At 34.9% G+C, this 72,089-nt stretch overlaps 2 protein-coding genes across 2 annotated transcripts; both read right to left on the minus strand.

The window, feature by feature from the left end:
- Positions 1–12,085: 12,085 nt before the first annotated feature.
- LOC125828336 (polyol transporter 5-like) lies at positions 12,086–13,913 on the minus strand. The gene is made up of 4 exons (XM_049507650.1): positions 13,874–13,913; positions 13,367–13,729; positions 12,784–13,239; positions 12,086–12,690 (listed from the first exon to the last, which is right to left on the minus strand). The coding sequence occupies exons 1-4, from the start codon at positions 13,896–13,898 to the stop codon at positions 12,086–12,088; spliced, it is 1,449 nt and encodes a 482-aa protein (XP_049363607.1). The 5' UTR covers positions 13,899–13,913.
- Positions 13,914–24,618: 10,705 nt separating this feature from the next.
- On the minus strand, positions 24,619–54,428 carry LOC125828337 (uncharacterized). The gene is made up of 24 exons (XM_049507651.1): positions 54,257–54,428; positions 54,078–54,178; positions 52,740–52,950; positions 47,511–47,592; positions 46,248–46,545; positions 45,301–45,403; positions 45,071–45,207; positions 43,025–43,198; positions 42,251–42,453; positions 42,019–42,162; positions 38,050–38,138; positions 37,615–37,762; positions 37,459–37,508; positions 36,444–36,499; positions 35,793–35,956; positions 31,462–31,628; positions 31,225–31,282; positions 31,065–31,137; positions 26,697–26,798; positions 26,458–26,554; positions 26,251–26,379; positions 25,949–26,172; positions 25,671–25,811; positions 24,619–24,854 (listed from the first exon to the last, which is right to left on the minus strand). The coding sequence occupies exons 1-24, from the start codon at positions 54,414–54,416 to the stop codon at positions 24,672–24,674; spliced, it is 3,294 nt and encodes a 1,097-aa protein (XP_049363608.1). The 5' UTR covers positions 54,417–54,428; the 3' UTR covers positions 24,619–24,671.
- Between the last annotated feature and the right edge of the window lie 17,661 nt (positions 54,429–72,089).

Here is a 72,089-nt window from a genome sequence, read left to right on the forward strand (position 1 = left end):
GTTCTTTTTTTTTATGTCATCCTATTTTTAAATAATTAGTTCATAATACTTGTCATTCCATAAAATAAATGCATAAAGTACAAAATTCTTCCTATAAGTAGAGGAAGGAGAGAACTTTTTTTCTATTCAGGTGTATCTTACAATGGTGAATGAGAAATTAATCCAAAGGTTACCATGTTGAATCCAAAAAGGTTCATATCACCTAGAGAATACACATACACGAAAGTAAGTATAAGTTCATGAATAAGTTCAATGGACAATCCACTTATTCAGTGGATTTATAACACAATTCAATTTATCAAATTAATAATATATTTTTTTCATGAGTAGATATTTTTCCTATGATTCTATTTGTATTTATTATGCCGGAATGGAGTTCATGTATAAATCAACTATGTTATATGAATGGTACCATCATTTTTAGTCTAATTTAAGAGTTTTTTAATATTTACTTTTAAAATTATGTAAAAATAAATAGGGAAAAATGACAAATATATCTACGAACTATTGTAAATGGTATGCAAATACCCTCCGTCATACTTTTGGGACATTGGTGCCCCTGTCATCCAAAAACTAGAACATATATACCCTTTATACTAACAGACATACACTTGTCATAATCTTATCCACCGACCGACATTTATTAAATATTGGATCGACGAATAAGATTGTGTCACGTATCCCTATTTAGTCTTCCGTCAGAGTGAAGGACATATATGCTCTAGTTTTTTGATGATAGGGGCACCAATGTTCCTAAAGTATGACGGAGGGTATTTGCATACCATTTAAAATAGTTCGGAGATGTATTTGTCATTTCCCTATTTATTTTTACATAATTTTAAAAGTATTTATTAAAAAACTCTTAAATTAGACTAAAAAATAAATTACTCCCATCATTTTAATTTGTTTATACTACTTTTCTTTTTATTTCGTTTATATATATATTATTTTACTCTTTAAAGAAAATTTTGTTTATAACTTTTTAATTACAAATTATTTTAAAATTTGGTTATTTATTTTACATAATTTAAAAAGTATTTATTAAAAAACTCTTAAATTAGACTCAAAAATAAATTACTCCCATCATTTCAATTTGTTTATACTACTTTTCTTTTTATTTCGTTTAAAAAATAATATTTCCCCCCTTTGTTAACAACTCTTTAATTTCAACTTGTCAAATGAAATGTTTAAGATCAAAAGATTAAAAATATTTTGAAATATTTGATATATTTTTAATTTCGGACCATAAATTTTAAAAGTCTTGTTTTATTTTTTTTAAACCCTCTGTTAAATTAAAATAGAAAAATTGATAAAATCATCCTTAAATTAGTTTATTTGCTTATTTTGAAATGGACAAAAGAATTAATAATTCTACATGTATACCAAATATAGGCTCAAAAGTATATTATCAAAATATACCCTAGGTAAGTGCAAGAACCTCTTCATCTCCTTTCTTCTCCCCAAAAGAAGTCACTGCCTCAAGAACATTTAGCTAAGTCTAGCTTTCTCATCATGCATTCAGACATGCTGTAACCTCAAGAGCATTCAGGTAAAGCCATCTCGATGTATCTTTGTCAAGCTTAATAGTATATAGTTCTGTATTGGAACCCCAAAAACTCTTAAAAGGGGTTTTCCTGTCTACAATGTTATAATGCATTTTGGCACCTTTTATGCCATGACTACTCCCTTTCACAATTGTCTGAAAGCATATTTGATATGAAGCATACCAGCAAGCATGTCATTTGTGGAGGAGACGAGAACCAGAATAATTTTCTACATCAATGGCATTTATGTCGATCTGATATTTTTGGGCTTTCTAACACCTTCAATCTATGGTAACTAGATTTATGGATCGAAAACTTGAAGATAAGAAAGGCTAGTAACCTTGGTCTATTTGAGACTTCTCTTTCAGATCTATTTCGATACAAGATGCAAAAGCAAATGGAACCAACAATCTTGCAACATGGAAGACAAAAATTTTCATGCTCTTGCATATACAAGATCCAAGGTTTTGAGTTTCAGCTGAAGGAGGTGAAACTATTAACCCAATATGTAAGACACCAATTTTATGTTTCTTTATGTCTTTCAGTATTTTTTTTTTAGAAATAAAATTGTTGGACATTTTTCTGTGCAATTTATTTTCTGAAATAATATGGATATTTATGCCATTTTTTGTGTGCAATTTTATTTTTTAAATATTAGATGAAAATAGAGATAAATATTATATTTAAAAGAAAATTGATCACCCACTTCTCCACTTCCTAAGTTTCTGGGTTAATAGGTAGCACCACTTCCTCCTCCAGAAAGCAGATAAATGGAAAAAGGAACTGTCTTTTGGCGCTTAACTTTTTTAGGTTTTTGGCTCCAAAACAATTTCAGGACAACCACTATATATATGAGAAAACAAACGAAAAAGTTTTATCTTTGCAAAGTGAAGCAAATTTTTTGAACCTGAACAAGAAGACGAGGTATGTATCAGTCCCCCTATTTTATGTTTGAACAAAATTAAACAGATAGTTATATGCCACGGAAGATTTTTTCATTGATTATTTGTTTCATGTACATTGATATTGCTTTACTATTGTGTCTGACAATCAATCAGAAGATAAAAAAGTCAATTATAAGTTTCTGAATTAGAAACACCCTAATTACTGAGTATGTTACATTTTGTGTGGTGTGCATATTTACTATTGGTGTGTGACACATACTATTGAAGCATAACATTTTTCAAGGCATATATTGAAACAACTTCTCTGTTTTGTTCATATATTGATGTTTTCCCTCGATTTTTTAGGGAAGAGATGATGGATTGTAGTGAAAACATGGTATGAAAGTCTATAAAGTGAAACTTGCTTCTTGAACTTGGAATGTAGAATTAGGATATGAAATGAAACCTTGGATTTGAATGAACTAAACCAAAATCATTTTAGATGAATATTCTATGGGACAATTAATTGTTTTACTAAAACTAATAATGTGAGTGAGACTTTCCAGATTGATGATTTATGAAATTTTTAGATTTTTCTTTAGTTGTTAATGGTTGGTACTTTTATATTAACTAATTTTGTTAAACTAATGGATTCTATGTCTTATGGACATTCTAACACTAATTATTGTGTTTTGATAGTGTTCTGCCAATCAATGGCACCAGGTGGACATATCTTTAAGCAAACTACACTTACAGGGGAAACTATTCAAGATACTCAATCACTGGATGAATTAAATAACCCTACTCCTCTTGTTAATACAGGTAATACATTTTATTATGTTGATTAGGATTAAACTATTTAGTTATTGGCCAAGTTGAACATTTTACTAAATGGATAGGTATTGTGATCTACACCTTTGGAACTCAATGATATTTTTGTAATATGTGAAGCTTATAATCAACATACATGATATGAATGATAAAAAAAAATGCTATTAGCTCTTGTATATTCTCTTTGTTTTTGTCAATGATTTTTTGACTTAACTGTCTGTTTATATACAACAAAAAATCAAAATTTTTAGCTGTTTCAGTCTTCATACCTTTCTTCCATACATGTAATATTTTTTAGATTTTAGGTGGTACTTTGAACTGTCTTCAATTTTTTTCATCAGATGCTTCTACTAGAATCAAGAATGGTCGTGGCAAGACTAGAGGTAAAGGTCTTGAAAAAATGAAGAAGGCTATGGGAAGTAAGATGAAAATAGATATCCCAGTTGGTAAAGGAAGGCCAACTAAACCAGTTCAAGCGGCAAAATTATCCAATGAGTTGGGAATAATTGCTCGAAATTTTATTTCGCTTCCAAACAAGTGGAAGGAACTCACAAGAGAGAACAGAGATGCAACACTAATTAGATGTCATGTAAGAATTCTATACTCTTATAAATTTATACATGGTTGTGATTATATTTAGTTTCATTTATAATTCTCCTATGCATGAAATGACTAAAGAGTTTGCAAAGTCCAAAAGACTGACACAAGAGTCTAAGGGGGATAAACTATCCTAACAATATTAAGTTAAAATATTGAAGTTGATATTCCATCAAAGCACCTTATGTTTCTGTCCTTCCACACACACAAAAAAATACAAGTAGGAATCATTTTTCAAATTTGTTTGATGGATTTATCAACTTTCCAAGAGTTTCAACTAATGTAGGCATCCTTAAACTAGCATTCATGACCCAACTAAAATAAAAAATAGCAACAAATAAATTTAAAAAATCAACAGTCTGTTAGTCTCAGAAGCTTGTTGGCACGTAAAGCATCTATCGACTTTTGTCATGCCCCTTCTCCTAAGGTTGTCCTGAGTGACACTGCCCTCATAAGATGAAGTATTTGACCTTGGGAGGGGCTTTGGTATGCCAAATAAGCTTCTAAGGCCACTTCTCTATCATATAATTGTGAGGACATCATAACGAATACCATTCTTTCACTGTGTATTGTCCATTTGTCATCATATCCCATTGGATTCTATATAGGTTGTGATCATTAAGGCAGCAACAATCCAGATTGGATAGTAATAGTAGCAAACTATCTAGTTCTCGGTCTTGGAAATTCAATTTTGAACAATGGTGCCCTGGCATTATTTTTTCTGTTCTGGGAGATAATAGTGTCTGAATTAGAGGCTATTGAGAAGATAGTAGGAAAGTTACTTTGTAGAGTAGGGGTTCCTTGACCATTTTTCCTTTCAATTTTTTTTGTAGAATTAGTATTGTTGTATTCTTCAGCATTAGGACTGACAGGGGAGTGAGATTCAAATCTAAACTTTACAAAGTACCTAGGAAATCAACCAACTCCTCTACTTCCTCTATACAGTTCTGTTTACACCATTTTAATGTGAATGTCATTATCTTCTTTTGTAGCTGCATTGCTGGTTAATAAATATCCCATGGCTTTGCTATGCTCTTCTATGGACCAACACCATATGGAGATATGAATACATTAGTGGACCAATGTGATAGTATTTAGATTTTGCGAAAACCGATTCTTTCCAGAGAGCACCCGTCTTTCATTGTTGAACCTCCATATCTGTTTCATTAGAAGGGCTCTATTATGTCCTGCTATGTTTCTGATACCTAAGCTTCCAAGATATTCAGAAAGTGATGTGGAGCCACATGATATGATGAAATTTTTTATTTTTTCTATTTCCTTTTCATAGAAAGTCTCTCCTTAACTTATCAAATTGTAACATTACCTCGCTGGGAATAGGAAATAGTCACTTTAGGTATGCAGATAGACTGTTACGAGCAACGTTTATCAGTGCAAAGAATTTTTTTGAACTGCAATCTATGCATTTCTAAGGAAACTTCACTTTGAAGCTAATTAGTATGTTAGTTGCTTTGATGATTATTATTTTAATATGAAAGGGATTTTGATCGTTTTGTATGTTTTTTCAAAAACAAATAATTAGGAGAGGTTTGAGATTAATTTGGACGAGCATTACGTGAAAGATAGCTGTGAGGATATTCTGAAAAACAGAAGTCGACAATGGCGCTACAAGTTAAAACAATTGTTTGAAAGTGCACGTTCAGAGGAAGAAGCTCGTAAAATTGAAGTGCCAGAGTTGACCCCAGAAAATTGGAATAGACTTTGTGACATGTGGATTGATCCAAAACATAAGGTAATTTAAATTCATGTTATTCTCGTTATTATTAAAGTTATGATATTTATATTTTCTTTGTAGAAACGATGCGACATAAACAAGGTCAATCGAACTAAGCTTAAATCTAATCATTTCATGGGATCAAAAGCATTTGTAGCAGTTCGTGCTGAACTTGTAAGTTATACTGTTTTAAATTTTTTTACTAATAATACTTCAGTACTATTTCAATTGTTTTTCTTATTTCACAGGGTGAAAATGAACCTGAAAAAGTAGAGCCTGACAGAATCGAGTTCTACAAGCATACTCATTACAAGAGTAAGAAAGGATGGTCATCTTTAGAGGCTGAGATTCACTATGTAAGGATGGTTATCCAACGCGTTTGTTTGATTAATGTTCTTCTGAAGTTGTGTCTTCTCCTTTAAATAGTATTTGTATTTTTATGCAGAACAACATGAAAGATTTGAAAGATCTATATACTTCGGGAGAGGCTTCCATGACTACTGATGAAATTGTGGATACCGTACTTGGTACAAAGTCGGGGTACATAAGAGGACTTGGTTATGGTCCAAAACCTAATACTACAAGAGCTACACAAAGGAAAACGGCAGAGTTAGAGGACTCCCTCAGAAAAGCGAAACAGGAAGCTGCTAGTGCCCAAAATAATTTACAGAATCGATTAAATGCCGCTGAAACTGTGGTAGAAAACCAGCAGACTCAGATACAAGACCAGCAGTCTCAAATAGAAGCATTAAACTCTCAATTGAATACTATTGTGGCACGCCAAGAGGAAATGTTTAGGAAAATGCAGTGTTTTGCTCGCTCATCGCCTTCTAACAGGTTAGAAGTAACACAAACTTATGTGATAATTTTTGCTTACTTTTTTTTATGAAATATATAAATATGTAGAATTTAGATCTAACTTTGCATACTTCCTTTTATGATGCAACAGAGACGGAGCTCCATGAGAATGCCAACTTTAGGTATATTTTTATTTCGCCAACGTAAAGTCCAGTTTCAAAAGTTACAGTTTATATCAATTATTTTATTTATATTATATTAATACGTTAATACCTTAGCTCAAGAAAAAAAAAGTTAGTATTGAACATGCCATATACTTTAAGCCCTAGGTGCGTCCTAATCTTACTGGACATAGTGTAGAGAAGGCTATCATACCTTATAGAGGGGAAACATTGCAAGTAGCTAAGTAGAGATAAAGAGAAGATTTCTCCTTTTTACACTACATTATAGATTTTCAGACCATGGAAATAGAATATCAATATTGTAGAGCTGCAATTCTTATCCTTCTCGGTCTCTTACTCCTTGCTTTGGGTGTATCTGGTCATTTAGTGATGATATAGTTTGGTTTTCCTTAATTCTTGATAACAAAGCTTTGTATTCTTAGGGAAATCAGTAGCACATAGAACCAACATTTTTACAGTTGGGAGATATTCCAAAAGGTTTCTAATATCTTAGCCATAGAATTGGCAGGAAGTTGTTCATATGCTTACTGGAATACTTTTGTACTCTACTAGTAGTGCAATAGTCCTTTAGATGTATGATTGGTAGTGCTAGATATATACTTCAGTATAGCTGTTGGAAGCAAAATCATGATTAGAATTTAGAATAAAATAAAATTGTGTGTTAATCTTTGTTAATGTTGTAATACCGTTGGTGCTAAATGGTTTAATTCAAACCTCACATGAAAAATGACTTAAAACTCATATGACATGTGTAGTTTTAGTGTAGAAAGAGAAAACATACTAGTAGAAGTGTGAAGGAGCCATACATTATTTCCAATATCATTGGCATAGCATTTTGATTTCTTCCTCTCATTTCAACATTCTGAGTTTGACTTGCTCTTCTTTTGTTAACGAATCCTTAATTCACCTTCTCTTCTTATAGCTTCATTCTCGCACTTACTACTAACTTCCATTTTTTTTCATTCTTTCATGAATCTAAAAGGAAAAAGTCAATCGTATTCTTATGGGTTGATCAAAACTGCTGCAAAAATACAATCTTTTAACTCTTTTTTAGACTCTTTGGAGTTGCCATTAATATACTGCTTAGTTTTGTTTGAAAGATGGGTACAGATAGTAAATACCAAATGGTGGTGAATGAATTTATGGTAAGATGATCTTATATTAAGAACTTATGTTGCTCGGAGTCTCTAGAAATGTTATTACAGATGTATCGAATCTTCCAAAAATGCACTACTTTTGGAGGATTAGACATTTTTGAAGAGTTCGAGTGTCATAGCAAGAACTTTACTTTTTGAAGAGTTTGGAATTTATGGTAAAATGAGCTTATACTAAGAACTCTTCTTTCTGCCGAAGTCATTCTTGAATTTTAAAATTTGATAGGACTAATTACATTTCTCTGGACAAAAGATCTAGCAAAGTGAAAGATCTATTGTATGATAATTGATAGCCATTATATATTGTTCTATCCCATCAAGTCTTCACAACAAATTTAAAGCAGATGATATGAAAAAGAAAAGAAGATCAATAAACTATCTCATGAATTTGTTTGGAACAACTGTACATTAAACTTCATCCTAGTCTACCCACTTTGATTTGAAAGAGTATGTTTTTGCATCTGTTGTTGAAAAGTTATGACTTGTTTGGATACTTTGCCCCTAGGTTTATCGTTTAGCGGTAACATAGAGCTTGCTCCTGTTTCTAGTGATTTAATGATTGTAGACCACCTTGTTAGATAGGGGCTTAGGTCAGAAAATTCAGTATGATCTTAACCAACAGGTACAAGGAGATACTGAAGCTAAATTGGTTCCAATTTGTGTTAAGTTTGTCCTTAATAAAATGTTGGCATACCGCGATCCTGCACCATTTTATTTTCCTAAAGGAAAAGGCATTGAGGATCTCCCTGATGCTTTGATTGCCCTTTCAATGTGGCTCTCTGAAAAAGAGTAAGATTACTATGACAACATGTTTGAGCAGACTAGTTTTACTGGTGCAGTTCACTATTTCCCTAATGCCTTAAGCCATCCATTTTCACAGTATCTATTACCAACAACTGTCTTGCTAGGTGTATATTGCCACCAATCAGTCCCCTTTATACACACACTTTTCACCCATTTTACTCAAAGGTTATCAGCATGTTGGCTATATTCCATAGATACTTTGCCACTGCATCTGCATTCTATATCATACAATCAGTGATCCCCTTTAAAGTTGTCACGTTTTCCTTCATTTTGGGCTATTGTATGCTCCGGTGTTGCACACTTTCCCCTTAGATTCTTGTTATTGTTAAAGTTGATATTACTCCACAGAGTTGTCTTGGAGGTGTGTTACTTTGTGAAGGCAAAGTCAACTAGTTAATTACCAGATAATGTGGTAGTCGACAGGTTTGGACAAAAAGATATCAGCAGGAATGTCTATCTTATTGCAAGATAGAAGAATAAAAATTTTCTTTCTTTGAATTATGAGCAGTGAGTTTAGAAGCTTAAACATTTCATATAGTTAAAATATGTTCAGTCTAATCCCTGAAACAAATAGAGTTTTATCGTAGCAAATGTATAGCTAATATATAGCTTCACATTCTATAGGATTTATTTTTGCAGTGGTCATAAAACAGGACATTACAACATATGAAAAATCATATTGTGTTACAGATTCTACTTTTTATTAACTCTTATGAATTTCTTTTCGCTCTCTTTTACACAGGTATAAAAGGTGAGAATTGAATCAAGACTAATGCAAGACAAGTATCACCATATTATTGATACTTTGGAAGAAATTTCTATTTTTCTGTCTTGGTTTAGGAGTAATATTTCTTCTATATCAGTTAGATTTTCTTGTTGTTGGACATATTTTACTTTAGTTTATGGAGCTTGTTAAAGTACCTTCAGATATTTTAGTTGTTTTTAATTGTAATGGATAGATTTCATTATAATGTAGCATGTTTTATTATTTAATTTTTAATTTATGCAATTCTATAATTTAAAAAATTTCACTAATATAAAATAATTAAATGTCACCAATGAATGCAATTAGTGACAAAAGATTTTGTCATTAAAGGTAACATTTAGCAACGACTAACTCAAGCTTTTTAAGGCAAAATATTTTTGTCACAAAATAAATAAATTTGACATAAGTTGACTACATTTAGTGACAAAATATATATTTGTCCCAATATCCTCTTTTTTATCGAATATGAATTAATTTTTTATTTTATGACAATTATAATTGTCACTAATCATGATAATTTATAGTGACAATATATGTTGTCGGTAAAAACAATACTTTTACTGACAAAATGAATAGATTTAACCACAGAATTATTACCCTTTTTTAGAATGATAAATTTGTCCCTAATTTATACATTTAAGGACAAATTTATTTTTGTATATAAAAAGTAGTCATTAGTGACGAAATTACATTTGTTCAACTACGAAATACATATAACTTTAGAGACAATTGATGTCGTCACTGTTTGAACTAATTAATTAGCAACAATACAATTTTGTCGGTAATAATAACCTTTTTAGCGACAAAAGATACTATTAACCACAAACAAATTATACTTTGTATGACAAATAAATTTGTTACAAATAATTATTCATTTGGCGACAATTCTTCTTTTTGTAGTTAATATAATACTTTTAGTGACGAAGCACTAAATCGTATTTGAATAATTTTAGAGACGCACATTTAGGGACGACTGCTTGACGAATTTTTTTTCATCACTCAAGATTTTTAGTGACGAAATATGATTTATTAATGACAAAACTATTTGTCCTTGATAATCACATTTGTTGTAGTGTATGAATGTTTATATATATTTTTGTTCCTTCAACTTTTATTTTACATGGACATCCAAGGGGAAGTGTTGAAAATCAAAGATGGCAAAGTGGATGCCATGTGGGGTCCACCTATTTGAGAAGTAGCATCACTTGTAATGTTAGATGAATGCCATGTGAGGCCCACCCATTTGAAACTACCATCACCTAGCCAATTGAATGACTTAGTAATATGTTTGTACATTACGTGTTGGCTATAAATAGCCATTACATAATTTACAAATGAATACATATTAAAATACAGTATTCTCTATCTCTTTGATTGTGTACTCTCTCTATTGTTCTTCTTTTCAATTTAGTTTGTTAATTTTAGTTTGCTAAGTAGTTATTTTATAACAATTTTTTTTATAAAAAGAACATGATTAATCATGTTCCTCACTGTCATTGATTTCATTATCAGTGATGATTAAAATTTCACCACTCCCATGTTGCCCCTTCTGTTTTCTGTATATTCTTTCAAAAATTCCACGATCTTCATGTAACTTTAAATCTTCCATAACCCACATTTTAGCATGTCACAGGAAAAAAATAAGAGAAAGGTCATATTGTTGCACAAAAATATCATGTGTGTGACGGTTTATCACTATTTATCAGCGACGATCAATGGGACTTTTATATTACTCTCCCCGCAAGCTAGTTTTTTTCATGCATTCTCCAAGGATTCAGTAGAAGAAAGAAATAGATGCATAAGATTGTTTAAGTACCTTTTGGAGTCTACAACTACGAATGTGTCTTTTGACCGTGTTTAATACCTTTATTCAGAAAGGAGCATTTTGATCCATTTTACGATTATAGGGGCATTTTTGGACCATAGTATTGACTGCAAGTATATTTTTAAACCAAAGTATTGATGACAATGATCTTTTTGAGCCAAACTATAGACGTAGGGTACTGTTGTTCATTCTTGCATTTTTAAACCCAATATTGATGACAATGATATTTTTGAGTCAAACTATAGACGTAGGGTACTTTTGTTTATTTCACATAGTTTAAGAGCATGTTTTTTACCCTTCCCCTTTTTCCATTTTTTTTAATTTTTTTTTCAATTTATAAAAAAAAAACTGTAAAAATAAATGAATGACAATCCTTATTTTTTGTGGCAAGACGTCACCGGGCAGACGTTTTTTTTATTTTTATATATAAAAGATATGTTAAATTAGGTCTTGACTCTAACTCATACCCCAAAAGCTAGTTCAAAGGAAGAAGAATTGCCCAAGTCTTATTCACCTTTCTCATTAACCACCAATGTGAGACTATTGTCATTCTTTAACAAGATACGAAAAGGTAAAATAAGATTGATGATTAGTAACTTTCCGGCTGAGAATAAGTTAGAAACTAAAGTAGATATAATTTTTACTTATTAAAATTTTAAAGCTTCTCCTCAAGGTTTGATTTTAGGCACAAGATTTATTAAGCCGCGCTTATAGAGGATACAATAACATCACAATCATAAGTGTCTACCAAGAGATAGAATTTATAGTAATATACTTGCTCAAACCCCAAGACTTAAAATCATTATATGAATTTGTCAAACACAAATAAAAAAGTGTTTGTAAGGTGATATGGTGGAAACATAAAAGAAAAGGTCAAGTGTCTATGTTTTGGGTTCAAATGACGTTATTGAATACTAGTAAGTAATAATGATAGAAGAAGAAGCACCATGCTTCATCAGTCATCACTATTAAGGCTGAGCACTACTATCAGCACCTTCCACTCTACTTCTCTTCAACTCTTTCATAGTTGATCTCCACTTAAAGAAAGTACCAAACAATGGCTCCATCTCCTCTAGTGTTCTGCCTTTTGTTTCTGGTAACAATGTGTAGAAGAAAATCCAAGCCACACTTGCAACTCCAGCATACAAGAAAAAAGCCCCTCCAATACTAATAGCCTTATACAAAGATATAAATGTCATCAAAATTCCTCCACTCACTGCTCTATTCACTGCTACACCTATACTACAACCTTGAGCTCTTAATCTCAATGGAAAGATTTCAGAGCTGTATACCCATGCTAAAGGACCCATCCCAATTGAGAAGAATGCAACTGTTGAATATGTTGCACATACACACACCACTATGGCCCACTTAAGCGTATGATCTGAGTGATCAATAATAGTTAATCCTGTAGCTAGGGCTAATAAAGATAGAATCATACCACCGCAACTTGATAGAAGTAATATTCTTCTTCCAATTTTGTCCACAAAAAATGTAGCAACTAAAGTAAAGAATGTCTTCATACATCCCACAGCTATAGTGGCAAGTAGCCTATAGCTTGGTTTAGTAATCCCTTTATTATTATGTAAATAAAAATGTGTCAGTCAGTCGTTGTCGTTGTCTAACAGTTTAAACATGTACAATTAGTGAATGAATGAATGTATACCTGCTTTCTCGTATATCCTGGGGCTGTAGAGTACAACAGCATCTATGCCACTGGCTTGTTGGAAAAAATGAATACCAACGCCTACAATTAGAATATGAAGAACGGTGGGGGTAGGATGGATGAACAAATCTCTCCATACACCTGAACCATCAGAGCTTTCTCGTGTGACAGAAACTATGTCATGATCTTGGCAATCTTGTGGTATGCCAGCAGCTTCTTTAATGTCAGCTAATCTCGTCTTTGATTCTTCTAAAGTGTCTGAAGTTCTGTCCAAAACCTTCTTGGCATCTCCAAGACGGCCTTGCATGACTAGCCAACGTGGTGACTCAGGCATAGCAAGGACACCAACCCCTAACATAACTGATGGGATAACTCCAATTCCAAGCATGAGTCGCCATCCCAATTTTAGTGGAAGCATCGAAAATGCATAGTTTGCTATATAACCAAGTAACACACCTATCCACATACGTACGTAGTTATATATTCAAAGTTACAATAACATTAGATTTTTAGAAATATTAGTGGTCATGTGTACATGCACATATATATATATATATATATATATATATATATATATATATACCTGCATTGATGAAAACCTCAGGGAAAGAGGTGCAAAATCCACGACAAGAGGCCGGGGCAACTTCAGCAGTGTAAACTGGAGCTATCATAAGAGCATATCCAACACCAATGCCAGCGACAAACCTACCAAACATGAGGAACCAATAGTTTGGGGCAAATCCCATCAAGAGAGCTCCTACTAAAAATATTCCAGAGGCCAAAATAATAGTTTTTCGACGACCGATCCAATCTGAAGTTCGACCAGCAATTGCAGCACCCACAAGAGAGTATATGTTGATTGTTCCCACAAGGACTTCAATAGCAACATCAGATATTTTCAGATCTTCTTTTATGTAAATCACTGCTCCACTCATCACTCCTGTATCTACATCAACCAACCACTAACACATTTAATTATTATAGTATATATATATGTACTTACGTACGTACTCATTTTGAACTCAATGACTCTAGATCGTACAACACTTGTTAAGAAATGAAATTGAATATTATAAACTACATATCTTACCATAACCTAATAAGACGGATGTCATGGAGGCTAAAAGAGAGCAAGCAAAGGCATATTTATTTCTTTTTGGTTTTTTCAAAGGAACAAATTCTGGTATTTTTTTGGAGATCATGACCTTCTTCTCAAGACTTTGATTTTCCATGACAGCAATTAATAGAGAAAGAGATTCACAAATTTCTAGTGTCTGCTCGATCACAACAATGCCTTAAAATATATATATATATATGTTAAATGGTGTGGGAATTGTTTCTCTTTTGCTACCTACTTAATTATCGACTTACCATTTTTATCAAAGTATCATAAAAAAATATATTTGTAATTAATTTATTGATAAATTAACAGATTCTGAAAATATTTCTTTATTATGTTTCTTTATCACATTGCTTAGAAAATTCAAAAAAAATAAATTCTAATAATTGAAGTTTAACATTTTTATGGAATATAACGGAGTATGCATCACTGAAAGGGTAAATAATGTAAAACTAGAAACAGAAAAGAAATTAAAAGGTATGTAGTTATTATTTTAGTAAGAATAAATAAATGGAGCCTCAAGGTTTCCCTAATTAATTTTGATGATAATCGAACCATACCAACATAAAATTCTAATAAAAGAATATTACTTATGTCAAATTTATTATTTGGTACAGATTTGTTGAAATAATTAAAAAGATTTGATGAACAATTTGAGCAAAATATAGGAAAAAGAATATCGTGTAATTAATTAACCTATAATCAAAGAAGATATTTACAAGATTTTATGTGCATGCTTAATAGAAGGAATAACATTTGAAATTCAAATTCTAAATGTTGAATGGCTCACGCAAGGAAGCTTGCTAAAATAATCTTGATAAAGATTGACTACTTCATTGAAAATATTACTCCATATGAAAGAAAGGTGTTGAATCTACTTCAAAGTCAAGGGTGAAAACATTTACTACAATGTTTATTTTATGGAACTCTATTATTGCACTATAATTCTTGTGGTCTGTGGACACAATAATTTTGGCTATAATGACCCAAATATGATAATAAACGTACCTCCATTCCTATATTAGACCACCATAATATTTTGTTACGTTCTATCACTGTTATGTCAGAATAAAAAATTCTACACTAACTTCCATTATGTGGTAGGAGCTAAGATAAAAAAACCATTCCCCCTTCTAATAAGATCATAATACTTCAATTTCATCATCAACAACAAAATAAATTACTTCAACTTCGAAATTTCAGAAATGAATGGAACAGTCGAACAGAAACATAAAACTCATACACACACCTTCCGAGTATGCCATGCCATTAACGGTTTCCGATGAACATAATTAAACCTATGATCAAATTACTGGCATTTTTCTTTTGTATACATATATAACAATAGTAGATGTTTAGACAAATATTATCGGTATGATCTATATTAATAAACACTCAAATATGTTCTTAGCTGACAAATAAGCACTATAATTTTGAAATGCAGACATCTCAACTTGATCTCATGATATTCGATGCCGACATAACACACAAATTTTTTGAAGATATCTAAGATGATCATTTTATACATTTAAGTGTTTAACTAATATAATGAAAATTAATTTAGGTGTCTAGATGTTATAGTATTCACATAAATTAACTAAAAAATTCACGTAGATAGGCATATCTCAAGTTCTATATAACTAAAAGTACCGAGAGATAAAAGAACCCAATACATCACAAGCTACACTAGCAATTCAAAGAGATTGTCTTGGCATTTTTTCTATTTCAACATGTCAAAACATTAAATATCTTGGCTATCAAGTTTTAAGTGAAATATCATAATAATTAGTTAGATTAAGATTATCCAAGATACGCTTGTTTTCCAACATTTGAATGTTAACGAAAATATTGATGTCTCGTTTGTTTTCATAAAGATTAAACTATCTGAATTTGAATAAGCATCTGAATATTAAGATGTGCATTATGATTTAGTAACACATCCAAATATTAGGATATGGTCTCTAGATAAGAACACTAAGGGGTCGTTTGGTAGGAGGTATTAGGAGAAATAGTCCATGTATTATGTATAGTATTATTTAGTACTATGTTTGGTAGAACTTTGGGCCTAAGTATAACTAATCCACACCCTACATGGTATTATAGGATGTATTATTAATACCTTCCATTTGATGGTATTAGTAATACATTGAATTTAATACCATGGAATTATTTATGTAAAGACAAAAATATCCCTCAAATCATTTTAATCATTTTATTTATTTTCTTGATTTTATGTTTTATATTTATACTAGAAAATTATTTAAATGAATTAGCTTACAAATTTTATTATTTAGAGAGAGTTGTTTGTTAATAAATAAATGCAATACATATTAATACAATATTTAAAATGTGAGTTCTTTAACATTTACTAATTGAAAAGACAAATATATCACCACATGATGTTTGTGATCTTAATTTAATATATTATTTGTTGATTTATATGTGATTTCTAATTATTTGTATTTTGAACAATTTATAAATTGCATACTTATTAAAACTACAACTTGTAATTTTTATGTGTAAATGCAGATGATTTATTCGATTTTACTATTGTTTACCGTCTTTTTGGTTTTAAAGTAGATGGTCTATCTATTCTAAATTGAAAATTAATGTTTTTTTAAGTGATTAATTTATTAAGAAAATAATTGTTTACCCTCAAATAATTCAAGTGAGAAAATAGCAAACATGACAACAAAATTGTTTCTCCTAGCTAGTTAGAAGGTCATAAAAAATAATATTGTCCCGGCAATTATCTACCTATATCGATTACATAAAATAGAAAATCTCATAATAATGCAAGGATATAATTGGAAAGAAGCTTTTTGTAGAGTTTTAACCAAACACAAGATGAGGTCAAAAGCAATACTACTAATCCCTGCGTTATTTTTTCCCCTACCAAACGACTCCTAAAAGTTTAAAACTGTTTATTTTCAATATTTTAATGTGCATATGAAATTAAACATTGTACCAATAAAATCTTATAAAATTTTCATCTCAACAAAATATATTACTTTTTGATAGAATAACAACAATAATATATCTAGTGTAATCTCAAAAGCGAGATTGATGATCAAAGAGTCTCAATAAAATTAGTGAGCTAGAACAAAAAAAATTGATGATCAAAGTGGCCTAAAATAAAATTTTAATAAGAGACCTCAAATATATACATAGTTATTGTTTTCAATCCTAGATAATATTTTCACTCAAAAATCTTGAGTTCTTGATAAATATCAATACACCCAAAAATATTATGGGCAACAAGAGTTATTGAGAAACATCAATACCCCCCCCCCCCCACCCCACCCCAAAAAAAAGTTGTAAATATATAAAAAAAAAAAAGCAAATTACTTGTAAAGATTTTGAAAACTTACCATTTAAAGAAAAAAATTGATGTTTGGTTGAGAAAAGAGAGGAAGAAACGTTGGTAAAGAGAGAGAGAATTGGAGGCAACGTGATTATTTTAGCTTATGAATTAAGGCCTCATTTGTTTTCATTAAAATTAAGACGTCTGAATCTGAATGCACGTTTGAATGATTAAGATGTTGTCTCTATATCTGAACATTGAATGATTAAAACTGTTTGTTTTTTTAGCATCTAAATGTATATAATTCATCATTATATAAGCATAATAAATTTATAATTCAAATAATATTACTATGTGAAGTTAAACGCTTAGTGCGTTTTAAGAATATACACTAAAACAAGTAGTATGTAAGAATAACAAAGACAACCCTAAATTAATAGTATTTTTGTGCATGTGTGTAAATATTCAAGGCTTCTTGTTATAATTTGATGTTAGGCTACTGATTTTAATTAAGTATTAGACTACTAAGTTTACTGAGTTGGCACAAATCCAAGACATTTTATTTAGACATAATACCTATGCTTTTCTAGAGCAGACGAGACAGCAAATTCTTGTCTACCTCAAGAATAAATTTGAAGTAATAAAGGTGTTAAGAGTTATTGATGAGTCTAATCTAAAAAAAATGTCAATTAACACCAAATGAAGGACGTATTTCAATGTTTAAAAGCAATTCCTTATAAGCAACCAACGGTAAATTTGAACGTTGGTTAGTAGTAGCAAACTTCCAATATAATCACAAATATCTAATTTGAGCCTGATAAAATTGTAGTCACAAATATCTAATTAAACGAAAAAAGTCTAATAGGGAGAAAACACACAAAAAAAATATACATGAAAAAATACAATATACACATCCTTCTTAAGACTTCAATCATATCAATGCAAATGGAAAAAGAAATATAGAATTAATACATAATTTTCTGAGTTTTTGTCTACACCTTCTCCCATAACCAATAAAATTCAAGAGTCTTCTAATCGAGTCAAACTAAAACATAAATCAAATAGTACAATAATGATATAAACGCTCCACTACTTTAAATATAGAAAGAAATGAATAACCTTGAATTCGAGTCTCATGAAACCAAAAAGATGAATTTATATAGATAAAAATGGGGGAAATATCAAAAGATATCTTAAAGTTTTAAATTAATATTTAGAGGTTATGAATATGAAAAGTATGAGAATTATGAATTTAAGAATAGCAATTGAATAGGTAATTAGATATGATTTATGATAGTGAATAATTAAAGCTAGCAAATAAAAAAATAAAAAAATAAAGAAGAGTAAAAGATTAGTACAAATTATATTTAATTAAATAGTATTTTAATGTTACATAACAATGAATAAAAATAATTGCATCACAGACTTCAAATAAATTTATGATTTTTTCAATAAATTAACACACTAATTACCTAAGTGAATTCGATTTGAAATACAAAAAGTAAACGTTTTCACAAGGTTAAATAGTAGAGTAGTACTACATTAAGTTATTCAAATAATAACTAAGAAAAGTGGAAAAGATTTAGTTATAATATTTATTCAGACATACATTTTCATGTGACAAATAGATGTAGATATTTGAGTTAACACCTTCTCACTTTAATAGTTAGTATAATAATATTAAATATAGTTAATTCATCAGTCTTTATCATCACTTTCCACTTCATTAATAATATTTCATCAAGCCTTATTTATTCAAGACATCACTTTAATAGAGCAAGTTTAAGATTATGAATTCTGCGGTCTTGAGATTACAGACCAATCACAACAACATGTAAATCATCCAAACCACAACAATTAAGTGCATACAAAATTTTATGACGTAACTCAATGAATATCAATCACTATAAAGAGTATATCTATCACATATAATAAGTCATAACAATGCTTTTCCTTTCCTCAATGCTTCAGAACGTTTTCAATGTATCAAGTATGCATAATTTATAATTAAATGAGATTAAAGACACTCATATTACTATATGTCTAGCCTAGACTCAAAAAATCTATAATCGATTCCTAAAGTTCAAGCCTAAGGATAAGTCTTAGTTCCTCCAATTATCATAATTTTAATGGTATTCAAATAATACAATACACCTAATATTTATTCACCTATCTCAATATATCAAACTTTATTTATAATATGAGAACGAAATGATAATATTAAAAGTTTAAAATTGGTTACGAAACCAGTGGCAGCAAACCCCAACTCAATTCTTATCTAACTATAATGATTAATAATAGAAATACTCACACAATCAATGATATTATTATTGTTATCCATCAATTATGTTACTATCATCACTTAGAAAAATACATACCAATTTATCCCACTCTATTCAATAAACTCATGTCGCTAAAATATTAATTTTAACCCCCCCCCCCCCCCCCCGAATCAAACAATATGTTGTTGATTCGTGGTCAGGCATCTAGGATTAATACATATACATAGAGGTTAAAGTTGTGTTTAAACTTTTACCTGAAGTCGTCCTCCTCCTTCGAGGTTACGGAAGCTTTATGTTTATATTCCTTTTCTCTCTTCTCTTTTCTAAATAAAATAATTAAGTGACAAACTCCAATATTTTATCTTAATAAATATGGGTCAGTAGTAAGGATATTAAATAAATTATTGACTTGGCTCATTAACCACCAATTAAATAAATTATTTTATATTACCCATCAATTAAATAATGATAGTTAATAAATGGTCCAAAATATTCATTTAGAATATATCGAAAAAGTCTTTTATGAAAGAAAAAAGTCTAATGTTCAAAACGACTTAACGGGTAGTTACAATAACTTTATTGTTCAACCATCAATTCCACGGTCACTTCTACTCCACTAGAAAATGCATTTTATTATTTTAAGGAAAAAAAATCATAGTTCTATTTTAGTTGTTCTATAGAGCTTTATCTTCTTTCTAACCGTTGATTTTTTGTTTTTGTAAAATCATACATTAACAAGTACATTTTTTTATTGCATTTTCATCTTACATTTCTTCAATGTACTATAAATTGCTTACATGAATGATCTTCATTTCAACTACTATTCATCGCCTTCTTAATTTCGTCAATATTTTGAGGGGCAAAGAGAAGTAACGATAATCTTTTTCGAATTTATCGATCAAGCTCTATACAAATTGGATGAACTTCATACGTAAAGTTAAATTATTTCTACATATAAAAAAATTGATATCCTCTTTGGGACAAAAATTAAAATGTGTGTCACTTAAATTTGGAAGGAGAGTAAAATAGTTTCAAAAATATATTGTTAGATTAAGTAACACTTGGTTCTTCAAGCTATAAATAGCTCTATTTTTCATCCATCAATTCCACGACCACTTCTACTCCAAAAGAAATTTCCTTTTTTCTGTTTCAAGAAAAAAATAATTTAAAGTTCTATTTCAACTATTTTAAGGAGTTGTTCTTCTTTTTAACTATTGGTTTTTTGTTTGTGTAAAACATACATTAATCGGTACATTTTTTGTTACATTTTCATCCTACATTTCTTAAATTGTATCATCACTATATTATAACAAATAACTTACACGTGAATGATCGTCATTTCAACGGCTATTCATCGTGTTCTCAATTTCGTCAACATTTTGGGGTCAGAGAGAAGTCAAGACAACATTTCATGAATTCAACGATCAAGCTCTATACAAATTGGATGAACTTTGTAAATCATATGTACACTTACAAAATAAAAAGATTCCCAAGTCTTTGTAGTCATAATTCAACTTCTTGCCCCTTTACACACTAAGGAGAAAAAACATGTTGTCGTGATCCTAGACAATATAACTATTTACCAATTTCTTGTCCGAAATATAAATTTGCATCGTGCATAAGAGGTGATTAGTATTTAGTACTATAGTACTATTACTTCTGAATGACAAAACAACCAAGTACTTTTTCCTAAATGTCTTGATGTGACATCTAATATGGACCCCACATTTTCAATCACATTTTTTGTTGAATGCTTTGGATATAGAGTAATAATTAGTCTATTTAATAGGAATTTACACTTCATATACTTTGTCTCCTTGTTTATGTGCATTTTGATGAGATTTACATTCATGTGGGGTTGGTAGTTTCTCTCCTACTCTATTCATGCTAGCTTGAGTTTCATTCAAAGACGAATGTCCCCAAGGGGAAAATATTGTAATACCTCGAAAATTGGAAATTCAAAATGAAAAGGAAAGGTTTAAGTTTTGGCTACTACTTCAGATCCACGAGACCCATCTATGATTCGTAGAAGCATATACGGGTCATCCATGGCATTCATAGGGACTCAGTTGAATTACATGATTTATTATTGATTTCATGTGGACCCATACATTATACGTGCTCATGACTATGGATTTATGAAAGAAATTCATGAACTTATGAATGATGATATATGAATGTTATGCATGTCTTATGAAAATGTTGTTTAATGAACTAAGGATGCTTTCGAGATAAAGATAAATGAATTGTGAAAGGTTTTCTCACATTGTATGAAATCATGATTGTGAAAGGTTTTCTCGCGTATGTATGAGGCAATATTTAAAGGAGCTACTCTTATACGACTTTATGATTTGGATTGGTATTATGATTATTGTCCTTCCTAATGTTATGCTTTGATAATTGACTTTATCTATTTTGTTGGGATTTAACTTAGCACCAAGAGGACTTTGAGGTGGAGGCTCAAATAGGATAGCCTCTAGTAGCTATCTCTAGTTCCAAACTACGTGTCACCGTAGGATTATCTTAAATGACCTAGCTAGTAGATCCATATAGAATTAATGATATGATACAGAGCTCTACCTTGGCAAGTAGACTCTCCCTTTTCGGTGTGAGAGTTACACCAGATTCTATGTTATAGCTCACATGATCTATTATCGATTAAAGCTAAATATCCCACAAAAGAAAAATGATTTTCCTTAAAGCTTCCATGATGTATTTAGCTTTGACCTTGTCTCATGATTTTGATAAATTTTCTTTTAAGCTTTTAAATGATATCATGTCTACATTTATGCATATTTCCCCATAATGCATACTTGTGCATATATTGTCTTAAAATATAGGGTCTGATGCTTCTCCTCCCGCTCGTGGCTAGATTCGGATTGCTTATAGAGATTGGATTGGTGAGTCCTCAAACTCAGAGGGAAAAGCCATGAAAACTTTTTATTACTTTTATTTGTTATTCTTGAGACTTTGTAAGTGGTGTATGTGTTACGTCCTAGCCACTCTTGTGTTGTTTAGAATGGCTTGTCAAGGAAAAGTTATGATTCCGGCCGCATTTATGTTCAAGCTCTCCTTTATGATATGAGACGTCTTTGTTAAACTCTCTTATTGTGTTGTATGCATGTCAAGTGGCTTGTGTAGGGCCTGTCGGGTTCTAGACGCCATGTCACGTCTAGGGTATAGTGATATACTTCTCTCTGCGTTCTTCTAGTCAGAGGCTCAATCTGGCAAAATTTGAAGTCATCTTCTCAAACAACTGGACCCCCGAGAATAAAACCACATTGCTCAACATTAGGACGAGCATGTCCTTTGGGAGGTACTTGGGGTTTAAATTTAAAGTACTATAAAAACTATATTCCCCGAGAATTACCAATTCATTATTGACAATACTAAGCTCAACGGATGGAAAGCCAAATTCCTTAGCATGACAGGAAGAACTGTGCTAGCGAAAGCCTCTCTGGAAGTATCCCTTCCCATGTCATGTAATACCATCAGTAGAATCCAAAGGAACTTCAACCTCTGAAAAAAGACTTCACCTCATTGGATAGGATACCATCACTAGTCTTACAAAAAAGTCAGGTTAAAAATAGCATGAAGTACTTACAAAAAACCCCAAGCACTTTGGACAAACACTGCCACAAGAGGAAGCCTACCTATATATATGTTGTATCAAGGTTTTGGAAAGGCATTAGAAAGGGATGGGATATATGCTTGAAAGGCTCGAGATGGGTAGTTAACAAAGTGAATTTTCTTTAGGACAATTGGATCCCAAATTTTGGGTGCATTACGCAGACAAAACCTTAACATTAGAATAGACTATGGACTCTTCATGAAGATCTTCTCAATAAGGTCTTTATCTCAAAAGCTACAGAGAAGGAAGACAACCCTATTTGCAAGTTCAGTACAAATGGGGTTGAAAACGTCCATCACATCTTCTTTCAATGTCAGAGAGCAACAAGTCTATTGTTGTCATCGATTCAACAATATTGGTCAATGCTAAAAACTGGAAAAGCACCTAGGCGAGGCCATCAAGGGCAAGGAATTCAACAACGGGATCTCATGGGAAATGATCACCCCCCCCCCGCTTTTTGCCTTTGGGGACTTTGGATTTAACAGAAATGACAACCTTTTCAACGATAAGAACCACCACGTCCAAATAGATCACATCACTGAAATCAATCTCATCGTGGCCAAAAGCAATAGGACCAAAACCACTAGAATGGTTGTCCAAGTCAAATGGATCTTTCCAATATCCCAAGGTATGCTAAAGCTCAATTAATGACCGAGAGAGAAAGGGGTATATGAAGGGTATTTAGTAGGTGAAAGGATTTATCTATTAGAATTGATAACGTATGGCTATTAGAAATTCCACCAGTATATGTGCTAGAGGCAGATACATTAGGAACTAGTTTTGCTTGGAGAATTCCTATCTCTATTATGAACAATAATGGCCTTAAGTATTATTGTACCTGAACAAAGGCAAAGTCTAAATCCTGCATTAGCTTGATTTATATATATATATATATAAAATATCCTTCTTATTAAGGTTGTAATTCAAAATCAAGTTTCCCAATTTTATTCGTTTGATTATTCCATACGATTCTCCTAATTGTTAAGAACCCAAGGATAAATATGAAGAATTCACTTACATGGACTAGAGGGAGTAATAAACTGAAGAATCAAGGGTAAATAATTGCTTTATGGAAAGATAGATTGCAACGAAAAGTCTGAGGGGTAATTCCAGGAAAGTGTCAGAGGATCCAGAATTTTAGGAAGCGACTGACTAGGCTAGACTGCTGATCTTCTCCGAAAAGAATAGTAGCGACGCTCTTAGCCTGAGCTAAGCTGTAAACTTCTATTAAACATCAAAATTATTGCCACTATGGCCGGCAAGGAGGATAACGGTAAGCATGACCAAAATTATTTTAATCGAGTTTCGTATGATCTATCATCAAGCTACAAGAAATAATAGCAATTAGCAGGCAATTGTTTGAAGTACACTACGAATTTAGTTTCCAGAAAGCTAAATATATTAAAACTAATTCAAAATGTCACTAGCGTAACCACCTGGTAATTTACATGGGTACATAAAAAGTTCATGGTTTTAACAGTTTGATTGTGCTTTAACTTTACAGGGGCATACTACAATTGAGTAAACGATGGCGACAAAGAACACAAGTATTTACAAAGAGGTCAAACATACAAGCAATCTCTGGCACATTTTCCTTACATCCAATGGAAGATCTGAAGAGCATATATCTTGAAGCAATGTTCTGGCATCCACAAGCCCACCAGAAATTTTCTGTAAGACTGCCTCTTCACTTGCCATTAAAGATGCTAGTAACTTGGCACCAGCAATCCTCTCCTGGTCGGAATTAAACAAAAACACATTAACCAAGAGTATGAAATTAATTCTCACAACATGCTTCCAAATAATACCAGGATTCACTTTTTTATAGGCAATAGAAGCAGCAGGCAGTTCCTCATGATGAGACCAAATGAAAAAAACGAGCAGCAGCATGCACAATAATGATGAGGAACAAGGAAACCAGCGAGAGTTACGCGCAATGGCGAAAGTTAGCAGATAACAGCAAGTGCTGCCCCTTTTTTACCACATCAATAAAATTTGATAGTGACAGGTTTCGGTTCCATAGGGTGATGCAATGGGATGAAGGCACTAGATGGAGGCTGACCAAACACACTACCCCCCACAAAAGCACCAAGACTGTTTGTGGTCAAGGAGAGAGCCTTAAACAGTGCCAGAAGATTAGATGCTTTATACAAACTTGACCCTCCAATTCCAAGGAAGAGCATATATTTCAAAAGTAAAGCCTGTTTTATTTTAGAAAGGGATACATAATTTAATAATTGTGAGTAGTAAATTCAATCTGAAACAATTCAGGAGACGAAATACTTGATGCCCATTCTAACACAAGAATAATATTTTCATGCAAGTTGGAGCCTAATGCTTCAATAAAGCTTCCATGTTACATGGAATTTATGCCATCGGTCACTACATGGAGGTACTTGTGCATGTGGAAGCACCATATAGAAAGTAGGCCTTTGTAAGCATAAGGTAAGAGGGATATAGTGGTTCAAGTACATAGAGAAATGATTAAAAGCACAGCCACAAGTTCAAGATTAAACAAGGATAATTATAAAGCAGTGACTTTCAAAATACCTTCTCCGATCCTTCTCTAAGCGACTTTATGGACACCTTGAGAAGATCGGAAGAGTAAGGAAGAACTAGAGACTTTAGATGGTACACCATTGAGAAAAATACTTGGATACATGCAGACCTCACTTCTGAATTTGCAATTTCCTGGAAAAATTGCAAGGATTAGAAACCAATTACATCTGCCACTATTAATCAAACAGTAGGTGATTACCACAAAAAGGTCGAATAATGATGATAACTAATGAAATGAAATAGGTGAAAAATACACAAGTGTAGAACACCTCGACAGAATGGAGGACACGAGGAAGAATTTTGGAAACAAATGGTTTCTTGCTAGCACAAGGAACCTTTTGACAAGCACTAATCAGCACATTTGCCATGCACAACCGAAAAGAGTGGTGGGCTTTTACCACCTCATTTCTACCCAACATAACAGAAATATCTTCACCACAAACCAAGTGGTGGATCACGTAACTACAGACTGAGCCTTTTGTGAGAGAATCGCCTGCATATGATCCACAACAGCCTCTTAGCAATCAAGAAGCAATAGGTTGTTTGCATAAACTTAAAAAAAGTTACCAACCTGAAGAGACGATGCTCTGCTCAAAACAAACCTCAATCGATATTGAGTTCTTGACAGCTTTTGTAGCTTGCAATTCAGTGCACAGCATCAATGCTAAACAGTCGATGCACCCATGTTGTGCCTTTGAAACTGAAGAAAAGAAAATTTAGCATGATGACAATTATTAATTAACATGAGAAGTAGTGTAGAAAAACATCAGTTACTTACTATCATCCCCATCTACCGAAGGCCATAATAAAATAGTCTCTGTTGCCTTGCAAATCCAGAACATGTCGGGATGCGCATATGCATCTGTGCCATTTACCTATGACCAGAATGTTTGATGGACTATTAGGATTAGGACCAGGAAGATAATATTATCTAGTTAACAAGAGAGAACCAAGACAAACTTGAAAGTTCAATGCACATATCAAAAACTATGTAACTGTCCTAAGAAAGATTATTACCAAGAGAGATGTGCAAATTGAAAATAGACAAGCTTTTATCTTCAACAAATCCTTCGCACTAGTGGCATTTTTCAATTGATAAGACATTATTGGAATGAGAACCTGCAGAATACAGAGGCAGCAAATGTTGATGTTAAATATTGCAGAATTGGCAGGGGGGACACAGACCATATGAGGACTTAGAACAGTTAGGGGTCGTTTGGTACAAAGATGAATAGTGCAGGGATTAGTAATGCAGGGTTTATTTTTACCAAGTGTTTGGTTCATTGTTTCCCAACTCATCTTATGCTTGGATTGAAACTTTATAAAAAACTTCTTTCCAATTATACCCTTGAATTATTATGTAATTGAGTTAAGGTAAACAATTGCTGGACAATTTTATTTTTTATGGCCTTCTAACTAGCTATGAGAAGAATAATTTTGTTGTCATGTTTGCCTCTTTTTTTCACTTAAATTATATGAGGATAAATAATTGTCATCTTAGTATTGATTACTTACAAAATGTCAATTTTCAATTAAAACAAAAGATAAACTATCAACTTTTAAAATTGAAAAGACGGCAAACAATAGTAAAATTGAATAAATCATCTATTAAAACTGTTAGGTTCTCCATACTTGTAAATGGAGAACCTGTGGGTTTTTTTCCTTCAGAGAGGGGTCTTAGACAAGGTGACCCTCTCTCCCCTTTCCTATTCATCATTGCCATGGAGGGTTTCAACAGTATGATGAGGATTGCAATTAGCAACAGGTGGATAAAGGGATTCAAGGTTAGCAGCAGAGCAGGAGTAGATATGGAAGTATGTCATCTGTTGTATGCAGATGATACTGTGATATTTTGTGAAGCTATAGCTGAAAAAATTTGCTATATCAGGATGATACTAATTGTTTTTGAAGCCATTTCTGGTTTAAGCGTTAACTGGAGGAAAAGTAACCTCTTTCCTATTAAAGAAGTGGTGCAGATGGAGGAACTAGCTGGTATCTTGGGGTGTAAGGTAGACAAATTACCAACAGTCTATCTAGGCATGCCATTAGGCAACAAACACAAAGAATTGATTATCTGGGATAGGATTTTGGAAAAGACGGAAAAGAAGTTGGCAAACTGGAAGACGCAATACTTGTCCCTTGGAGGCAGGTTCACTTTGATAAATACAGTTCTGGACTCGCTTCCCACATATGTGATGTCCCTATTCCCTATTCCAATAAGTGTGGTCAAGAAGTTGGACCGATTAAGAAGAAATTTTCTTTGGTTTGGGAACAAGGAGGGAAAGGGGTATCATTTGGTAGAATGGAAGACTGCACAATTACACAAGGAGGCTGGTGGTTTAGGAGTCAGGAATCTGAAACTGCAGAATGATTGCTTGCTCATGAAATGGTTATGGAGATTAAATGGAAATGATCATGCTCTATGAAAGGAGGTAATCCTGAATAAGTATGGCCAGACAGAGCAACGGTGTACCAATGCAGTATCAACCACCTACGAAACATCGGTATGGAGATCTATAAGGAATCTTTGGCCTAGACTAGTAAAGAATTCATGTTATGAGGTGGGTGCTGGGAACAAAATACTATTTTGGAAGGACCTATGGATTGGACAAGAAGTTTTAATGCAAGTTTTCCCTGATCTGGCCAATATATGCACTAACCTTGAGGTTACAGTGGCTGATAGCTGGTCCCCACAGGGATGGAACTTCTTCTTCAGGAGGCATCTTAATGACTGGGAAGTAGGCAGGTTTGTGGAGCTATTGCAGATGATTGATGGTTTCAAAGGCACTACTGTAGAGGATGACACTTTTAGATGGAAACATGATAAGGATGGCAAGTTCTCTGTAGGTAGAATTTATAGGAAAGAGGTATCCTGGATGCCTGAAAACAAAATAGGCCCTTGGAAGCATGTATGGAAAAGTATGGCTCCTACTAAGGTCAAGTGCTTTGCTTGGTTAGTAATCAGGAAAGCTTGCCTCACTCATGAGATCCTGCAGGAAAAGGGATTGCCAATTGTGTCCAGATGCATGTTATGTAGTGACACTAGAGAGACAACTAATCATCTGTTCCTCCATTGTAAAGTCACATCTCAGCTTTGGACTATGTTTCTCAGTTTAACAGAGACAAAATGGTCAATGCCAGAGCACACAGCAGACTTGTTAAGTTGCTGGATTAGGAGAGGGGGAAGCAAGACACAGAAGAAGTGGTGGAGAATAATCCCACACTGTATCTGGTGGACTATCTGGAGGGAGAGGAATGGAAGAAACTTTGAAGATAGATTCAACAACATTCAGAAAATCAAAGAGAGCTGCATAGCAACTTTCTACTTTTGGTGTAAAGAACATTGTATAGAAAATGCTGAACAATTAGTAGATCTTTTAGGATTACTGTAATTAGTTTCTCGTTCTAGCTTGTTACTACCTTTTTGGAGGTCTCCAGCATACCTTAATGCTGAGGAATACAACATTACCAGTTTCAAAAAACAAATTGCAAGTTGTAGTTTTAATATGTATGCAATTTTATAAATTGTTCAAAATACAAATAATTAGAAAACCACACAAATATTTATATACATTCAATTAAGATCACAAACGTCATGTGGTGATATATTTGCCCTTTTAATTAGTTAATGTTAAACAACTCACATTTTAAATATTGTATCAATTTGTATTGGACTTATTTAGTGACAAACAACTTTCTCTAAATAATTTGTAAGCTAATCTATTTAAATAAATTTACTGGTACAAATATAAACCATAATCAAGAAAATAAACAAAATAATTAAAATGATTTGAGGGATATTTTTGTCTTTACATAGACTTATCCCATGGTATTATATCCTATGTATTACTAATCCCTCCAAATGGAAGGCCAATAATACCATGTAGGAGGAATAACTAATCCATGTAGTTATACATAAGCCCAAATCCCTACCAAACGCAGTACTAAATAATAATACCATACATAATACCCCTTAATGCATACAACCAACACTTAAGGCAGCGACAATCTTCCTGCTATAGCCATATAAAAGTTATGATGTTATGCAACATTACCTCTAACCAACAAAAAGAGTATAATAAAACTACAGAGCATTCAGATCAGAACCACAAATATCCTCTAGGAAAGTTGTTGCAGCCACTGAACCTCCAAACAGAAATAACAACCTATCAGACTATGTAATTTGTGTATCAAGTATTGACATTTTCTTGCCCTCTTTGAACTTTGTACCCAATCTATCCTCTCCCTAATTTCCCATTGTATTTGTGCTATAGCAAAATTTGTATTTACAAATGAATTTCTAAGTAGTCTCCAGTTCCTAGCTTGCCAGGTACAGTAGATCATTGTACCCCATATAGCAGCCACTACCTCAAACTTTTTCCACTTCCTGCTCTTATTCCATTGCAGACTTTGTGTTGCATCTGTCTTCAGCATATGCATACCAGCCAAGTCTCCAAGGCATTTCTAATTTCTAACTTCAGAGATCCAACTACAATCAGCGAACAGGTGAGAATGTGTTTCCATAGCATCTTCATCACAAAAGCAGCATTTACATCTACAATTGGATGTGCAGTCTGTGTAGCCTTTCCTCGGTCAATAACTTATCTTGATATGCTAACCACACTATAACTCTCTCTCTCTGTATAGGCAACATCACTGAGCTCCACACCAGATCAACCTCCTTCAATTTAGTGAGAACTACCTGCATAACTAAGTAACTAATAGGCACTGAATAATTCCCGTTAGATCGGAATGTATTTTCCACAGTAGTACCAACTAAGCCTCAGCTCAATCATAGAGTTCAATTTCTTCCAGTATCAAGTATCAACTGCAATCCTGTGGTGGTTTATGGTCCGAAATATCTCTAGTAACTTTCATAGAGACCTCATTTACCTATTTACCCATAAAACGTTTTTCTTACCGTCCAGTTGCCATAATAGTTTTCCCACTGAAGATATGTTCCACTTCCTGCGGAATTTTGATGTTAAGTCACCCATAATTTTTGGGGGACACAGACCTGTCCCATGAGACCAATGCCAGTTTCCTCCTTTCCTCGGAGCTTCCCCTTATGAAGTCTTTAGATTTTTGTCCACTTCTTTTAGCACACTCTGGGGAAAGATAAACTCAGCACCTCAATGCTGTATAATTTTAACCCTTACAGTGTGTGCCAACTATTGGCATCTCATACTTGTCAAAAATGCTTCAATGAGTCAAAGCTAGTTTTTCCACATTCAACAATTTAAGCGGCCAAAGTAACTTTGAAGAAAGAACAAACACGTAAAGCTCACACTCTAGAGGTGTAACAGTATGCAGCATTTCTAGGTAATTTAGTCCCCCTATGCATCTGCCATATATATGGGTTAAACAAGGGGTAAAATCACATACCTTAGGGTGAATTCTCCCACACAGCTCGGCTGCAAGTCTACGAACATCTTCAAATTCAAACTTGCTCAATGCCCTGAAACAAAGAGCATAATGGAGTAATCAATGATGAAATTTTATAACATGGTAATTCACAAACCAGAAAATTAACTTCTGGAGGAACCTGTTGATAAGAAGTCCTGCCACACATTCTGTGCTTTGAGTTCTCAAGCATTCATCATCTGGAGGTAATTTCAGTTAAACTAGTGGATTTTGGGGAGATCTTTTATTTTATTTTATTTGGGAAGGGTTGGGGGGGGGGGGGGGGGAGGTTGTTTGCCAGTAATGAGGGTGGGCTATCAAAATGGATTAGGGTTAGAATATAACAGAACAGGTTACAACTAAAAGCAACAGAGTGTACCATGTGCAAGTTTGGTTGGAAGTTCATCATACAAAGCAGATGAGTTAAGATCATTGAATACTTGCAATGGAAGCAACCTCACTACAAGCAATGGGCAGAGACGTTTAAAAAGATCGATCTGTCCTTCTGGAGCATCATAGTTCGGATACACACCCTCATCAGGACTGCTGGACATAGAGTCAAAATGATCAACTCTACATCAAAATGCTTAGAAAATAAAATTCCAAAGAATATAAACTTATTTATTATTGCAGTGAGTATTCTAGTCCTACTCCAAATAAATAACTTGCATGCTCGCTGCACAGTCTACAAACTTGGTAAGCAAATGAAACAAAACTGTAAGAGGAAACTGGCATTTCATTCAACATTAAGCAAGTGCAGATAAGGCTTACATTAAGAAGTTATACCATATCCCCCTTGGTTAAACAAAAGCCATATACACAGAACACTGCACAACGTACTTTCACTAGCTAACAATCCAAAATCTACATTAAGGAATCAACTTCATCTATGTCTCAGAATAAGCTTCTAGCACTTAGAAGCTAAAGATTTTATAGACAATCCTATTAATTAACATCAATTACACTTTATACATGTAAACATTATACATGTATTCATATGATTATTTAAGATTACTACCCCCACACTCCTTCACAAGTTATCCAAATTCGATATTACACAAATAGAAACTTCCTTAATTATTTTGGAATAAAATCTATATGGAGATAATATCGGGAAGTTCCAAAAAATACGGAAAAGTTTATTTATAAGTCTTAGACAACTTGAAAGGGAAGTACAGGTAGTAACTTTTCTTTTCCACTATTGTAGTAATTATTGTATGTGTTAAAAGTACGGTACTATGTACTAACATACTGTATTCCTGTATCTGTGACTCTTCTACAACCAAATTACTGAACAATCACACTCGTCGGTCAAAATCAAGAATTACTATTGTCCACATAAAAAAAAAACAACTACTACGCATCAATCCCAAACTACTTGGATTTGTTCAAGTAACAATTTTAGAAGAAGCACTCTTATATGTGAGAAGACAAGAGTTTGAGAGAGAACTCTGCTTAATTATTCCCACAAACTATTGGGCTTTAAATAGTTAAGTATACTTGTCCTAAAAAGGAAAGGAAATCAATCCAAATCAATACTTAATCAATATAAATCAATACCCAATTTAAATAGGAGTAAATCTAAGAGTAAATCAAGCTACCTACTATATTAACATATATGTTATAGAATATTCCTAGGATTCTAACACTCCCCTTCAAGTTGGTGCATACAAATTATATGTACCAAGCTTGTTACATATATAACTTGTTTTGGGACTGGCTAAGGACTTGCTGAATACCTCTGCAAGTTGATCACTTGACCACACGAACCTAGTGATGATGTCTATTAAGAGTACCTTTTCTCTGACAAAATAACAATCAATCTCTATGTGTTTGGTCCTTCCGTGACATACTGGATTCGCTACAATGTGAAGTGCAGCTTCACTATCGCACACAAGTTCCATTCCTTTAGTATCTCCAAATTTCAACTCTTTCAGTAGTTGCTTGATCCATATGAGTTCACATGTTGCCACTGCCATAGCCCAATTTTCTGCTTCTGCACTAGATCTAGCAACCACATTTTGTTTCTTACTTTCCCAAGACACCAAATTTCCCCCAACTAGAACACTATCCAAAAGCAGATCGTCTATCAAGGGTGACCCTGCCCAGTCTGCATCTAATATCCAACAATTTTCACATGTCCTCGATCTTCTTAAAGTATTCATTTCCTTGGAGCACATTTTATGTATCGAAGAATGTGAATAACTACATTCCAATAACTGTTACAAGGAGAATTCAAGAACTAACTTCCAACACTAACCGGGAAGGTAATATCAGGTCAAATCACTGCAAGATAATTCAACTTTCCTACTAGCCTTCTATATCTTCCTGGATCGCTAAGAGGCTCCCCCTGACCTGGTAGGAGCTAGGAGCTTAACAGTTGAATCCATTGGAGAATTAATAGTCCTACAATCTGTCATCCCACTTCAAGAATATCACGTGCATACTTCCTTTATGTGGTGGACTGTGAGATACAAGCAACAAAATTAACCAGATTACCAATCTAGGCAACGGAAGCTATTGATGAAGATGTCTGCTTACTCGCCTGATACTGAAGAAAATCATTGTATTCTACCTCAGACAAAGAGAATGATTGATTACTGGAGCCCACTGATTTAGTGCTAAACATATCGGATCCGAGAGACATGTAACAAATCTATCTGTGTCCAAAAATAAAGTAGATTCTAGAAAAAAAAATCTAAACAACAGATCTGGAAAACTGCTGGAGGAGTGGCCAAAAAAATCACACGTGAGGATTCCGATCGTAATGGTGGTACTTATATATGCACAATACCCCTAGAGAGTGTCAGAATCGCAGAACATTGGAGGTTTTGCTGAAAAATGCTCAGCAATTTTGTTTTGTTATTTTACTCCTAATTTCTCACTAAAGAAAGCTCTGATACAATGTGAGAAGATAAGAGTTTGAGAGAGAACTCTACCTGATTATTCCCACAAGCTAGTGCGGTTTAAATAGCTAAGTATACATGTCCTAAAAAGGAAAGAAAATCAATGCAAATCAATACCTAATCAATATAAATCAATACCTAATTAAAAATAGGAGTAAATTTAAGAGTAAATCAAGTTACCTACTATGTTACACATATGCTATCTAACAGGCTACATATGATATGGTAGATGATCATAATCTACATTAATAAGGTAAATAAGTATTCTATAATATCCTAAGGTATCCTATAATATATAATATTGAACAACAACAACAACATACAGTATAGTCCCACAAGTGGGGTTCGGAGAGGGTAGAGTGAACACAAACTTTACCCATACCTTTACAGGTAAAGAGGTTGTTTTCGATAGACCCTTGGCTCAAAGAAAGAAAAAACACAACATATATGAAGACATTCAACAAGTAACAATCGAAAACAAAGAGTGAGAAATATGGAAAATAGTAAAATAATAAAAATACTGAAAATAATATTAATACTACTAGCCGAAGAGACAAGACGCGAGAGCATTTCCGACTAGCCTTCTAGAATCCTCGACCTACACATGCTCCTATCAAGGGTCATGCCTTTGGTAAGTTGAACGTTGATCACCTCTACTCAATACTCGTTCGTCGTACATCTACCTCTCTTCAGTCCCTCCAATGACAACCTCTCACACCTCCTCATTGGAGAATGGAGAGTCTATCATCTCCTCTTGACATGTCCAAACCATCTCAGTCTAGCCTCCCACATCTTGTCAACCATGAAGGTCACTTCCACCTAAGTTTGAGTATCTTCATTTCTGACCATATATATCCTAGTAAGCCCACACATTCATCTCAACATCCTCATTTCCACAACTTCCATCTTCTAGACATGAGAGTTCATTGACTGGTCAATACTCAACGCTCTACAACAAAGCCGGTCTAACTACTATTTGTAGAACTTACCAACTTACCTTTTGGTCTTAGTGGCACCTTCTTATCACATAAGACACCGGATATCAACAGACCTTCATCTCAACCACCCCGCACCAATGCGATGTGTGACATTCTCGTCAATCTCCCTATTGCCTTAGATAATTGCCCCGAAGTACTTGAAACCCTTAAAGGATGACTCGAGAATCCAACCTCACTTCCACATCAGCTACATGAGGCACATTACTGAACTTGCACTCCACATACTCTGTCTTACGGTGCTCAACCTAAAACCTTTAGACTCCAAGGTCTGTCTCCACACCTCTAGCTTGTCGTTAACTCTGCGACACGTCTCGTCAATCCATACAATGTCATCGGCAAATAATATGCACCAAGGTACCTCCCTTATTATGTGTCGTGTCAGAACATCCATCACCAAAGAAAATAAAAACAGGCTAAGAGTTGATCCCTAATGCAACTCCATCACAACTTGAAAGTGACCTGAGTCTCCTCCAATGTCGTCACCTAGCCCGGGTCTTAGCTCCATCATACAAACCTTAATAGCCCTAATGTACATGATTGGAACACATCTAGTCTCCAAACATCTCCATAGAACCTCTCTCATAACTTTGTCGTACGCTTTTTCTAGGTCAATAAACACCATATACAAGTCCATCTTCCTTTCCCTGTAGTGAACCACCTAAACTTATTAAAGTACAATGAATCTACGCACATAATCTCCTCCTATTCTACCACTTAGAAAAGAACTCACCCAGACCAAGGAAATGCTTATAACAGATAGTTTCTTCCTAATTATAGCAGTAGGAAAGATCAATAGAATCACTCACTCCTTCTGCCTTCGTGAGTAAGAAATAATCCTTTGAAAAACAAAATCTGTTGCACTTGCCAGGTGCTCGCTTATGGAACTTAGGAACCTGACTATTACTGCATTTGATGGCTCAGCAAAAAGCTTGTCAATCAATGGTCCAATCATCACCTTCCAATCTTCAACCTACAATAGGCTCAAATTAGGCATGTCCAAGTGATATGTGAAGAAGGGCAATATACTAAGCAAGCAGTACATTTGTATCACTGAATAGCAAATATAGTCTAATGATAACACCATATGCTAAGCTATAACATCCATCCTAGTTGATGTCTTGCTGCAAACTTTAGCCTTGTGCACATTGTACAAAGAGTACAAGGAAAACAAGAAATTGCTGGACAAGCAATGATCAAGTCAATTGTCATATTTCTTTCATGGTTTTAGTGCAAGTAAAGAGTACTGGTGACAGCATATGACAGATTTCAAGTGGGAGATATGTTACATCAACCAAGACTGATAAATGATCAAGCAACAAAAGCAAATTCAAAGAAGTTTGCCCACAACAATAAGAACAGAAGCAGTTGTCTTGGAGTCACTAATGACTGCATATAGAGAATCAATCAAACGACATGAGGTGAGTCAATTAAGCAAAGTGAATAAAACTCTAACTAACCATTTTCGACCACTCAGGAAGCAGCTTCAGCACTCTATCAATATCAGTCTTTTTTCCTGAAGAGAAGCAAAAATGAATCAAGGTGCTTTTCAGTAGTTATCTAATGGTTAGTGTTTTCCGGAAAAAAAAACACAGTTGATGGAAAAGAAGAGGATTGCACATAGAGGATAAAATGTAATTACAATGAAGGAAAACACTATCTACCTAGAGCCTCCCAATTGCACTTTACATGTAAAAGTGATGCACACAACAGCCCATAATCATTGACTGCAAAAATACTCGAGAAAACACCCGTCCGAGGCAAGTTATTTTGGTAATGATTTAGTCAGTCAAATTTCTTATAATCTTTCTACTCAAAGTAATGATCACCTCAAATGAGCAAAATGTAGCACCAAGGCTTGCAACAAAACTTTGAATCTTTTAAGTACTTCACAGTATTCAAACTTCACTATACTGTGATGTTTATACACGAGTATAACCTTGGGGGATGCACTGGTATATAAAATCCCATCTGCAAAATGAACCCCCAAAAAGCACCTTTTTTGTTCAAAATACACAAATTACTTACATTTCCAAGACATTAAGGGAAGTATGAAAAACCATAAATATCAAGCAACCAGGAAAAAATAGCACCCAAAATAACAATTCTAAAATAGGAACTTTTCACTAAATGCACTCATTAACAAACCTGCCACCAAGAGCTTCAAGTTACTCTGTCACGATTACAAAGGTATCCATTACAAGAAGTTACTTTAAGCAGAGAACTTTTGAGGAGATAAATATCTTTTAGGCTAAAGGATACCAGCGAAAATGTGATTTCTCAATTAACTGAGTTCCTAGTTAGAATCAACTTTTTTCCTCATTTATTCTCTATGACTGTTACAGATGACCATTATCGGCCTGTGGGATTTAAATCTGATCTCAAATTTCATGATGTGGTGAACTATTTTAATATTCACTAGTTGTGCACTCCCAACCATCTCCAGAGCAGCTTAAAGGAAAAAACTGAACACACCTTCTACACCATCAGCAGCATCACATATGTCTGGGTTCTCTGAGGGTTTGCTGCACGGACAAATAAGAAGTTACATAAAGAGAGTGCAAAATTACTCCTGTTTCATGCTTCTCACTTAAACTTTTGTCATCAACAATCAAAAGTATTTCATTATACCTCAGACAGTCGAGCAGCAGGCATATAACATCAGGATTATGCTTGTAATTCTTCAATAACGCAATGAGTGTGCCACTTGCCAATGAGTGTACTCTTTCAAGTGGCGAGTAAATAAGACAAACTAGTGCAGGCAAAGTAAATGAAGGGTCTGCAGCAGTAAACAAAAAAGTCATTGAGTAGTCAGCCACTGTTGTTTGGATGCCAAACAGAAGAAGCCAGCTTAAATGCTTTCTCTATAGATGGTAGTTCCAAATTGAAATAAGGAAAAGAGAGACCTGGTCGGACATTAAACACAACAGAAGTGGGATATTCATATAAGACCAAGAAAATGAAGAAGAACTTTCCAAAAGTTATGCATCACAGTAAAGCATCTTCCATAACATACCATTGCACTACAAAGACAACTGAGCTAAAAGCCAAAAGGTGGAGCCTTACCTATTAAAGGAATCAAACTGGAAGCCTGTGTACTAATTACCATTTGTTCATCTTGGAGAAACTCCAATAGGTGGCATGATAAATGCTGCCTGCGAATTTTGCAAAGAGAAGTGCTAATTATTCTGTTAACTAAATTTGAGGAAAAAGTAAAAAGATATTCTGATATAGGAGCATTTTGCAAAAGGGACAGTAATTTTGGAATTTTTGAATAGTTGAATGTGCAGTGATTTATCTGTGCACCTACTGTTCCTTTAGGGGTTTCGTGTTGACCTCATATTCATGTACTATTCAATCAGGGAAAGCTTCCCACATCAGTTATTTCTTTCAGGAGAAAATCAGAATGATGATAATTTGAGTAAATATACCTTCTTTTGAATTACATATGGTCTATATATATATATATATATATATATAAGTTATTCAAAGGGGTTTATAATGGAGCTACTCTAATCAATTTTCCTAAGATTTTTACATGTTATTTGTGCCAACATATTGTAAGTACAGTTTCACACTTGTAAGTCCACATTAGGTCCATATATGAACTAAGAATCCGGCAATACACATGAGGACACGTATTAAGTTACATATTGCCCCACATCAGGAACATAAAGGCATTGAAAGGAGTTTATAATTGCACAGAGCTACTCCTCCCAATGCCTTGAAGCTTCCAATTAAATGTTCAGACCCGGAGAACCTTCTAAGAAGAAGGTAACAAAGTTGGGCATTGAGTATGTCGGTCCAATAGATAACTCTTCTACAAAAAGCTCTAAATAAAGTGGTCCTGTATGACTCAATCTAAGCACTTTAGCATACTCCCAACAGGTTGAAAAATCTCCCTATAAGGAGACTTCTAAATTCACCTCCCTAGTTGACTCATTGTTGCATCTCCTTTTTTTGAGCCAACACTTCGACCTAGCAGTTCAGTAAGGGTTCTCAGGTTCCTGATTTTAGCTGAGAAACTGAATATGCTAAAAGAAAAGTTAAAAGAGTGGAGTAGAAACAACAGGGGCAACTGGAAACAAAGAAAGGGTGACATTTTAAACTAGCTTTCAGCTTTGGAAGCAATCCAGGAACAAAGAGCTCTCGCAGATGATGAGGCAATGCAAAAATCAAACTTGGCTTTAGAGTTTGAAGAAGTTGCAAGAAATGAGGAGATAGCTTGGAGACAAAGATCAAGAATACAATGGTTGAAACAGGGAGACAAAAATACAAAATACTTCCATAGGATAGCTACAGCTCACAAAAGGGTAAACTCCATAGATAACTTGAAGGTGGATGATATGGAGGTGACAGATGCAGAGGAGATCAAAGAAGCTATTCAAAATTACTACAAGAACCTGTATAAGGAGGCAGAAGAGTGGAGGCCAGAATTAGTGTTACATGAAGCCACAAGGATATCTGCAGGAGAACAGGAGGAGCTACAAAGACAATTTGAAGAGGATGAAATCTTAGAAGGCATTAAATTGTGTGCTATGGAGAAGGCACCAGGGCCGGATGGATTCCCTATGTCCTTTTATTTGGCTTTCTGGGAACTTATAAAGAAGGACATCCTGAAGACTCTCCAATATTTTTATGAATATCAGAAGTTTGAGAAAAGCCTCAATGCAACATTCATAGCCTTGATCCCAAAGAAGGTTAGAGCTTCAGAGTTGAAAGATTTCAGACCTATAAGTCTCATAGGTGGAATATATAAGATTGTGACAAAGATACTGGCTGAAAGACTCAAGAAGGTGGTCAACAATTTAGTTAACAAGCATCAAATGGCATTTATAAAAGGAAGACAGATCATGGATGCAGCCCTAATTGCTAGTGAGTGTGTGGACTCAAGACTTAAAGGGGCAGAAACAGGTGTCATGTGTAAGCTAGACATAGAAAAAGCCTATGATCATGTCAACTGGAGATTCTTGTTAAATACTCTCAGTCAAATGGGCTTTGGTGAGAAATGGTTGAAATGGATTGACTTTTGCATTAAAACTGTCAAGTTCTCTGTTTCGGTGAATGGTGAACCTGTAGGTTTTTTTGGTTCTAAAAGGGGTCTTAGACAAGGTGACCCTCTGTCTCCTTTCCTGTTTATACTAGCAATGGAGGGATTTGATAGCATGATGAGGATAGCATTACAAAATAGATGGATTAAAGGGTTTGAGATAGGAAATAGCAGAGGGGAAATAATGGAGGTATGTCACCTACAATATGCAGATGACACTGTGATATTTTGTGAGCCAAAGGTTGAACAAATAGGTTACATCAGAATGATTTTGACTATTTTTTGAAGCTTCTTCTGGCTTGACAGTTAACTGGGGAAAAACCAGTTTGTTCCCGATAAAAGAGGTGCCAAATATCCAAGATCTGGCAATCATTTTATGGTGCAAAGTTGAAAATATGCCAACTACATACCTTGGTATGCCTCTGGGCAGTGAACACAAAGCAGGGGAAATTTGGGATGGAATATTAGAGAAAACTGAAAAAAGATTGGCTAGGTGGAAGGCACAGTACATATCACTAGGTGGGAGGCTCATCCTTATCAACTCTGTTGTTGATGCACTTCCTACGTATGTAATGTCTCTATTTCCCATACCTCCCAAAGTTGCGAAAAAGCTGGACAGACTTAGGAGGGATTTTCTGTGGCATGGCTGTAAAGAGGGCAAAGGATATAAACTAGTCAATTGGCAGACAACAATGCACAGTAGAGAACAAGGTGGCTTGGGCATCAGAAATCTGAGAGCACAGAACAATAGTTTATTGATGAAATGGCTCTGGAGATACAATAGGGAGGATCATGCATTATGGAGGGAGGTAATTAGACACAAGTTTGGTGAACTCAACCCTTGGTGTACCAATGTGAGCACTGATACTTATGGAGTTGGAGTTTGGAAGACCATTAGAGCTCTATGGCCCAAACTGGAAGGGAACTTGCAGAAGAGAGTTGGAGATGGGAAAAGAATAAAGTTCTGGAAGGATGCTTGGAAGAAGCAAAGCCCATTAATGGAGATTTTTCCAGACCTGTTTATTCTAAGCAACAACCCAGATGGCACCATTTATGATATGTGGAGTGCATAGGGATGGAACTTATTCTTCAGGAGATTGCTAAATGACTGGGAGATCGATAGAGTAGCCGATTTGCTAAATAGGATTGATGATTTCAATGGCACTACTGCTGAACCAGATACATTAAGATGGAAACACAATATTGATGGGCAATTCTCTGTTAAAAGGGTTTATAAAATGGAAGAAAGGGTACAGTGTAGAGGGCAACCAAAAATATGGAGAAACTTATGGAACAGTCCATCCCCAACCAAGGTAAAATGCTTTACTTGGCTGGTGGTTAAAAGAGCATGCCTGACACAAGAAGTTTTGAAGAAGAAAGGGGCCATCATAGTTTCCAGGTGCTTCTTATGCAATGAGACAAATGAAACAAACAGTCATCTATTTTTGCACTGCACCTTTACAGCACAACTTTGATCTCTATTTCTCAACATAACAAAGACAAGCTGGACTATGCCCGAGCATACTGCAGATTTGCTTAGTTGCTGGATGAAAAGAGGAGGCAGCAAAAGTCAAAAGAAGTGGTGGAGGATCATCCCACAATGCATCTGGTGGACAGTTTGGAGAGAGAGAAATGGGAGGTGTTATGAAGATAGATCCAATTCCATCCAGAAAGTTAAATGGAATTGTATAATATCTTTCTACTTTTGGTGTAAAGAAGTAGGTTTAGAGGATATAGATCAGTTTGTAGATTTATTAAGATCTCTGTAAGTATCTTGTTTTTTAGTTGCTGTTTTTTTTTTATCTAACACTTTTTGATGGTGTCCAGCATTAAGGCATGCTGAGGAATACACATTTACCAGTTTTAAAAAAAAAAGGGTTCTCAGGTTCCTATGTTGTAATTGTATTTCTTGGACATTGTATAAGGTGCTAAAAGGTGAAGCAATGTTAATAACTAAAAGCCAACGATACAAAGCAACATCATACCAGATAGGAGGAGGAAGCACGGTATCTGATTGCATAGACATATGGATAAGATCTGAAATGAAGTCAACAGCATTTCTTTTCTGTGAAACATTCCCGGAAATAAGACGCTTGAGAATTTCTCCCAAGCACTGAGTATCTGAGGATCTGGCAAAGCAACAATTGACATTTCTATTTAACCCCGAAAATACATTTGGAAAGCTTAAAACCAGTTTACATTACAATATAAACATACATGGAGCAATACTCAGCCAAAAGCTTTATAACAGCTTTTGCTGCACTGTCTCGTTCATCCAAAAGGTCTAGTAACATTGGCAGTAGAACATTAATCTGTCTAATGTCTGCAGAATGTTTAGACAAACTACTATTTGTCCTAAAGATGACAGCTTTGAAGATGCAGAGTGAACTGTCAATTACTTCATCATCCACACTATTAAGCTTCAATATACAAAAAAATAATGTAAGTTACCAGCATCAGAGAAAAAACCGTAAATTCAACCAAAAAAAAGAGAAAATTACTTATAGTAAATTCAACAACCAGAATTCAGAAATGTTTAATTCAAATACTATAACACCAGAAATATGCTAGTTCTCTGATGGTTAGTCAAGCAACTTGATGCATTTCTCCCGACCGCATAACTAAGAACCATCATCTTACTAAAGAAAGTTACTCCCTCTGTTTCACTTTATTTGTCTGGTTTTGATTTGGCACAAAGTTTAGAAAAGTAAAGAAGACTTTGACTCTTGTGGTCTTAAACTAAAAATATGTAGAATGTACCAAAATGTCCTTTAATCTTGCGGTCTTAAACATGCCATGTGGAAAGTTGAAATTAAAGAGATGCGAATAAAAAGAGGCATTCTTTTTTAAATGGACTATAATGATAAGTAAGACGTGCAAATTGAAACAGAGGGAGTACTTCACCAAAGCAATTGCTCCAGAATCTCCAAGAGATCTTAATCTTTTCACAACCAAAGGCTGCAAACTTTTATATGAGTCATGTAATTCTACCTGAGATATGATAGCTTCAGATAGCCGAGATCCATATTCCTCAATGGTAGTTTCAAACTGCTTTCCATGTAGACGGCCCAACAGAAGGGCAAGGCAATTCAGGAAAAATATGATGGTCTCTCTTCCACTTTCTTTGTTTCTAGGAGACTCTTCAGCATAATTATCTGCATAAAACTGCAAGTTTTTTTCCTTAAATCTGGAGTAAAATAGAGAGGAAGGACATAAGAAAAAGAGAATTCACATACTCTGATATATAAAAAAAAGAGCAACTAAGTCAAGAGTCAGGACACTTAAAAGGAAACTTTTATGTCATGTTTATCTTCTTTGTGTTAGTTCAAGAGTCCTTTTATCAAAGGTGATCACCAAAACAAAAGAAGCACCCATTAAGTAGGCCCAGAACAACTTATCTATGGGCATTCAAACTGTCAATTCAGTTACCAACTGGCTATTCAGCTGGTAAACTGAAATTTCTAGTTCTCCCAATACAAACCATTTAAACTAGTTCAGCTTCCAAACCGAAACTCTTTGATCATATGGTCTTTTGAAATACAGTTTTATCTCACTGAACTTTCAGAACAAATCCAAATTTTAGAACTAGTATGATGCATCAGAATTAAGTAAAAGGAAGAGTCAAACCTCAAACTTGAAAGAAAAAAAGACATTCAGATTCGATTGCAAGCAGCCCTAACCATAAATCTTCAAGCATATAGTAAAAAATCTACCTTCAGAAAGCTAAGAGCAAACCATTCAACCTCAGACTTGAAAGACAGATTCAATTGCAAGCAGTCCTAACCATAAAACTTCAAGCATATAACAAAAAATCTAACCTTCAGGAGGTCAGAGCAAACCCTCACCACCAGAATGTTATGGTTGTAGGTGTAATCACTATTTAGATGATTATGAGAGACAAAGTAAGGAAGGGAAATTCCAACTGCTAGATATTCTGGAGAGATGGAGATAGAGAGGCAAAAGTAGCGAAGTAGTGGTACTGACAGGCAAAGAGACAATGAATTTGGAGAAGACATGTCAGAGAATGAGAGTAGCTTACGGCACACATTTATGAGTTAAAACTATAGTTTGAAAAGGATGAAAAAAGTTGCTACAAAGATGGAATATATGTGACTGAGGTGGCATGACCAGGTTAAATCTTAATTCATAAATATGTTGACTACTGATGACCAAAAACCTACTTCACTACTTGGAAAAATGTCTGCTAAAATGTTGCACTAGCTTCCTTTTTTTAAAATGGACTAGTCTTGTATTTTTTGTTGAATAAATTGAGAGCTTGGAGAATCTATAAATGAATAGACTTTCCAGAAATTCAGTTTCTTCAAATACATGAATCATCACAACAACAAAAGTACTACTGAGTCAGTTTGCCAGTCTCTTGTGTTTAAACTGAGTAAAGAAGTCCTAAATGTCCCACATATTTCAGTGGCAGATTGAAGTTATACTCTAGACAAGTTTTTACAAACTGGCAACTTTGTCCTCCAAAACTATTTAAGATAGGACATCTGTAAATTAATACTCAACAATCCAAGTCTTCTAGATAAATCTATTTTTTTGAAATTAAGTCTTCTAGATAAATTTATTCATCAAGTGAATAGGACATTTTCTTTATTTTATTTTATTTTTTACAATGGTGGCGTCCGGACCAACTTACACACACCTCGACTATTACACTGAGTGTCTGCTACCTCCCACCAGCACTCGTACCTGGTAACTTTGTCCACCAAGGCTTAGATGGGAAGAAATCCCTATATTTTTTGTTTGTGTTGGGATTTGAACTCTAGTCTCCAAGGCTTCACCCACTTCATCAACTGTTAGGCCACACCGTTGGGTGTTGAATAGGCCATAATTTCAACCACTAGAATTATTTAAAACCCATTTCAACAAAAAAAAAAAAAGAAGCAACAATTTAGAACAAAAACAATGAAATGCCTATACACTAAACACTGAAATATATAAATGTTTAGGCCAAAGAGACCAAATGCAAGAGGAAAGAATGAAAGGCAAAGGACTTCATGTGGTGATAGTATAGCAAACCTGAATCCCGGATAAGTACTGCTCCAATAATTCTGTATATTGCTGAGGGAATTTGTTATCTTCCAAGTGCAACAACATGCCATAATGTTTCCAACAAGAGGAGAGAAGTAACACCCCTCTCTTCAGCATTTCTGAATCTGTCTAAAGTAATGATACATGGCGCATGATGAACAAAACAAAAGTGCTATAATAGATGATCTAGAAACTGAAAAGGATGAAAACTGTAAAACCTGCCTTGGTTTGTTCGTGAATATAATTTTCCTGCATCCCCCGCAACCACTTACAAACTCTCTCTAATGCCTTTGCATGCAAAGGCCTGCATTTTCTGCTCCACTGCATGTCAACAACTCTATATGTGAAAATTGAAGCATTTGACAAGTGGCTTTTTAGATTTCCCACTTCTCAACAAGGTCAAGAAAATAATCTATAAGAAACATTACAGCAATTACATTTATTATCTATCAAGATATCTATAATCACATCGTAGTGCGTTCTGATTTACCAGATTTAAGCAAGAAATATTTTGCACATAGAACTTTTCATCTGACCAACTATTTAGTCTGACAGAAACAGATTTTTTACTCACAGAACCTGGGTACCAACAAAAATTGACATCAATTGGTTACACCAAATTTTTTTCAAAAATATTGTAAAATACTTGACTCATAGATTACTGAGAACTGGCTGGACAGAGAAGTAGAAACCAAAATTTCGTTTTTTTAAGTTTTGGATGAACATGGAATGAGAGACGTACTTATTTGAGATTATAACTAATCCTTAATCAGAAATAGGTACACTAGAAGATGTTTTGCCAGTAAGTTTTTAATATATATATATATATATATATATATATATATATATATATATATCTCTTTCCCTCTCTCTGTCCTCCGATGTATATCTTAGCTGCATTTATTAGGCATTTGGACAATACTTGGTTGAAGTTAAAAAAGAAAAGAGCATTTGCAGTTGAATTTGGAAATGAATTTAATTGGAAAAAAGTTGAAGCTGAAATGATGGATCAAATCATAGAACATACGTTGATTTGCAAATAATATTTCAAGTTTAAGTTGAAAAAATGAAATAAAATTCATGGCCAAACTGGATAGTAAAGGATATTCAAATCTGACATCTAATGAAGTAGCACTGACTAGATAAAACAAGTTATGGAACATACAGCTGTAAGTCTCTCTACAAGAATTATGAGGTTATCCAAATGGTCCCAAAGTAGCAACTTCATTTCCATGCCTTCATAATCTGAGGATTTACTGATGTTGTTCACTTTCTTCTTAGTCGGTGTAGAAGGTAACAACATGACCGGGAGATTTCTTTCACCAGTAGCAGCTGCCTTACGCTTGTCATCTGAGCAGTTGAACACTGAATTAGTTCTTGCTAATGCCTCTGTAAGAGACAGAACTAGATCAGCAGCAGCCACTGAAAGGCGAGTTGGCAACTCAAATTCCCCCTGCACTGTGCTACAAATTTGAAAGAAGCAAACTTAGGCATGTGCCTTTGTTAAAAATGTAAAGTAGGTCAACAAAAATGCATCTGGTGGACAGTTTGGAGAGAGAGAAATGGGAGGTGTTATGAAGATAGATCCAATTCCATCCAGAAAGTTAAATGGAATTGTATAATATCTTTCTACTTTTGGTGTAAAGAAGTAGGTTTAGAGGATATAGATCAGTTTGTAGATTTATTAAGATCTCTGTAAGTATCTTGCTTTCTAGTTGCTGTTTTTTTTTTTTTATCTAACACTTTTTGATGGTGTCCAGCATGTCCTTAATGCTGAGGAATACACATTTACCAGTTTAAAAAAAAATTAAAAAAAATACTGTGTGTTTCAGAAGCACAGTCTAAGCTCCCTCAAGTGGTTGTGGAAATATAGCTTCCGACAGCAAAAGTTGAATGAAGTTACCCAGAAACAATTCAATTTTCCCCTAGTTAAAATATACATGCATTTTTCTTTATTTGGGTTTTCGAGGATAGGTATGCATTCTCAAATTATGACATTTCTCAAACAACTCAAAGTTACACAATAAGACTGCCATCCAGAATTTTTTTGTAGTTCTGCCTTATACTCCTATATATATAAAAAAAACTTTGACATGAGCTTTATATCATGCATCGACCATAAAGTTTAGAGCTAACACAAGTTTAAAAGGTATGTGAGGCACTACACTCTTTTGTTTGGTAGAAGAAAGATTTTCAAATTCAGTTTTTTTTTCCATAATCATAGTTTCTGGGCCAGCTTGCGCGCACCTAGATTAATTCATGGGGCACGCTACCTCCCATTCAGTTTTCAATAGTAGCAATGAGATTTTTTTACTTTTCTGTAAACGTTAGCAACATTGAGCAACCAGTAACAGATGAGCATCTAATAAAAAGGAAAAGAGGAAATGACAGGCAACATGAAAGGAAGAAAGAAAGGAAATACACACACCTTCCGTCATATACAATAGACACAAGATGGGACATACATGTGCAGAAAATCTTCAGAAGTGCATCGTATCTACATCGAACCCCTGTATTAAAAACAAAAAACTCTGTAAACTAAAATTAACAAGCTTAAAAATTATCTGCTCAGACAGTGGGCAACAGGTTCCAATGGACCACAGAGCAATAGGATACTCCCATTCTCCATTCCCACAGAGCAAATAAGACCTCAATGATATCCCAATTTCATTGACTTAGTTTGATCGGGTGCAGCTACGATAGAACTGATAATTGATGTAAATTTCTACTATGTGTACCCAGAAAGGGGCAATATGATAAGTTTGAAAGTTCTTACAAATAAGCGTGATTTGTCACCTTATGAAGATTTCAAGGGAGCACAAAAAGGAAAGAACTTCATTTTGAGGGAACCTGAAACATTTTGGGGTGGCCACAGAAGGAACTTCAGGTGTGTTTTGAAAGCCCCATGGGAATTGAACGAGTGTATTAGTGTAATTAAGAATAATTACACAGTTTGACTTGTTTGTCACTTTGTCTGGCCAAGTAATAATTTGGCTAGTGCTGAATTGACTGTAATTGAAGGAGTGCAATTACACTCCCAACATTCAAGGAGGGTTAAGAATTTGTGGTAATTATATTCAAAAGCTTCAGATTTCATTCCATTTATCAAACATAAATTACTTGAAACTTTGCTTATTTCTTTGTTAAACATACTCCTACTCTATTCATCAGAGGAAACATTTCATATTGAAAAATGCTTTCACATCTCATTTATATATCCTATTATCATTTTAAAAACAAAAAAGAATCTTGAATTTAAGATTACATTCACGTCAATTAGTTGAAAATTTTAAAATTGTACAACAACAATATACCCGGTGTATCTCACAAGTGGGGTCTGAGGAGGGTGGTGTGTATGCAGCCTTACCCCTACCTTACTAATTAGTTGAAAATTTTAAATTTGTAATTGAGGTACCAGGTTCATTGCTGATCTTCTGATGAACTGTACCTCAATCATGTTGTCAATCATAAACCCTTCCTTGTCATTTGCTTGAGGTACTTGGTTCATTGATACTTCTCTTCTTGATCTGCACATCATCTTCATCTTCTAGAGAACCAGTTCTTTCACCTAGGTTCTTAAGAAGTTTATAATTCAATTTGTAGCCATATATCTGTGTGGATCTTGGGTATTGTCTTTTGTAGGCTCTTCTGTCTTTCCACACTCTTCTTCCCTTCTTGTATTTAACTTTCCCTGGATTTTGACAATTTTAGAACCAGACTGTTGTCATCTCTGTGCTCAGGTCATCAGAGAACCAGGTTCCTTAGTTCTGCAGTACCTTGGAACCTGCTTCTTCCATCATATTTTTGTGGCACTCTTCATCTGCTGGTCTTCTCATCTTCAACACATGGGAGTGGGATTCTTCAAAGCTTTTATGTATCCCACACTCCCTCTTCATGAGCTTTCAGAAGGAGGAAATATTACTCTTTTCTTTGTCATGCGATAAGACCTCTACACATACTCTTGCTTCGTCCTACCTTGGTCTTCCATTTCGACTCAGAGAGGAGTTCCATTCCCTAGTTTTCTGTGTGTTTTAGGACTCTTCTATTGGTTCTTCAGAGGAGATATGATATCAGTTTTGTCAACTCTCTTGCGCCGCCCACCTCCCTTCCAAGAAAAGGTTGTACAAGCCTCCTCCCTTCCAAGAACCAGGTTCCCAGCAACAGTATACAGTATCTGGGATGACAGATCAAGGCTCCTTTGTTGTGATCCTGTGATATATCTTTGTCAAGATTCATTAATTTTTGCTCCATGGGAGTGGGATAGTTTTATTCAGAACACATCCCATAATCCTTCTGTACTAGGCTTAAGTGAGGATTTTTTTCTCCCTACTACTTGACATGTGTCTAATTCATTCACATATGTTCTAGCTTCCTCTCATTATAGCCCTTTTAACCGGATCAAATGTTGTATCTAGGAACCCAGGATGCTTGGATTGCTTTGTCCAGAAAAGGGATAGGTTGAATGCCTTCAAGTCCATCCTGATAGATTTGCATTTATTAGGGAAGGACCTAGTTCCTTTGATGCCTCTTTTACAACAAAATTGTATGTTCCTATCAATTGCTCTTAATTTGGCTATGCATGTGTCCTTGAAATGTCCATTGTTTCCACAGTTAGTGTGTAGTCGATTATATGGGATAGAGACATATATACTCTTGAGATTGTATGGGGTCTTTCTCTTTTTGTATCCAAATCCTTGTATGTGTTGCAGTGGTTTTCAAGTAGAGATATTAGTGCTTCTGAGGACCTGTTCCATCCAAGTGCTCTCTTCACTTCATTTGTAGCCCTTTCTAATTCTTCTTGAAGAACCATGTTCCTTTCATTCTCTATGGAAATTTGTTTTGACAATTCCTCGCATTTTTTCAAGATTCTCTTGAATATCTTCAACCTAATCATTCCCCTTTGTAGATGCAGCTAGGAGTTTATCTTTCTAAGCTTCTAACCCATGGTATCCTTTGCTCAGAACGATGTTCTTGAGGTACTCATTCATATTTTCCAAGTTCTCTTTACACTCTCCCAAGTTTTTGATTTCCATCTCAAGGGTGACATACGTATTCATCCAGTTTTTCTTTTCAATGTGTAGACTTTTGAAGGTATTAATGTCAATGTGAGTCACGCACTCTAGTTTTTTTCCTGGAATAGATGTGAATAACATCCTTCATTTCAGTAAAGTTTGTATCAATGTTATCATCCTCGTCTTCAGAGTCAAATTGTGCCATTACTGTCATGCTTTCTTCGAAGTCTGATTTTTCCTTGTTTGCCATGAACCGTCTATCTTTTCCCTTCTCAGCATAGGTTCTTGGGCTTTCTTCATAGTTAGATTGAAGAGTATCCCATATTTGATTTGTAGTGCTGCAAGAAAGGATTTTATCCTGTACATTGGGTCCAATACCCTATAGAAGAATCTTCCTGGCTTGGGTATCTCCCTGTATTTGTTTAATCTCCTCCTTCGCATACTACTTTACTCAGCCCTAACTCGAGCAACTTTTAAGGCTACAACTTTTTGTAGACAGACCTAAGGAACTGACTCTAGCAGCCCCTATCCCAAGGCCCAAACTAGGTAAACTGGTCATATAGCTTGCTTAACACAAAGTTTAGCCGTCTTTCTCCTTTCAATTACTTCGTAGCGTAAGCGAGCATAGAGGAACAAACAGAGCCTCTCTCAGAGCCTCTCTCGTAGCACAGTAAGGTGACGAAGTAGCTGCACTGGATAGAGGTCGCTAAGATAGTTGGTAAGAATCACTATTGCAAACCTATCAAAGCCTATGCTACTTATTTTGTCTCAAAAAAAAAAAAAAGCCTACACTACTTATTGATTATCAAAAATTCAATCCCCTGGCCCTTCCCACCTCGGACTGCCCCCTACCCTAATATAAGACAATTCCCACCCTCAAGTTAGGTACCAGAGCTAATTGCATTCGAGAAAATAGAAGATTTTAGCCTGAATCTTGGACCCAATTCATGCTTGAAAACAACAATTCTTCTTCCAATTTCATACATAAAATTGTTTATGTGAAGAAATTTGAGAAAGACAATGTAGTCAATATCTTGATCTCCTTGTGAATCTTCCAAGATGTTATGGAATATTCAAGATGCCTCCAAAGAGAATATTTAGCCCTTTTATATAGGCATGAATTAGGGTTTTAGGGTAGCCTCCAAGTAATCCTAATGGACCCTTGGGCTTGGTTTCCTCAGGCCGGACAGAGACTGGTCCTCAAGTGCAAAGGCAGAAGGGAGCTTAACTGCAAGACCCACCAGTTGAGCAGGGACGAAAGTCGGCCTTACTGATCCGACAGTGCCAAGTGGCCAATTGTTGGGCTTTTGGGGTCAAAGAATCTTAAGAACTGCCTCTCTTACTTTCATCTTTGGTTGATGAATTAAGACTGCCCCTCTATCTCAATGAAAGCCCGAGGGAATATGAAAGCTATTCACCAGATCTTAGAAACAAGGCACAAAACCCAATGATCTGAGCTCCTTTTGCTTCAACCCATGAATCTTTTTAACCATTAATCTTTGTCTTAACCAAAAGGAATTCTCTTTTTCTAGTATTATTTCCTACTATACAGGAAGAATGTTGCAAGAGGTTACTAATCATGTTATTCCTGGTCTTCCCTCATCTTCATCTTCAACGATAAAGCAGTTTAAGGAGTGCCCTTCGCACCTTACTTCTTTTAGCCTTTGTGCCCCATCCCCCAATGGTGCATTCACTCCCACCCTTAGGTATCATTTGGTAGAGTGTCTAAGAATAGGACTGAATAGGGTTTATTAGTAATGTTGGGATTAGTTATGCTTGAACTATTTCCTATCCATTATTGGTTTGGTGTATTAAGGCCAGTTCTATCTTTACCCATGCTTATTGATGTGTTAATAACTTGTGTGTTGCTAATACCATGGTTTGCTATGCATTAGTTATACACCCTATAATAGTATTATAGGGTGTATAACTAATACATGTACTAGTTATACATAGACTAAAAATCCTATCAAAAAAGGATTAAATAATACCATAACTAATACATGTATTAAATTCTCTAATACATCCTACCAAATGACCCCTAAGAGTTATTGCTTCAAGTAAATTTGCCTTGCTAATGCTAGCTTGCCCTCTATTATAACTATACAGAGGGGGGAAGAAGCACTGCTTATGGTCATTACTGTGTTAGATCAACTACTTCAATTGAGAATTCTGGTAAGTTTGATCCTCGGGTAAGGTAGCTGCCAAGGAATGAAACAAATACTTAAGGATGTTTTGAATACCACTTCTCCCCCTGAAACAATTGTAGCTTTTAATACAAGCTATTTCTTTTACACTTGAAGACAGAAACCGCTAAGAAGTCAGCTCAAACTTTTGAAGTGCACTGAGAGCATAAAGGGTCCTCGAGACATATAGTCAAAAGAAAAAACAAACAGCTACATAAGTAACAGACTTGAACCAGCGTTGCAACTTGATTAAATGTAAGCATACAGTACAACCATTACCAGCATAATTTTACAGTCAACTTAATTTGGAAATTGGCATTTGGATTTCTCTTGCAGAAAGGGTCATGAGAAATTACAGATCAGCGAAAGATGTGGATCGCATATGTATACTCCAATTTAAAATGAAAGACAAATGCTGTGGGGTTCAAACAGAAACAGAATTTAGAAAGCTCTACTTACCACGTGTAACGAGCTTGTCCATAGTAACCTCAAATTCAATAAGACTTCGTGCAAGGGTACACCAACCAAGGGATATATAACGATCCTCTTTCCTTGATAAAATGGATTTTAGATCATTTGCTAGAGCCTGGAAACTTATTTCGTCCTCAAAAAGCCAATTGAGAAGTATCATCACTTGGTTGCCATGTTTTGACCCCGTGAATCTCAATGACTGGCAAAAGTTTTATCAATGATGATTAAAAAAGCAGCAGCAGGAACAGGTAAAAATACATGTAACAGGCTTTTGAGCCCAAAAATAGAAAAGCATGAGCATATGCTAATAGTTGATGACAAATGCTAGAACATAAGCTAGGAAAAGAGAACAGGCCATTAGTTAAGAATTTAAGCTGAGCAATTTTTTATTCACCTCCATCTCCGAAGCCTTTTCCATGTACAACAAAAGTAGTTCTATGGTAACAACATTCTCTCAATAGAACAAAAAAAGTCATGTGATAAACCAAAAATGTTAAGTGGTTTTGTGGCTCACGCACATGATGCAGTGTGGATATTTCAAGCATTTCATGAATGATGTTAGTCACTCAAGACTAACTTAATGCACATGGGCACTAAAGCAGCTAACCCATCTTACATAGTCATGATGAGAAATAATATTGACCTTTAACTTCTGCAAGAAAGAGCTTCTTGCTGATTATTCACGGTAAACACTCCATTACTGTGTAGTGTGTACAAATTTGAAATTAAGTCCTAATTGAACGCTCCGTCTTCCCCTAATTTCTATAACAGTTAACTTTTTCAGAATATTCCAAAATGTTTGAAACCATTCTGTAACACCATTTCACTATTTTCAAGAATTTAAATTGAAATTTATTCAAATTTCAAAATTCCAAACTTTGATGTAATATTTTTTCTATCAAACTAACTTTTCAATTATTACTTACTTTTTCTTCAACTAACATCCATCCATTCACAAACCATCATATAGACCGGGAAGTAGGGAGTACATATACTCTTTTATCCCATAATTTTTATCATTTAGCTTTAACAAGAGTCGAGGCTGAAAATGATGGACCAATGTTAAATGCTCCAACATGGGTAGACTTTAATATGCTCAACTCTTGAAACGCTAAAGTGACAAATATGACAGGAAGATGGGAGTATTAAACTAATCAATATCAAAGAGATTCAAGTTTTTTCCCTTTTCTTAATATACAACATCCTGGGAACAGGTTCACAATAAACCCTTCATTTTATGGACTAAATTGAAGTTAAACCCTATAAAACAATTTATTAGGGAAACCTGAAAACTTCAACAAACAAAAAGAGCTGTTTGGTTCTTACATGTTGAATCATAGGAACAAGAACTTGGTCCAAATACGACTCCTTTTCAGCAGCATCCTTCACATACTTGGAAAGGAACCATAAAGACTGTACCAAAGAAACTGGCAAAAAAATATAAAAAAAAAATTCATCTGGAGAACCAAAACTCGATCAATTAGAACGTACAAGTTAGAACTTACCACCAATAGGTGCGATTTTTGGAGAAGGTTCAAGATGAGAAATGGTTTCCTGAAGCTTCTTAGGCTTACAAGTAAGCAATGTGTTCATAACACGACCCAGAGTTGCAGAAGTCATTGAATTCGACTCTGACACTTGTTGTCTTTGTTCATCTTCTTCCATTGCTAGGGTTGAATTCACAAGTGATTGGAACCCTTTGCTTGGAGAATTCAATGAGTTGTTGGACAAATTATACAGAAGCCAACGGAATGGGTGAAATAATAATAAATTGTAAAGCACTAGGGACGGGTGTTATTAATGTATATAAAATGAAACCTGAGGAGAGTTTAATGTTAATTATATTTAAATTAGTCACTCCTTTTTTATTTTTGTTCAAATGTCTCATTCTGTAAAAGTAAAAAAATACTCATATTACTAGGGACGGGGTGTTATTAATGTATATAAAATGAAACCTGAGGAGAGTTTAATGTTAATTATATTTAAATTAGTCACTCCTTTTTTATTTTTGTTCAAATGTCTCATTCTGTAAAAGTAAAAAAATACTCATATTACTAAAATCAATTCTAAAATCATACTTATTTAATGTGTATTTATTTAATTTTTCCTTCCAAATAATTTTAATCTTATTTTTGGAATTAGATTTTTTTTAATGTCATACAAATCATGTCTTACTCTTCTTCAATCGAATAAGAACCAAAAATGAAACTAACTCTTCTTTTGGTAAAAAAAAGTTATACATATCTCAAACAAATAGTAGGAACTGAGTTTCTTATTACTTAGTAATCTCTTAGGGTTTGTTTGGAAAGTCACCCTGGTTATTGGATTTGGTCTAATTTGGTGTAATTACACTATCTGACATATTTGGTTGATCATGTAATTACTTGGTCAGCATGTAATTAACAAGGGTAATTACACTCTCCACTTCACAGACAACAACTGTGAATTGCTGGTAATTACATGATGTAATAACAAGTTGATTACCTTTTTAATTTTTTTATTTCTATTTTTATTTTTTTGTTTAAATTTATTTTTATTTCTATTATTTTAAATTCTTTTTTATTTTTATTATTCTAAAATTTTATATAAAAAAAATAATAATAATATATATATATATATATATATATATATATATATATATATATTATTTATATTTCATTTCCTTCTCATTCTCAACCTTTACTTCTTGCGATTTTTCGTATTATCTATTTTATTGATTTATTCTATGTTTATTTTTTTCATTAACATAATTTGGTTAGTATTCTAGTTTTTAAATCAAAATGGAATTCATTGTTGAATAAGGTTATAGGTTTACGTTTTCCTTTTCTTTTAAATCATATTTATGTACATTATGTTGAAATTTGACATAAGAGTATTATATTATTATTTTTCTTTTGAATCTAAAACTTATGTTATATTTTCAGTTTCATTTGTTTTAGTAGTGGTGATTTGATATTTCACATTGCAAGCCATTTATTTTTTAGTTAGACTTGATAGATTATATTTTTGTCAAATATTTTCATAATTTGTGATTTTATATTTATGATATTAATCTTTTTGTCAAACATGTATTTTATGATGTTCATAGAAATTTTGTAATATTAGTTTTTATTATTATTTTAATTAAAATATACTAATTTAAAAAATATAAATTAATTTTTTTAAATAATATTAGTTAAGAACATATGTTTGTTGATTAATATATATTTAATAGACAACACTTATCTTAAATATATTTAATTTAGTATCATTTATAACCTTATGATTACACTTGTGCAACCAAACAGTACATTTGTAATTTACTGTGACAAACAAACAAGTCAGCATAATTACTAGGTTGTGTAATTACTAGGCTGGTAATTACCACCCTAGTAATTACACCAATTTCAATTACCAGGGCTTTCCAAGCAGACCCTTAAGGACATGATTAAGATTTTCTCGTTTCAACTAATCCTCCCATTCCATCACCAAACAAAATTTTCAAAAGAATTTTTAAAAAGAGGTTTATTATTAGATTCCTCAATCATGAGAAGAAAAAAGAAAAAGAAAGAAGTGAGATAAATTAATTTTAAAAAAAACGAATTCTTCTAGCTCTAACTTTATGCTGCCAAAACACTAAATTTTTGCCTACTTTTTTCGATTGCAATGGCCACCACGGGTACTAGCCAGACTCCCACGGAGGTTGGTCAACCATTAACAAGTCTGTCTACCATGACATATGCGAATATTGTTAAATTCATGCCCGCAAACATCAAACCAATTCATTAAAATTTATATCATAGCTTTATGGAGAACCTAGAGTAATCTGGAAACATGAAAAAGTCAAACAATGATCGTGAACGGGATCTTACTATATGCAGTGATTGAAAATATTTTCTAATGATGGTTGGACATTCAAGATCTTTAATGATTAATCTCAAAGCAATTGGAGTTAAAGGGAGAATGCAACATAGAATTACTTACCAACAAGCATGTACTGATTATGTAACGACCCCTTTTGGTCGTTATGGGTAAACCATTGGTTCATGAGTGGTTGGGTTTGTGTTTAAATGTTGGGATGGTTCTTCTGTAGACCAGATTTGTATGTTAAACATTGTGGATGATGTTTTAGGGATCTTTGATGGTATGAGTTACTTGAAAGGTGTGATGAATAAGGTATGGCTTGTTGTGTTGAGGTTGTTCATGTTAATTATGCATATCAACTCAGAGTGAGGACTGAGAGTCAGAGCTATGTTATACATGTAATTATAATTGTATGTTATCTGTTTTGCTAAGTTGTGGTTACTAGATTAGGTGGATGACTGGGGTCTGATGCATAGTTTAAATGTTGAAATTTATTATGGTTGTTTAGTGTTTAGAACATATATGATAAGAGGGATTTGATTCAAGGTGATTTAGTAAGAGTCTTACATGTGGTTTACTAAAATGAGTCAAGGGTTAGGGTGTTGGCATGAGAATTTGAGGAAGAGTAGTAGATTGGTTAACAAAATTGGTTATGGTCTTGTATTCGAAAAATCTATATGTGATAGAAGGGTTAGGTTATGATCTAATATGAGGATGACATAACATGTAGGCTTGGGAAGTTATAGGTGGCATAAAAGGTTAGATTGGGAAGCCATAAAGTGGCAAGAGGGTCGACTGTTTAAATATTAGTGTTGGCAGTGAAATGAGGTAGGAAGTTGGAATAAAAGTGTATTAGTTTATGAGTATTATACCTGGGATGGTAAAAGCATATGGATAAAGACTTGGGGTGGTGTAACCTTCATATTGCATGTTTTTTTCTTAATGTCTACTTCATATTATCTGGTAGATTCGGATCAATCGATGATGTCTATCAATACGTGTTATTTGTACTGATACTACTCTTGCTAATTCACTTGGCATAGGTTGGTTGCAGAAATCAGTGATGTTTCATAGGTGAAGATGATGATGATCTCCGACAATTTCTATTCTTATTCCCTTGTGGTTGAAGTTGTGTCTTATTTTATTCATATGTTATTCTATCTTAGAAGCTCTTATACCTGTATAGACTAATTCCTAGAGAGGAATTTAGATATTGTCACGACCAAAAGTACACCCTAGACGTGACATGGGGTATAACACCCCAAGAGACCCTACACAAACCACTTAGCATACATAATACAAGATAATAAAAGTTAAGAGTTTAAAAGATAACATTTCGTACAAAAGAGTTTGACAAAAGCAGAAGACTAAAACATAAGTCTCAAAGCCGCCATCTATTACATCAAAGAAGTGATTGGGACGTAACTCATACATCACATACAACATTCGAAATGAAAATGACATAAAAGCAATAAGAGAGTCTCGGTCCTCGAAACATGAGGACTCACCAATCTTCAAAGTTTCTAATACAATCAACTTGCCACGAACAAAGGGAAAAGAGTCATCAAGCCCTACATGAATGAAATAATGTAGGCACAAGTATGCATTAGTACATGGAACGTACTAAGTATGAGGGGAATGCAATAAAATATGAGACGTAACCGTAAGGGGACATAATCGAAAACATGAAATGCATGACCAAGTAAAAACATAGTAAAATCATTTAGAAGATTCATAATTTATGAACATGGTCAATTCATCTTTAAATCATAAAGGAAGCTTCATAAAACATTAATAATTAACTTAGTTCATTTTGTGGAAAGTTTTCCATTAACTGATATAGACCATGCGAGCTATAACATGAAATCCAGTGTCTGCCCACACCGAAAAGGGGTGTCCTTACTTGCCAAGGTAAGAACCATAATCTTAGGCTAAGGTGGATCCACTAGCTAGTGTATATATGAGACAATCATCCTATGGTGACACATAGTTATGGGACATGGGTAATTGACGCTAGTCCACTCGGTGCTAAACATAAATCCCACGGAATAGTCATTAATCATATTCATTTTTATCATCCATGGATAAGTACAATTTATATACTAATCCAAGCTAGAAACATCATAGGGTAGCTCCTCAGGCCATGAGTGAGAAAACCTTTCACCATCCATGATCTTTTCATAATAGATTTTTAAGGCCCATATTCATTAACTTCATGCTAGAAATGCATAATACTAATGGAAATAGTTTTGAAAGTGTGATCTATAATCATTGATGGCATATCTGAATATCATACTAATCAAGACCTAATTTAGGAAAGTAGCCCAAAAGCATTGAGGGAAAATCTAGATGACATTCATGTCATGTGACCAAGCTTCATAGATCATAAATAGATACCTTCTTCTATAAGCTTACAAGTCATATAGATTGATTTCATGAAAATAGGCATGATTTCATAAAAATACATTTATAGATTCAAGCTTCTTCATAAATTCATGTAAGTTAGGGTTCATAGTCAAAATTCATAGATCAATGCATGGATTCACATGGAATTAATTGAAAAGAAAGTAATTAAGTACAAATCATCAAAATAAGATTATAATAAGGCAATTGAATCCATACAAGTAGAACCCATGAAGAATTGAATGAAAACCTAATTAATTTTGGGAAATTGAATTGGAGAATTGAAGAAACTTTGGGGACTCAATGGGTGATTGGAACCAATTGATGAACTCCCTACATACCTTGATTGAAGTCCTAATCAATGATGAAGAAAGGAGACTTGAACTTGAAGAACCCTAGCTTCTTCTTCCTTGATCTAGAGAGAAGATTTTTGGAGACTTTAGGAATTTGAGAGAATGAATAAATTAGGGGAAATTTCTAAGGGTGAAGGGTATTTATAAGGCTTAGATTTAGGGGTAAAACTATGTAGTATAGGGTTACAACAATTAGAAAAAGGACTCAAAAGCCCCTTAAAAATAACTGTCGACTTGACCTACTATTCAGGCTTACGGACCGTAGAACTTTCTATGATCCGTACCGGTCAACCGTAGACCAAGTACAGGGACCTTAAAAATCACCTATCTTTGATGTAACCCGTGTACGGCTCGTAGGTCTTCCTATGGTCCATACATGCCAATCGTATAAACCAACTTTAACCTTTAAAATCTCACTAAGTCTAGGGTCACCTATGAGACCTATCTACAACTCATACCTAGAATGACAGACCGTCCTGGTAAAACGTAAAATGGGTACTGGGACTTGATTTTTGAAAAATTATTTTCCCACTACCTGCGGTTGCCATCTACGGTCCGTAGATGGGACCCATAGATACAAACTTCAACCTAAAAGTTTACTTTCTTCCTTTCCAAATCTGAGGAGTTACATGTATTTTTTTAAGAATGTATATTTCATCAAGTTTAACAATTGGTTTTTCATAACTAAATGAGTTTATATATTGAAAAATTATTTATTTCTGTATTTCATATTTTAATTGGATGTAAGGAGTAGGCATACTATCGGGTCGTGAAACATTTGGGGTATATTATTGGAGAATTACTTTATTTTATTATAAAATCTCACATTTTACATTACTCATAGTGATTGGTCATATCTCATAAGAATGTTGTAATGAGATCCTTTATTCAATCCGAAGAAGGAAACTACAACATCCATATCATGGATCTCCTTTTTATCTCTTCCTCCAAATCTCTTTTAAATAAGAACTATTTTCTCATTGGAAACAATTGTTGGTAATCCTTTCCAGGTGGATCTAGCCACAAAAATCAAATTATACTAGGTTGTGAAAGAGTAAAAGTGTGTAACCTTCCGGAAAACTAATAAACTAAGCTAGAGCCTAATGAGTAAACTAGTAGCCTAAATAGGGTTTATCGTAAAGGTTAGTGTCGTACAATAACCTCTGATACTACCAATAGATGTTATTGGGTGTAAACGCCAAAGAATGACCCCCCAAGGACCAACCAAGTGTCCTTGAGCAAGACCTTGATGGCATCCCAAAAAGCTGTCAAAAAGGCAGCTTACCCACGAAAAGGGGGTGGACCCATACCCCGTAGGTGGGGGTCATGGGTCAAGGCTGGACCTCCCCTTACCTTGCCAAAGACTCTGTCTGATCTACGAACCAACAACACAACTCGTGAACCCACCCACAGTTCGTGGGTGAGGTCTCGTGAGTGAGGCTGTGATAGCCAAGATTTAGGAGCTGCAGACCCTCAACCCACGACTGACCGGTACGGTTCGTGGGTCCATCCACTCCTTGAGGGTGGGGGTTGTGGATGGGGGAGTGCTATGTTGCCTCAGGTTCAGCCAAAGCTAAGTCAAAATAGAAAATTCCTAAATTAAGTATTTTAGTATGAGGTCATTTTACTTCATTTTAATAGACTTAAATAGGTACTTTTAAGCCATTAACTAACATATTTTACTTCATAAGTCACAAGACTCAAATCATAACGAACTCCATTCTCCAATATTTCTCTCTCTAAAACCTCCATTGAAGAATAAGAAGAGGTCAAGGTCTAGAGCTCAAGAACTCAACTTTTCCACTTAATTTCGTGAGGAATCTACATAATGTATGGTGGCTTTTCATCTATGGGTAGCTTTCACCCATAGATCCCCTTAAAAACTTGATTTCAAAGCTTCCAATTTCCCTCAAAAGCTAGGGTTTCAATCTAAGTCATGGGTTCTCTTTCAAAACATTTTCGATGGTTGATTTATGATGGATTATGATTGAATTGTTGATTTATGATGAAATCCTCCCATGAACCCATGAATCCCCCATGTTACTAAATTGTGATTTCATAATATGGGTTTATTGATTGTAGCATCATGTCAATTGATTATGTATATATTGATTGAGTTATTGAATCATGATATTCTCCATATCTAAGGTGGTAATTCTAGATGTTTGGGTTGAATGTGATTCATGGTCCTTGAAGGGCAAATTATGAAGGTTTGTACATGTTTAGGAGAATTGTGTATGAGCTTATGATTCACTTAGAAAGTGAAGATTCTATGACTATGGTGTAATTGTGGTATTGTTGAAAGATCATTCTCCATATACCCTTACACAAGACTATGCATGAAATGTCTATGACTATGATAATATTGTTGTGTTGATTGAAAGACTATTCTCATGAACACACTGTGATCATGATGTGAAAGGTTCACTCACATACTAATGATTCTAAGGTTGAAAATCCATTCTCACCTAATTGAATCTATGAGCTATTTGATGAGTTGTGTTGAATGAAGGGTAAGATACTCCTTCCTACATGTAAATACAATTCAAGACTTAATATGTAAATTTGGGAAAGTAATGCTTAACACCGACTGGATATGAGATGTGAGGTAGAGGGCCTCCCATTAATTCCAAAGGCCAGGTCATCTAAAGTAATCTCATGAAATGGAAGCTCTCCCGTTAATACAATAGGTTTGGGGTTTATAGAAGCAATCTCCTTATCCCATAACTATGTGCCCACATAGGTCTTTAGCTAGTGGATCCACCTAAAAGCTAATACATTTAGTTCTACCTTAGGCAAGTAGGATATCTCTTTTCGGTGTGGGACATGGCACTGGATTCCATGTAGCTCACATGGTCTATGTCGGTTAAGGCTATTTCCCTACACGACAAGAATATGAATATGACAAGAACATGAATTATACTTATGACTTCTCAAGGAATTCTACTTAGTGTGAGTGGAGATATGGGACTTCACTTATGCATTGCACAAGTAGGCTTTGGTAAGGAGTTATGTTGTGGTTTTTCCTTATGCTTTGAGCATATATGAATTTATGCATGTATGATATGGATTGTTGCTAAGAGTGACTTTACTTGCTACAAGCTATGAACATGAATGCTTCCTTGTCTATGAATGTTGGCTATGGATGAGTTCAAGGTATGATATGCATGAGTATGGTGACCTAAAAGTGGTACTTAGTATTAGATAGGATTATGGGATCTTTTCTATACATTGCACAAGTATAGCTTAGGGTTGCTTATGAAATGGTTTGACTTAGGTATTTACACTATTGTGCATAATGATTCTTAAAGTTGATAAAGAGCATGGTTTCAACTAAATTGTCCCTTTTAGCATGTTTTAAGGATTTTTATGCATGGCTTTCATACTTAGTGCAATTTTGTGCTAACCCATAATTTCTACATTTTTCTCTAAGTGTAGGTCCCAGTTGTTGAGATTTTCTCTCCTTTGGTTGAAAGCTTGGATTGATTCTCTCATTGCTTTGGTGAGTCTTCATGGTTCGAGGACAAGAGTTATTTATTCTAGTTTCTTCTTATGTTCTATTTTGAGACTATGTTGTAAAGGGTTGTGACCCTTATTGATTCTCATTGTCTTAGATTGTTATTGAGACAATGTCTAGACTTCCATTTGTTTTTATGAAAAGAATTTGATTGTAAAAAGTTTTAATTCCGCATCATTTCTATTACTTATGTTTATGATATGATAAGGTCTTGTATGAGACCATTTCGGGGTCGAGTACATTGTGTTACATCTAAGGGGAACTCATGGGTCGTGACAAACTTGGTAATCAGAGCACAAGGTTTAGAATGATTCTAGGATGATGTTTCATAAACCACGTCTAGTAGAGTCTTGTTCATGAGTGTGAAGCGCGCCACATTTATGAGTAAGAGGTTATAAGATGTTTAGGAAATTCCACTTCTTTCATTACTCTTTAGTCGTGCCTTAGAGTTTTAACACTATGAAGTCCTTTCCTAACCCTTCTTTTGTGTCTATAGGATATGAATACAAGAAGGGTGAACGCAAGAAGGATGGAAGAGGAGAATGTGAATGAGGGAGTTCCTTCCCAAGGTCCCCAAGATGCTCAAGTTCCTCAAGCTCCTATTGATGTGGGGGCTATGACAAATGTGGAAATAAGGTTGGCTCTCCAAATCTTGACCCAAGCTATGACGGCTCAAGCCAATAGGGATGTTGAGCCCCGTGTGAACCCTAATGTGTATTTACCATATTGTTAGGGTTATGGATGTTGAGTCTGAAACCCCTCCTCTAGAGTCGATTCCAGTAGTGAATGAGTTTTCAAAAGTTTTTCCTGATGATTTGCACAGTATTCCTCCCGATCGGGAAATAGACTTTGGCATTGATCTTTTATCAGATATGCAACCTATCTTCGTTCCTCCTTATAGAATGGCTCCGGCCGAGTTAAAAGAGTTAAAAGAGCAATTGAAGGATTTACTAGACAAGGGTTTTATTCAACCGAGTATCTCTCTGTGGGGTGCTCCAGTATTGTTTGTTAGAAAGAAGGATGGGTCCCTTAGAATGTGTATTGACTACCGCCAATTGAACAAGGTGACCATAAAGAGTAAGTATCCCCTTCTTAGAATTGACGACTTGTTTGATCAACATCAAGGGGCTAACTATTTCTCTAAGATTGATCTACGTTTGGGCTATCACCAACTAATGGTGAGAGGGGTTGACATTCCCAAAATGGCCTTCCGAACAAGATATGGTCACTATGAGTTCCTAGTACTGTCCTTTGGTCTAACTAATCCTCCGAAGGCATTTATGGTCTAATGAATAGAATGTTTAGACACTACCTTGATATGTTTGTGATCGTGTTTATTGATGATATTTTGATCTATTCAAGGAGTGAAAATGAGCATATGAATCATTTGAGGATTGTATTGCAAGTCCTTAAAGACCACCAATTGTATGCAAAGTTCAGTAAATGTGAGTTTTTTCTAAGGTCCGTACCCTTCCTTGGCCATATTATGTCAAGCAAGGGTATTGAGGTATATCCTAAGAAGACGGATGCGGCCAAGGGTTGGCCTAGACCTCTAAATCCTACTGATATTAGAAGTTTTTTGGGTTTGGCCGGTTACTATAAGAGGTTTGTTGAGGGTTTTTCCTCCATTGCTTCTCCGTTGATGGCTTTGACTCAAAAGAAAGCTAAATTTGTGTGGTCGGAGGCTTGTGAGAAAAGCTTCCAAGAGTTGAAAAATAAACTTACTTCTGCTCCGGTGTTGATCTTACCGGAGGGTACCGATGGGTTTGTGGTAAATTATGATGCCTCGAGAGTGGGGTTAGGATGTGTGCTTATGCAACATGGTAAGGTGATTGCCTATGCTTCAAGGCAACTTAAGGTTCATGAGAAGAATTATCCGACCCATGATCTTGAATTAGCGGCGGTGGTGTTTGTTTTGAAAATATGGAGACATTACTTGTATGGGGTCCATGTGGATGTTTTAACCGATCACAAGAGTCTTCAATACGTGTTTACTCTAAAAAACTTGAATCTCCGACAAAGAAGGTAGTTAGAACTTTTGAAGGATTATGACATGAGTGTCCTTTACCACCCCGACAAAGCCAATGTAGTTGAGGATGCCCTTAGTCGATTGTCCATGGGTAGTGTGGCCCATGTAGAGGATGAGAAGAGGGAGTTAGTTTGTGGCGTGCATAAGTTGGACCGGTTAGGTGTCCAGCTAGTGGATTCCATCAAGGGTGGTGTCATGGTCCATAATGGTTCCGAATTATCCTTTGTGGTAGATGTGAAGTCTAAACAAGGCCTTGATCCCATATTAATGGAATTGAAAGAGTCAGTACTTAACAAGTCCGTTGAGGTTTTATCCCAAGGGGGAGATGGGGTGCTTAGGTACTAAGGTCGATTATGTGTTTTGGATGTTGATGGCTTGAAAGAGCAAATTCTAGAAGAAACTCATGGTTTGCGGTACTCTATTCATCTGGGGGACACCAAGATGTACCGTGATCTACGGGAAGTCTATTGGTGGAATGGTATGAAGAAGGATATAGCAAGTTTTGTAGCCAAGTGTCAAAATTGTCAACAAGTTAAGGCCGAGCATCAAAGGTCGGGAGGCTTGTCCCAAGATATAGATATTCCCACTTGGAAGTGAGAGTATGTGAATATAGATTTTATTGTGGGTTTGCCTCGTACTCAAAAGCAACATGATTCTATTTGGGTCATTGTGGATAGAATGACAAAATCCACCCACTTTATTCCCGTCAAGGTTTCCTTTTCGGTGGAAGACTATGCCAAATTATACATCAAGGAGATAGTGAAGTTGCATGGGGTTCCCTTATCTATTATTTCGGACCGGGGTACTCAATTTACTTCACACTTTTGGAAGGCATTCCAAAAAAGGCTTGGAACTATGGTCAAGCTTAGCACGACCTTTCACCCTCAAACGGATGGTCAAGCGGAGCGCACCATCCAAACCTTAGAGGATATGTTGAGGGCGTGTGCTATAGACTTTAAAGGTAATTGGGATGACTATCTACCGTTAGTAGAGTTTTCCTACAACAATAGTCACCACTCAAGTATTACCATGGATTCTTTTGAAGCCTTGTATGGTAGGAGATGTAGGTCTCCGGTTGGTTGGTTTGAAGTAGGTGAAATTGCTCTAATTGGTCCCAAACTTGTTTATGAGGCCATTGAGAAAGTCCGACTCATTAGAGAGAGGTTGAGGATGGCCCAAAGTCGGCAAAAGTCTTATTCTGATGTTATAAGAAGGGATCTAGAATTTGAAGTTGATGATTGGGTCTATTTGAAAATCTCACCTATGAAGGGTGTGATGAGGTTTGGCAAGAAAGGGAAACTTAGTCCCCGGTATGTAGGACCATATCAAATCTTGAAGCGTGTTGGGAAAGTTTGCGTATGAGTTAGACTTTCCAAATGAGTTGGCTTCGGTTCATCTGGTATTTCATGTTTCTATGCTTAAGAAGTGTAATGGTGATCCGGTGTCCATCATTCCTTTAGAAGGTTTAGGAGTTGATGAGAGTCTTTCCTATGAAGAGGTTGTGGTAGAGATCTTGGACCGGCAAGTCAAAAGGTTGAGAAATAAGGAAATAGCTTCCGTTAAAGTGTTATGGAGGAATAATTTAGTTGAGGGTGCTACATGGGAGGCCGAGGCCGATATGAAGTTCCATTATCCTCATATTTTTCCTTCTACTCCTATTCAAGCTTGAGGTAAGTAGTTCTCTTGAGTTTGATGTTTTGGGAGTCATGTGTGTTTTGTGTTCTTCATGATTTCCTTATGATATGCATGTTCTTGTTAGAATTCGTGTTTAGTATAAAATGATTTTTCATGATTTATATGTTCCTCATGTTGATTGTGCATTTTAGTATGATGATGACATATTTGACTTCATGAGGTGATTTGATGAACATGCTTTGTTACGTTTTTTACTGTAACGGCCCGAGCCTATACCCTGGAAGTTACACGACGTACTTGACCCTGAAGGAGTCTCGTACAAGCCTCTTAGCATTCATAACATTCGATATAAGGAAAATAGTGTGGAATTTAAAACTTTTCTTTTATAAATCCAACAACAAGAGACATTAAAAGCAAGCGGAAGTCTGTCGTCTCACATGGCCATCTAAACAACATACTCGAAACAAAATAGGGTCACGACCCTTTACAATCGACAAACTTAACAATAGTCTATTACATGAAAAGAAAGGAAACATCAACTACTTGTCCCCGATCTATGAGGACATACCACTTAGTCTTGGAGAATCTCCATTCCAAGCTTCAACTAGAGAGAATCACTCAAATGCCGGAACCTACACTTGTAGTAAACATTGAAGAATATGGGTTAGCACAATTAAGTACTAAGTATGATAGTCATGCAAAATCACGCTTAAAATGGACATTTTATTTGAAAGTCATGATATATGCCATTTTGAGAAAACTTCATGAACATAAGCATAAGAGGCATAATATTCCACCATAACCAACATACAAGTCATTTAACCACATTAGACCATAATCACATATAAACCATTACCTTCACATTACACCTTCACCTCAAGTAACCCTCAAGCTATACTTTGTGCAATGTATGGATAACGTCCCATACCACCATCCACACCAAAGTACCACCTTAAGGTCACTAAAAGTGAACTTACCATTCAACCTTTCCATCCCTACACAATACTTATACATAAGAGACATAAACGTTGCATAAGTCATATCCTCACATAGGGACCATCACCTAAGACAACCCCAAGTCATACTTGTGCAATGTGCAAGTAACATCACATACTACTACTCATACTAAGTACTCGTTTGAAGTCACCATAGGCAAGGCACATTCGTACACCATAAGTCATAACAAGGAAGTAACTCATAATACAATCCTAGTATATCATGCATCATCTCATTCAAGCATAAGTCACATTCTTCATTAGCTTCATTTCATTAAGAGCACCTTCATTCGTTCAGACATTAGATCAACATTCTTCATTAACATCATCATAAGAGCACATTCATTACACTTAACATTATAAAGGAACATACCACAACTTCTCTCAAAGCCTACTTGTGCAATGCATAGATGGCATCCCATACCACCACCCACACTAAGTAGTGCATTCTTAAGAAGCCATAGTTCATTAACATTCTTTGTGGGGGTAAGCCTTAACCGACATAGACCATGTGAGAAATTCATGGAATCCCGGTGTCACCCTCACCGGATAACGGATTCCTACTTGCCTAAGGTAGGACCATTGCTTTTAGCTTAAGTGGATCCACTAGCTAGACCTATGTGGGCACATAGTTTATGGTATAGGGAGATTTCTACTAGATACCCCGCCTCAACTAACGTTTGGGCATCCATCTCAAGAGATTGTTACTAGATACCCCGCCTCAACTCACTTATGAGTATCCATCTCAATCCATATACACTCGGTGCTTAGCATTATTCCCACGGAGTATTTTACATTAATTACTTTCATTCGTTATTATGGGATAAAAGATTGCTACTAGATACCACGCCTCAACTAACGTATGAGCATCCATCTCAAACCCAACATTCATTCATTGGAAAGAACATAGATTCAAAGATAAGAATAGCCTTTCACCTAAGAATCCCATATTGTGAGAAAGTCCTCTCACAACATGTCATTATCATTCATTAGAGTACAATTGAGAATAGCCTTTCAATCAACCCATTATCATTATCATAATCATATAAACTTCATTCATTAGTCATTCGTGGGTGTGTGTGTATGTGAGAATAACCTTTCACATAGATAATCATCATTCATAAGTTTTAATAGAGAACTAACATTCAATCATAACACAATTACATTTTAAACATGATCATAACACTTTCATTGAGATCACACATATATACTTCCCATAATAATCATACATAATCCTTCATACCTTGCCTTTCAAGGCCATGAATCTCAAATTATCAACACACCAACAATTTACCATAATTAAGGCATGCATGATGATACAATTCAATAACCCAAAGCAATTTAGACATATTCCATTCATAAGCTTTCATAATCATCAAACCCACTTCATAAAGGCACAATTTAGGAAATTGAGAGAATTCATGGGTTCATAGAGTATTTTCATCATAAATTATCAATTAAACACTAATACAATCATAATATGTCATTAATAACCATTTGAAAACGTTTGGTGAAGGAACCCATGAGATTGAGTAAAAGCCTAGGTTTTTGATAACTTGGAATCACCTTTGGAATTGGCTCCTTAAATGAAAAGTTAAACAAGAATGAAGACTACCATACCTTTCTATTGATTCCCCATGAAATTTAAGAAAGAAACACCTTGAATCCACAAACCCTAGCTTCAATGGCTCCCTTCTTCTTTCTTGAGTTTAGAGAGAGAATTTTTGGAAGGAGGAACTCTTTGTTTTGATTTGGGGAAATAAGGAGTAAATGACTTGTTTTAGGACTTAAAACTATATATACTAGTGATATAAACTATTTAAAATCAACCACACTTAATAATTAATAAAAGGGAAATTACTTAAAACTCCCCATTTTAGGCAGCCCCTCCAGGGACCACGCCAAACTTAATGGGTCGTGAGGGGCACCACGGCTCGTGGTGGTGCCCGTGGTCTCCTAGTCAGTGTGCCTATCAACCTTCATAATCCCTCAAGGGTCTAAGGGAGGACCACAATTCCTCCCACGATCCGTGTTCAAGACCACGAGTCGTGGTGATGGTCATGGTGTTGAGGCAGTGGCTTGGCCAAGCTGCCTTGCCTCCCCTTGAGGCCAAGTGATCTACATGACCATTTTGACGGACCGTCAAGGGCACCACGGCTCGTGGTGGTGCCCGTGGTCTTTGGGGCAGTAGCTCCCTTATCAAGATACAACCCTCATCAAGCTAAGGCAATCCCACGATCCTTCCCATGTCCCGTGGTCATGACCATGAGCCGTGAAGTGGCTCGTGAAGGATAGCCTTAGATTGGCACCATTCTAGGGCTTACTGCCTAGCCAACCATAGGTGGCACCATGACTTGTGGTGGCTACCACACCCTCGTGGTCTAGGAAGGCGGTAGCTAGGCCTAGTTTTAGGTAGCCTAGGTTCCCAAACCATGACCTACACCCAAAACCCTTAGTCCTTGCCCTTAACTCTTGATGTTAACCCTCACGTTTATGCTCTAGATTAATCTATCATTTTCCGAGTCGTTACATTGACGAAATGGCATATTGGCTCCATTATTATTGTGTTGAGCTTGCTTTAGTGGAAGAAGGTAGTTCTTCCTATGAACATGAAAAATGTTGAATTTCATGCATATTGGGTTGATAGATATAGTTCCTACTTCCTTGTATTGCATTGATTATGTCTTGAGATGGAGTTGATGTTTCCTCCTTCGAATAGTGCATATAGTGAATAATGCATTTGAAGATTTTGCATATTTAGATGTTTCATGCATGATGGGCTGCTAGTCTTGAGTTTCTAAATTGGTTTGGTGTCTAGACCATCATTCAAGGACGAATGTTACCAAGGGACAGATAATGTAACATTCTGGAAAACTAATAAACTAAGCTATAGCCTAATGAGTAAACTAGTAGCCTAAATAGGGTTTATCGTAAAGGTTAGAGTCGTAAAATAATCTCTGATACTAAAAATAGATGTTATTGGGTGTAAACGTAAAGGCGTGACCCCCAAGGACCAACCAAGGGTCCTTGAGGAGGACATTGATGACAGCCCAAAAAGCTGTCAAAAAGGCAACCTACCCACGAAAAGGCACCCACCAGTCATGGGTGGACCCACACCCCATAGGTGGAGGTCGTGGGTTAAGGCTGGACCTCCCCTTGCCTTGACAAAGTCTCTATCTGATCTACGAACCAAAATTACGGCTCGTGAACCCACCCGCAATTCGTGGGTGAGGTCTCGTGAGTGAGGGCTATGTTGGCAAAGATTTAGGAGCTGCAAATCCTCAACGCACGAGTGACCAGTATGGTCCGTGGGTCCATCCACTCCCCGTGGGTGGGGGTCGTGGATGGGGGAGTGCTAAGCTGCCTCAGGTTTGGCCAAAGCTAAGTCAAAATAGGAAATTCCCTAATTAAGTATTTTAGTGTGGGGTCATTTTACTTCATTTTAATAGACTTATATAAGTACTTTTAAACCATTAACTAGCCTATTCTACTTCATAAGTCACAAGACTCAAATCATAACCAACTCTCCTCTCCAATATTTCTCTCTCTAAAACCTCCATCAAAAAAGAAGAAAAGGTCAAGGTCTAGGGATCAAGAACTCAACTTTTACACTCAATTTCGTGAGGAATCTACATAAGGTATGATGGATTTTCATCTATGGGTAGCTTTCACCCATAGAGCCCCTTCAAAACTTGATTTCAAAGCATCCAATTTCCCCAAAAGCTAGGGTTTCAATCTAAGTCGTGGGTTCTCTTTCAAATCATTTTCAATGGTTGATTTATAATGAATTATGATTGAATTGATGATTTATTATTGATTTATTATGAAATCCTCCCATGAACCCCTGAATCCCCCATGTTACTAAATTGTGATTTCATGATGTGGGTTGATTGATTGTAGCAGCATGTCAATTGATTATGTCTATATTGATTGAGTTATTGAATCATGATATTCTCCATAGCTAAGGTGGTAATTCTAGATGTTTGGGTTGAATGTGATTCATAGTTCTTGAAGGGCAAATTATGAAGGTTTGTACATGTTTATGAGAATTGTGTATGAGCTTATGATTCACTTAGAAAGTGAAGATTCTATGACTATGGTATAATTGTGGTATTGTTGAAAGATCATTCTCCATATACCCTTACACAAAACTATGCATGAAATGTCTATGACTATGATAATATTGTTGTGTTGATTGAAAAGTTATTCTCATGAACACACTATGATCATGATGTGATAGGTTTACTCACATACTAACGATTCTAAGGTTGGAAGTCCATTCTCACCTAATTGAATCTATGAGCTATTTGATAAGTTGTGTTGAATGAAGGGTAAGATACTCTTTCTTACATGTAAATACAATTCAAGACTTAATATGTAAATTTGGGAAAGTAATGCTTAACATCGACTGGATATGGGATGTGAGGTAGAGGGCCTCCCGTTAATTCCAAAGGCCGAGTCCTCTAAAGTAATGTCATGAAATGGAAGCTCCCCCGTCAATACAATAGGTTTGGGGTTTATAGAAGCAATCTCCCTATCCCATAACTATGTGCCCACATAGGT

Source organism: Solanum verrucosum, unplaced genomic scaffold (genome assembly GCF_900185275.1).
Source record: "Solanum verrucosum unplaced genomic scaffold, falcon-dt-bn FXZP01000048.1, whole genome shotgun sequence".
NCBI classification, from domain to species: Eukaryota; Viridiplantae; Streptophyta; class Magnoliopsida; order Solanales; family Solanaceae; genus Solanum; species Solanum verrucosum.

Coding starts and splice junctions, on each gene's coding strand:
- LOC125828336 (XM_049507650.1), bottom strand. CDS start 13,898: ATGACATCCGTCTTATTAGGTTATG. Junction 13,240..13,366: donor TGAGGTTTTCATCAATGCAG/GTATATATATAT, acceptor GTATGTGGATAG/GTGTGTTACTTGGTTATATA. Junction 12,691..12,783: donor CAGGATATACGAGAAAGCAG/GTATACATTCAT, acceptor ATAATAATAAAG/GGATTACTAAACCAAGCTAT.
- LOC125828337 (XM_049507651.1), bottom strand. CDS start 54,416: ATGGAAGAAGATGAACAAAGACAACAAGTGTCAGAGTCGAATTCAATG. Junction 31,283..31,461: donor TCCAACCAAACTTGCACATG/GTACACTCTGTT, acceptor AATTACCTCCAG/ATGATGAATGCTTGAGAACT. Junction 26,380..26,457: donor TTCGGTAGATGGGGATGATA/GTAAGTAACTGA, acceptor TCTTTTCTTCAG/TTTCAAAGGCACAACATGGG.